Genomic DNA, 72,089 nt, shown 5'->3' with positions numbered 1-72,089 from the left:
TTGAATGGAATAAATGGAACGGAGTCAAACGTGGTTTCCATATGTTATTTTTTATTTTTATTTTATGTGTTTAATACCGTTCCAAAAATTCCATTCCAGCCATTACAATGAGCCTGTCCTCCTATAGCGCCTCCCACCAGCCTCCTCTGATTGACTCCATTCCAGCCATTACTATGAGCCGTCCTCCCCTCAGCAGCTTCCACTGGTTTCTACAGCCCCATCAAAACAGATACAATGACATGGCAGGGTCTGTTGTACTTTTATGTTGTATGTGTGTATTGGCATAATCTTTATTTATCCAGCAACTAATAATAACAAACTAACCATTTTCTCTCTGTGTCTGTCTCTCTCTCTCTCTCCAGGACCCCCACCTCCCTACACCTATGACTATGAGATGTACCCTTCGGCCGTGCGCCCCCCTCCCTACACCCCCACCCCACCCAGGACAGACAGCTACTCCCCTCCCCCTCCGTATCCGGGCTGCAATCGCAAATGACTTGCAGACAAAATGGAGAATCTTGACCAGGCTACTTGCCTTTTTGAAGGAGCACATCATGGATTATGCTTATGCAGTGTACTAGCAGGGAAATATGAGACTGTACGTATTGCCTTTTCGAACCTCTGGATCACTTAAAATGACTGCATGTGGACTGGACCACTTTGACCTTTTCTTATGGAAGTGATTGGGTCAATTCAACTGATTGGCGTTTCGGGGGGGTGAAAACCTCTGACTCACTTAAAATGACTGTGTGGACTGATCAACTTTTGACCATTTCATGTGGGGGTGTGGGTCAATCCAACTGATCAGCGTTTCGGGGGTGAAAACCACTTTAGTTGTATTTGACTCATATTTTATGGCAATGAATATGAGTGAGGGGACAAAGTACCTAACTTTATTTGAAGATGTGGATCTTTGTTGTACCATCTCTCTGGTAGAGATGCCTGTTAGCTGGCTTTCCTACAGGCTAGTGCTCTTCCCTACCTTATTTCTACAAGGCAAAGGAGGGAAAACTGTAGCTTAGTCCCAGATATGTTTGTGCTGTCTTGCCAATTCTTTCATGTGGCAATGACCTTAGGACATGGCGAGACGGCACAAACAAATCTGGGACCAGGCTAGGAAAACTTTGTAAAACTATGAGTTGTACCATAGGAAGAAAGAGGATGGTAAACATACAGGTCCGGGGTGACGTTTCCCCTAGGTACAGATCTAGTATCAGCTTCCCCTTCCCCAATCCTAACCTTAACTATTAGTGGAGCAAATGCAAAACTGACCCAAGATCAGTGTCATGGGGCAACTTCACCCTACTCTGAGCAAGTCTGCCTGTATGTGAACAGTGAAGACGGGTCTGGACCTGCTCTCGGAGGACTGGGGAATGATGAGTTAATGATGGAATGAATCCTATGATTTATAATGGTGATGTTTCGCAACAATCTTTCAATGTTGTTTATATGTCGTCGCTATGAACATGTGCAGGATGATAGTTCAATAAAAGTTTCCAAATCATATTGTCTACTTATTGCCTCAATAAATACCCAAGAAGAAGGCTAAATTCAGTACACCAGTCAATAAGGAAGTACAGCTTTTGCACAAGGTTACATGGCTGTGTGTGTGTGTGAATCAGTAAGCGTGTGAATCCAGCGAGTGTATACCAGAGAGGGTGTGAAAGGGAGACAGCACAACAACAAGTCCTGCTCAGACATCATTTGTGCTCCATATTCAAGTAAAAGTAAGCCTCTGCATTTGAGGTGGTCATTCTGCTCACAAAAGGAGGAAGACAGCCAGCACTTCACTGCAGTGAAATTGCTAGGCAAATCAACCATTTTATTCAATAAAGGGTCGTGCAAGGCAATTTTCCCACTGCTTCAAAACAGCTCATATTGAACTTTCATCCCCCAAAACATTCCAACACCCTGGATTTGCTAGCCAAGGGAAAAATGTTCTACCTCTGCCATATTATTCAGCTCCGGGGTGAAGTTTCCCCTAGGTACAGATCTAGGATCAGCTTCCCCTTTCCAAATCCTAACCTTAGCCATTAGTCGGGGGAAATAACTGATCCTAGATCAGTGTCTAGGCCAGTGTCTAGGCCACCATTGGTGGTTTTTGACATGTGTTTCACCAACAACATTGATTTGGTCTATTCCAGTGATTTGTAAATTCCCTTGGCTATGAAATTGAAAATAAGCTTTGTTTGAGCACATTTCAATACACTACAATACTAAATGACATTTTATCACATTAATCAATTGATAGTGACAGAATTAAATTACTTCCCGAGCAAAGTCAGCCTCTGAATGTCAAAGAAACGAAACAATGAAATCCCCATATGCATCGGAGTCTTTCCCGGGTATTTTACAGCTTGTTTGGAGGTAGGCTATTTAAAGAGTGCATTGTAGGTGGAGGAATTGACCGACAAATCTATAGCCTAATTTTGTCTGTCAAACAGGCAGGTCTACCTCTTATTTCGTAAATAGGAAGAAATACAAAGCCTTCTTGTTGTTAGTAAAGTCTAATTAAAATGATTGAAATGAATTATGCCTACTCGAATTTGCACCACAAGCTGTCCATTTCCGAATGATTGTGGTGGGTCTACTGCTTCAAGTTTCAGAACCACAATGTAAGAATCTGGCTTATTGTGGGGTCAATAACTGTAATAAATACATCATGGGCAAGAAACATATATTTTTTAATACATTCAATTATAGTAGTAGCAAGCTATCAAAGTTGACCTCCGGTCCTCCTTCTCATCTTCGCGCTCTCCTCAAACTGAACAGAACATAGGCTATAAGCTTTTTTGGACTAGGTCTAATCAAAAACTATTTTCGGAAGAAACCTTTTACTCTTTAACTGTGAAGCAGCACACAAACACTTTTTTGATCAGCAGGAGCAGAGCAGGCTGGGGTTTAGGATTAGAATATAAATTGCTGTCTGTAATGCAGCCTAGTTTTATTTACACCATGCCGGTAGCTATCTTAGAAATATAACTTTGCTCTGTGTTTCTCCAAGCGTGCACTTCGTAGCCTATAGCCAATGGGCTATGGATCATTTGATTGAGACCACACTGGAGATTCTGAGATGAGGCACACATCGATATACAGTGCATTCAGAAAGTATTCAAACCACTAAGTTACAGCCTTATTCTAAAAGGGATTTAATGCATTTTTTCCCTCATCAATCTACACACACTACACCATAAAGACAAAGCGAAAACAGGTTTTTAGACATTTTTGCACATTTATTAAAAATAAAAAACAGAAAAACCTTATTTACGTAAGTATTCAGACCCTTCACTATGAGACTCGAAATTGAGCCAGGTGCATCCTCTTTCCATTGATCATCCTTGAGATGTTTCTACAACTTCATTGTAGTCCACCTGTGGTAAATTCAATTGATTGGGCATGATATGGAAAGGCACACACCTGTCTATATAAGGTCCCACAGTTGACAGTGCATGTCAGAGCAAAAACCAAGCCATGAGGTCAAAGGAATTGTCCGTAGAGCTCCAAGACAGGATTGTGTCGAGGCAAAGATCTGGGGAAGGGTACCAAAACATTTCTGCAGCATTGAAGGTCCCCAAGAACACAGTGGCCTCCATCATACTTAAATGGAAGAAGTTTGGAACCAACAAGACTCTTCCTAGAGCTGGCCGCCCGGCCAAACTGAGCAATCGGGGGAGAAGGGCCTTGGTCAGGGAGGTGACCAAGAACCCGATGGTCACTCTGACAGAGCTCCAGTTCCACTATGGAGATGGGAGAACCTTCCAGAAGGACAACCATCTCTGCAGCACTCCACCAATCAGGCCTTTATGGTAGAGTGGCCAGACTGAAGCCACTCCTCAGTAAAAGGCACATGACAGCCCGCTTGGAGTTTGCCAAAAGGCACCTAAAGACTCTTAGACCATGAGAAACAACATTTTCTGGTCTGATGAAACCAAGATTGAACTCTTTGGCCTGAATGCCAAGTGTCACGTCTGGAGGAAACCTGGCACCCTCCCTATGGTGAAGCATGGTGGTGGCAGCAACATGCTGTGGGGATGTTTTTCAGCGGCAGGGACTGGGAGACTAGTCAGGCTTGAGGGAAAGATAAACAGAGCAAAGTACAGAGAGATCCTTGATGAAAATCTGCTCCAGAGCGCTCAGGACCTCAGACTGGGGCGAAGGTTCATCTTCCAACAAGACAACAACCTTAAGAAAGCACAGCCAAGACAACGCAGGAATGGCTTTAGGACAAGTCTCTGAATGTCCTTGAGTGGCCCAGCCAGAGCCCGGACTTGAACCCGATCTAATATCTCTGGAAAGACTTGAAAATAGCTGTGCAGCAAAACTCCCCATCCAACCTGACAGAGCTTGAGAGGATCTGTAGAGAAGAATGGGAGAAATTCCCAGAATACAGGTGTGCCAAGCTTGTAGCCAAGGCAAAAATGTACTACCTCTGCCATATTATTCAGCTCCGGGGTAAAGTCTTCATACCCATGAAGACTCGAGGCTGAATCGCTGCCAAAGGTGATTCAACAAAGTCCTGAGTAAAGGGTCTGAATACTTATGTAAATGTGATATTTCCATATTATTATTTATTTACATTTGCAAAAATGTCTAAAAACCTTGTTTTGCTTGTCATGTTGTGTGTAGATTGATGACATTTTTATACACAGTGGGGAGAACAAGTATTTGATACACTGTCGATTTTGCAGGTTTTCCTACTTACAAAGCATGTAGAGGTCTGTAATTTTTATCATAGGTACACTTCAACTGTGGTCCTCTGTAGCTCAGCTGGTAGAGCACGGCGCTTGTAACGCCAAGGTAGTGGGTTCAATCCCAGGGACCACCCATACACAAAAATGTATGCATGCATGACTGTAAGTCGCTTTGGATAAAAGCGTCTGCTAAATGGCATATTATTATTAAAACAAAAATCCAGAAAATCACATTGTATGATTTTTAAGTAATTAATTTGCATTTTATTGCATGACATAAGTATTTGATACATCAGAAAAGCAGAACTTAACATTTGGTACAGAAACCTTTGTTTGCAATTACAGAGGTCATACGTTTCCTGTAGGTCTTGACCAGGTTTGCACACACTGCAGCAGGGATTTTGGCCCCCTCCTCCATACAGACCTTCTCCAGATCCTTCAGGTTTCGGGGCTGTCGCTGGGCAATACCGACTTTCAGCTCCCTCCAAATATTTTCTATTGGGTTCAGGTCTGGAGACTGGCTAGGCCACTCCAGGACCTTGAGATGCTTCTTACGGAGCCACTCCTTAGTTGCCCTGGCTGTGTTTTTCAGGTCGTTGTCATGCTGGAAGACCCAGCCACGACCCATCTTCAATGCTCTTACTGAGGGAAGGAGGTTGTTGGCCAAGATCTCGCGATACATGGCCCCATCCATCCTCCCCTCAATATGATGCAGTCATCCTGTCCCCTTTGCAGAAAAGCATCTCCAAAGAATGATGTTTCCACCTCCATGCTTCACGGTTGGGATGGTGTTCTTGGGGTTGTACTCATCCTTCTTCCTCCAAACACGGCGAAGGAGTTTAGACCAAAAAGCTATATTTTTGTCTCATCAGACCACATGACCTTCTCCCATTCCTCCTCTGGATCCTCCAGATGGTCATTGGCAAACTTCAGACGGGCCTGGACATGCGCTGGCTTGAGCAGGGGGACCTTGCGTGCACTGCAGGATTTTAATCCATGGCGGCGTAGTGTGTTACTAATGGTTTTCTTTGAGACTGTGGTCCCAGCTCTCTTCACGTCATTGACCAGGACCTGCCGTGTAGTTCTGGGCTGATCCCTCACCTTCCTCATGATCATTGATGCCCCACGAGGTGAGATCTTGCATGGAGCCCCAGACCAAGGGTGATTGACCGTCATCTTGAGCTTCTTCAATTTTCTAATAATTGCGCCAACAGTTGTTGCCTTCTCACCAAGCTGCTTGCCTATTGTCCTGTAGCCCATCCCAGCCTTTTGCAGGTCTACAATTTTATCCCTGATGTCCTTACACAGCTCTCTGGTCTTGGCCATTGCGGAGAGGTTGGAGTCTGTTTGATTGAGTGTGTGGACAGGTGTCTTTTATACAGGTAACGAGTTCAAACAGGTGCAGGTAATACAGGTAATGAGTGGAGAACAGGAGGGCTTCTTAAAGAAAAACTAACAGGTCTGTGAGAGCCGGAATTCTTACTGGTTGGTAGGTGATCAAATACTTATGTCATGCAATAAAATGCAAATTAATTACTTAAAAATCATACAATGTGATTTTCTGGATTTCTGTTTTAGATTCCGTCTCTCACAGTTGAAGTGTACCTATGATAAAAATTACAGACCTCTACATGCTTTGTAAGTAGGAAAACCTGCAAAATCGGCAGTGTATCAAATACTTGTTCTCCCCACTATATATATACAATGGGGGGGGAAAAGTATTTAGTCAGCCACCAGTTGTGCAAGTTCTCCCACTTAAAAAGATGAGAGAGGCCTGTAATTTTCATCATAGGTACACGTCAACTATAACAGACAAAATGAGATTTTCTTTCTCCAGAAAATCACATTGTAGGATTTTTTATGAATTTATTTGCAAATTATGGTGGAAAATAAGTATTTGGTCAATAACAAAAGTTTCTCAATACTTTGTTATATACCCTTTGTTGGCAATGACACAGGTCAAACGTTTTCTGTAAGTCTTCACAAGGTTTTCAAACACTGTTGCTGGTATTTTGGCCCATTCCTCCATGCAGATCTCCTCTAGAGCAGTGATGTTTTGGGGCTGTCGCTGGGCAACACGTACTTTCAACTCCCTCCAAAGTTTTTCTATGGGGTTGGGATCTGGAGACTGGCTAGGCCACTCCAGGACCTTGAAATGCTTCTTACGAAGCCACTCCTTCGTTGCCCGGGCGGTGTGTTTGGGATCATTGTCATGCTGAAAGACCCAGCCACGTTTCATCTTCAATGCCCTTGCTGATGGAAGGAGGTTTTCACTCAAAATCTCACGATAACATGTCCCAATTCATTCTTTCCTTTACACGCATCAGTCATCCTGGTCCCTTTGCAGAAAAACAGCCCCAAAGCATGATGTTTCCACCCCCATGCTTCACAGTAGGTATGGTGTTCTTTGGATGCAACTCAGCATTCTTTGTCCTCCAAACACGATGAGTTGAGTTTTTACCAAAAAGTTATATTTTGGTTTCATCTGACCATATGACATTCTCCCAATCCTCTTCTGGATCATCCAAATGCACTCTAGCAAACTTCAGACGGGCCTGGACATGTACTGGCTTAAGCAGGGTGACACATCTGGCACTGCAGGATTTGAGTCCCTGGCGGCGTAGTGTGTTACTGATAGTAGGCTTTGTTACTTTGGTCCCAGCTCTCTGCAGGTCATTCACTAGGTCCCCCCGTGTGGTTCTGGGATTTTTGCTCACCGTTCTTGTGATCATTTTGACCCCACGGGGTGAGATCTTGCGTGGAGCCCCAGATCGAGGGAGATTATCAGTGGTCTTGCATGTCTTCCATTTCCTAATAATTGCTCCCATAGTTGATTTATTCTAACCAAGCTGCTTACCTATTGCAGATTCAGTCTTCCCAGCCTGGTGCAGGTCTACAATTTTGTTTCTGGTGTCCTTTGACAGCTCTTTGGTCTTGGCCATAGTGGAGTTTGGAGTGTGACTGTTTGAGGTTGTGGACAGGTGTCTTTTATACTGATAACAAGTTCAAACAGGTGCCATTAATACAGGTAACGAGTGGAGGACAGAGGAGCCTCTTAAAGAAGAAGTTACAGGTCTGTGAGAGCCAGAAATCTTGCTTGTTTGTAGGTGACCAAATACTTATTTTCCACCATAATTTGCAAATAAATTCATTAAAAATCCTACAATGTGATTTTCTGGATTTTTTTTCCTCAATTTGTCTGTCATAGTTGACGTGTACCTATGATGAAAATTACAGGCCACTCTCATCTTTTTAAGTGGGAGAACTTGCACAATTGGTGGCTGACTAAATACTTTTTTCCGTCACTGTATATATATATATATATATATATATATATATATATATATATATATATATATATATATATATATATATTTACATTGTAGAATAAGGCTGTAACGTAACAAAATTTGGAAAAAGTCAAGGGGACTGAATACTAGATTCTACAGTACCAGTCAAAAGTTTGGACACTACTCATTCAAGGGGTTTTCTTTATTTTTACTATTTTCGACATTGTAGAAAAATAGAGAAGACATCAAAACTATGAAATAACACATATGGAATCATGTAGTAAACAAAAAAGTGTTAAACAAATCAAAATATATTTTATATTTGAGATTCTTCAAATAGCCACCCTTTGCCTTGATGATAGCTTTGCACACTCTTGGCATTCTCTCAACCAGATTCACCTGGAATGGTTTTCCAACATTCTTGAAGTAGTTCCCACATATGCTGAGCACTTGTTGCCTGCTTTCCCTTCACTCTGCCGTCCGACTCATCCCAAACCATCTCAATTGGCTTGAGGTCGGGGGATTGTGGAAGCCAGGTCATCTGATGCAGCACTCCATCACTCTCCTTCTTGGAAAAATAGCCCTTACACAGACTGGAGGTGTGTTGGGTCATTGTCCTGTTGAAAAACAAATGATAGTCCCACTAAGCCCAAACCAGATTTGGATGGCATATCGATGTAGAATGCTGTGGTAGGCATGCTGGTTAAGTGTGCCTTGAATTCTAAATAAATCACAGACAGTGTCACCAGCAAAGCACCCCCACACCATAACACCTCCTCCTCCATGCTTTACAGTGGGAAATACACATGCGGCGATCATCCGTTCACCCACACCGCGTCTCACAAAGACACAGCGGTTGGAACCAAAAATCTCAAATTTGGACTCCAGACCAAAGGACAAATTTCCACCGGTCTAATGTCCGTTGCTCGTGTTTCTTGGCCCAAGCAGGTCTCTCCTTCTTAGTGGTGTCCTTTAGTAGTGGTTTCTTTGCAGCAATTTGACCATGAATGCCTGATTCACACAGTCCCCTCTGAACAGTTGATGTTGAGATTTGTCTGTTACTTGAACTCTGTGAAGCATTTATTTGGGCCGCAATTTCTGAGGCTGGTAACTCTAATGAACTTATCCTCTGCAGCAGAGGTAGCTCTGGGTCTTTTATTCCTGTCGCGGTCCTCATGAGAGCCAGTTTCATCATAGCGTTTGATGGTTTTTGCGACTGCACTTGAAGAAACTTTAAAAGTTCTTGAAATGTTCCGTGTTGACTGACCTTCATGTCTTAAAGTAATGATGGACTGTAATTTCTCTTTGCTTATTTGAGCTGTTCTTGCCATAATATGGTATTTTACCAAATAGGGCTATCTTCTGTATACCCCCCCTACCTTGTCAAAACACAACTGATTGGCTCAAATGCATTAACAAATTAACTTTTAAGAAGGCACACCTATTAATTGAAATGCATTCCAGGTGACTACCTCATGAAGCTGGTTGAGAGAATGCCAAGAGTGTGCAAAGCTGTCATCAAGGCAAAGGGTGGCTATTTGAAGAATCTCAAATTTAAACTATATTTTGATTTGTTTAACACTTTATTGGTTACTACCTTATTCCATATGTGTTATTTCGTAGTTTTGATGTGTTCACTATTATTCTACAATGTAGAAAATAGTCAAAATCAAGAAAAACCCTGGAATGAGTAGGTGTGTCCAAACTTTTGACTGGTACTGTATATTGAATTCTGCTTATATCACGCTATACCACAATAAACATAAAGTTAAAATGCCAAGACTCTGAGACCATTGAGTGCTTTTGAAGTGACAGGTTGGGGCGAAATCTGTGACCCATCTCTGCTGCCCTGTATCAGCACAATGGACAGCGCCCTACACAGTAAAGCAAGGCCTATTTGGCAATGAATATAGGCTACAAGATAGATAGCCGAATACAACCAGTTTTTCTTTCCACAGTGCAGTGCATTTCAAATGCTCCTTGCTTGATGCGTGTCTAGCGAATCCTTTGGTTCCATCAATAGCATGCTTTCAGTAGAATGCTTGCCTTAGCATTGGACTAAATACAGAACTTTCGACATTGGAGCCAAAATGCCGCATCTGCAGTAACAGAGTATTCCAGCCACTCTCCTCCTATGAACCAGTTGCTATTAAATTAACGTTTTTGGACAGAAAACCTGCGGTTAGGGTAGGATTCTAGGCTAACCTGGGCTGGCTACTCTCTTCCAAGATTATCAGGAACAGTCAGGGGTGGAGGGGGCTGTGGCGCCTTTATCCTTCACGGGGAGCTACAGTTGAAGTCGGAACTTTACATACACCTTAGCCAAATACATTTAAACTCAGTTTTTCACAATTCCTGACATTTCATCCTAAAAATTTAATAGTAAAAATTCCCTGTCTTAGGCCAGTTAGGATCACCACATTATTTTAAGATTGTGAAATGTCAGAATAATAGTAGAGAGAATGACTTATTTCAGCTTTTACTTCTTTCATCACATTCCCAGTGGGTCAGTAGCATTGCCTTTAAATTGTTTAACTGAATTGTGGCCCATTCCTCCTGACAGAGCTGGTGTAACTGAGTCAGGTTTGTAGGCTCCTTGCTCGCACACGCTTTTTCAGTTCTGCCCACACATTTTCTATAGGATTGAAGTCAGGGCTTTGTGATGGCCACTCCAATACCTTGACTTTGTTGTCCTTACAACCATTTCATCTCCCAAGGATGAACCAGACTTGTGGAGGTCTACAATGATTTTTTCTTAGGTCTTGGCTGATTTCTTTTGATTTTCCCATGATGTCAAGCAAAGAGGCACTGAGTTTGAAGGTTGGCCTTGAAATACATCCACAGGTACACCTCCAATTGACTCAAATGATGTCAATTAGCCTATCAGAAGCTTCTAAAGCCATGACATCATTTTCTGGAATTTTCCAAGTTGTTTAAAGGCACACTCAACTTAGTGTATATAAACTTCTGACCCACTGGAATTGTGATACAATGAATTATAAGTGAAATAATCTGTCTGTAAACAATTGTTGGAAAAATTACTTGTGTCATGCACAAAGTAGATGTCCTAACGGACTTGATAAAACTATAGTTTGTTAACAAGAAGTTTGTGGAGTGGTTGAAAAACGAGTTTTAATGATTCCAACATAAGTGTATGTAAACTTCCGACTTCAACTGTACATGGAGCTCAGCACCATCATTGCTGCTGGGCTTGGCGGCATCCTCGGTGGTTTGATTTCTGATATCCATCGTGGCAGTGGCAGATTAGCAGGTTAGTGCTAAATAGGCTAATAAAACTAACACCTTTTACAGCTAACTAAGATGCTAACTAAACTCTGTAGTGGTGGGGCGTGAGGCAGAGTTGAGTGAAGCTGCTTCAACTCTAAACTTGACCCCGTCCTTATAAATAAAAATCTAATATTACAGGCGGAGGCTTATCTCATTATTCACTAAGCCTACCACAGATGTTTTTATGGAAACCCAAAGAGTCATACCTAACCGCCCAGTGTCTTTCCATAGCCCCCCTACACACAAACACTCCGCGGCACGATCTGTCCATGGTGCTGATACAGTGCAGCGGGGATACAGATTTCGCGCCAACCTGTCACTCAATCATTTGAACTTTTCTGCTATTTTTATATAGGGATATAAAACTAAAACAACTGAGGGGGCTAAGCCCCCTTTGCCCCCTAGTGGAGCCGGGCCCGATACAGCACAAAGTCCATTTGCCATGTGCTCTCATCAAACATTTCAGCCTTAAACTTTTGGTATTTGGTATTTTATTAGGATCCCATTACCTGTTGCGAAAGCAGCAGCTACTCTTCATGGGGTCCACACAAAACATGACATAATACAGAACATTAATAGACAAAAACAGCTCAAGGACAGAACTATATGCATTTAAAAATGGCACACATAGCCTACATATCAATACATACACACAATATCTAGGTCAAATAGGGGAGGGGAGTTGCTTTATCTGTTTTTTTTAAACCAGGTTTGCTGTTCATTTGAGCAATATGAGATGGACGGGAGTTCCATGCATTAATGGCTTTATATAATACTGTATGCTTTCTTGAATTTGTTCTGGATTTGGGGACTGTGAAAAGACCCCTGGTGGCATGTCTGGTGGGGTAAATGTGTGTGTCAGAGCTGTGTGTAAGTTGACTATGCAAACAATTTGGAATTTTCAACACATTAATGTTTCTTATAAAAATAAGAAGTGACACAGTCAGTCTCTCCTCGACTCTTAGCCAATAGAGACGGGTATGCATAGTATTAATAGTAGCCCTCTGATTACAATGAAGAGCAAGACCTGGACAGACCTCTCCCCGTCTTTACAACCATTTAATCTATATGTTTTGACCATGACAGTTTACAATCTAAGGTAACACCAAGTAATTTAGTCTCCTCAACTTGTTCAACAGCCACACCATTCATTGCCAGATTCAATTAAGGTCTAGAGCTTAGGTAATGATTTGTACCAAATACAATGCTCTTAGTTTTAGAGATGCTCAGGGCCAATTTATTATTCGCCACCCTTTCCAAAACTGACTGCAACTCCATGTTAAAGAGTTTCAGTGACTTCATTAGCTGTGCTTGCTGACACGTATATAGTTGAATCATCAGCATGCATCTGCACACAGGCTTTGTTTAATGCCAGTGGCAGGTTATAAGCTCTGTTGCAACAAGGATCCACCATGCCTCTGGACTACACCTCTTCCTGTGGGCAGCTGCCTGGAACACAAAAACAGGGGGATTTAAATACACAACTCAAAATCACATTATACGTTAATCATCCAAAAGGAATGCTTGATTGTTACACATGTAAAGTAGTGACTCCTGTGACATTCTCACCCACTTTAAAATGAGTGTGTCTTCGCACTAGTGAGTGAAAACACTGCAAAATGACACACATGAAATATTATGTTTCACACACTGGTTAGCAAAAGCAAATATTTCACAATAAAATAAACCCCCCATATTTACTCAAAACCAACAACAAAGTTCCCTTGAACATAAAGCTCACCAATACCTTTTAGCTAGAAGCTCTCCCACATGATGACCTGGGGCAGCCAGGGCCATTCTTGTAGTCGTCTCCATCCACTGATTCCTCTCTCCTGGTCGACCTGGGGCATCAGGTGGCCCCATCCTGGTCGCTCACCCACTTTGAGTGGACCATTCCATCCGGCTCTCTGCGGGCCCCCATGGCAGTGTTGTACTGTCCTCTTAGTTGGCACTTCCCCCTCAGCTCACCAGGCCACACACCTCCTTCAGCCATGTCCACAGAGCTACTCAGTCTTCACTCATAGGGCACCTTAACACGCCAGGCCAGTTAGGTTGCACAAAGTGTCATAGACCAGCAGGGGGTGGCTTAATCTTCTGCCCCAGCTGCGCCCAGACCACCCACGGGAGAGACTGTAGAACCTGGGAGGACACAGAAACACAAGACAGTAAAAGCAAAACAAAACTGGCCCCTGCTCCACAACTGCCCACTCAATGGCCCAGACCCTGCAGATGCTACGCCAAGTGTCACAAGGTAGAAAAGTGACAGGTTTTATATTGACTGGGTTGAGCAGGCAGAGTGAAGCAGAGGCAGACAACAAACAGGACAGTTTTCAACATTTATTTTCATAAGGCATGGTTTTCAATAGTCACCGTTTCAGTAATCATGTTAACATTCTAAATTCATTTTCACAATTCAGTTAGAATGCTTAATTTCTGTATACCATTTTCTCTTTACTTTTAACTTAAAAACTATGCTACTTAAAATCATTAGACAAACATACAAACTAAACCAAAGAAACAAAGGGGCACAGGAAGCGAAGTCATAGTCATAAAGCACAAAGTCCATTTGCCATGTGCTCTCAAACATTTCAGCCTTAAAGGGGAACTGCACCTGCTGATTTGGCCTCTTTTTAAGGCTTGCTGCTCAAGAAATACTGGCGGCCATGACAGAAACCAAACTTGAGTTGACTTGGGGGTGTGGTTTGATGTGAGTGTTTCTTGGGTGTGTCCTTGCCACACCTTGCCGTTTCCCTTGTTTGTTAAAATAAATAAATAAATAATGTACTACAGGCAGATGTATGGTGAGATTCCGGAGGAAGCTTTTGGGCTTTATTAAATCCACATTCCAGAAGTTCAGCTAAGCGTGATTGAAATTTAAAGGCAATGTTCCCGCTTTAGCGGCGACTGCATTTATGATAAACGCTGCATATGTTGGCTCAATCGGAAATTACCTTTACATTTCTATCACAGAATCTGTAACGCTTCAGCCCTTTATTTATTCTTTATTTATTCAGGGAAAGCCCAACGAGACCAGGGTCACAATATGAAACAAAACAGCAATCAAATGACAGCAAATTACCTTTGAATAGGTCAGTAGCCTACAGAGTAATATGAGAAGAATGCAATTGCTGAATTTATGTAGATATTCTAAACTACCGGTAAGTTTTGATAACTTTCAAATGTAGTAACAGGTCCATGTAGAATAAACAACCCTTTACATAATACCATAGATGCAGTGTTTTGCTAATATAACAACGTGCATTTCATTGTCATTCCCAGCCGATACAGATACTGTGCCTACCGGCATTTTGTCTGGTGGTAATGGAGCTAACTTGGCAAACATGTCAGTGGTCATACCTTCCTGTGTGGTGTCCTGTACACAACAGGAGTTCCCTGATCCTGTTGCAGAATACACAGGGTTTCTCCCTCCCATACCATTCAACTGAATAATAAAAAAAGACAATACAAGTAAAGGTTGTGTCTAGTAAAAATGTTATGCCGAGTGCCAGGTCTCCAGAGACATCAGTATCAAGCCTGTCCGTCAATCTGGACTTCATCACATCATCTTGTAAGTCTCCATACATGTTTCTGTGAACACATACACACATAGTCACTGTTCTGCTACCAATGGCAGTTTGGATAGGTAATATCTGACACACAAACAGGGACTATGTTGAAGATTGAACAGGTCAGATAAAACATACCCAATTATTTTACATTTTTAGTCATTTCGCAGATGCTCTTATCCAGAGCGACTTACAGTTAGTGAGTGCATACATTATTTTTTATACTGCCCCCCCGTGGGAATCGAACCCACAACCCTGGTGTTGCAAACGCCATGCTCTACCAACTGAGCTACATTCCTGCCGGCCATTCCCTCCCCTACCCTGGACAAATTGTGCGCCGCCCCACGGGTCTCCCGGCTGCGGCCGGCTACAACAGAGCCTGGATTCGAACCAGGATCTCTAGTGGCACAGCTAGCACTGCGATGCAGTGCCTTAGACCACTGCGCCAGTCGGGAGGACATTATGGTCTCCCCATCAAACGACTGAGGCTGCCGTCTGGCAAAAGCATCTCCAGTCCATCTGTAGAAATAGTCAGAGTTGAGGCAGAGTTCATCAGCGACACATGGAATGAAAAGGGTGTTGCTATTACTGGACATATGTGATGTACTGTATTATAAGTAATCACCTGATTGTGGATGTGTTGAGTGCCAGGACTCTCTGCATCTCACGCATCTTTATACACATACACACACAGTCACTGTTCTATTACCAATGGCAGTTATGGATAGGTGATATCTGACACACAAACATATAATATGTTGAAGTTTGAACAAGTCAGACGAAACCTACCTAATTCTGTTCTCCCTATCAACAACCATTGGTGAGCATGCAGGAGGTGAGGCTGGAGGTGAGGTCTTTGCCAGAGCCCCATTGATGGGCATAGCAGCATAGATCAGCTCCTGGGCCCTCATCAAAGATAATGGTCAGTCACACACACACACAAACACACACACACAGAGCACGGATTACATTATCAATGTTGGTTATGATTAGCCTGGTGGAACCAACCTGATCACTGTGTTCACCTTTCTATTTCACTTCAGATATCATCAAATGTTAAGTGAAACAGAATGGTGAATGGCTGGTTCCACCAGGCTAGGTTATGTCCCGGAAATTATATGCACTGAAGAAGTAGAGAATAAGCAACAAATAATGTCAGTTTACATAAATTATTTTTCACAATTGTGTTATCAAATGTATCAAAGTAATGAAGTGGATTACCGTCTGTGGTTGTTCAATTGATGACCTGTGAAAGCTGTTGCCGCTGACAGGTGAAGGTTGCTGGCCAGATACTTGCCAGATACTTGTGGCTGACTGTTCCATTCATAGGAATGCTCACAGCGAGGGCATGTCTACATGATGCTGATGAGGGCCCCCTTGCTGGTCTTCTCTATGCTGAATGTTTGGCTGCATGTCTCAAAGAACTGCATCAGTCAATCTTATGAGGTGGTGTTGACTGGGTGGGCCTGTGACAGGGTGATATAATAGACAGCCAAATTTTGAATTGCATTTTGTTCTAAAGAAAAGGGCAAAGCTTTTTGCTAATGCACTTCACAACCAAAACTACACTACAGTAGTTATATATGCTTGGCTGGGGAATTAGCCTACTAGTTTATCAAGCCAGGTATTTTTAATACAACTTTTCACAATTCACATGACACACATTAACTGTCGTTGTTGATGAAGTCGTCAACGTACAGCTGCAAGTCTCTTGGGGTATATCTCTATAAGCTTGGCACATCTAGCCACTGAGATTTTTGCCCATTCTTCAAGGCAAAACTGCTCCAGCTCCTTCAAGTTGGATGGGTTCCGCTGGTGTACAGCAAAATTTAAGTCATACCACAGATTCACAATTGGATTGAGGTCTGGGATTTGACTAGGCCATTCCAAGACATATAAATGTTTCCCCTTAAACCACTCAAGTGTTGATTTAGCAGTATGCTTAGGGTCATTGCCCTGCTGGAAGGTGAACCTCCGTCCCAGTCTCAAATCTCTGGAAGACTGAAACAGATTTCCCTCAAGGATTTCCCTGACCAGTTTCCAAGTCCCTGCCGAATAAAAATATCCCCACAGCATGATGCTGCCACCACCATGCTTCACTGTGGGGATGGTGTTCTCGGGGTGATGAGAGGTGTTGGGTTTGCGCCAGACATAGCGTTTTCCTTGATGGCCAAAAAGCTCAATTTTATTCTCATCTGACCAGTGTACTTATTCCATATGTTTGGAGAGTCTCCCACATGGCTTTTGGTGAACACCAAATGTATTTGCTTATTTTCTTCTTTAAGCAATGGCTTTTTTCTGGCCACTATTCCGTAAAGCCCAGCTCTGTGGAGTGTACGGCTTAAAGTGGAGTTTTAGTGGGCGGCCCTCTCTTGGCAGGTTTGTTGTGGTGCCATATTCTTTCCATTTTTTAATAATGGATTTAATGGTGCTCCGTGGGATGTTCAAAGTTTTGGATATTCTTTTATAACCCAACCCTGATCTGAACTTCTCCACAACTTTGTCCCTGACCTGTTTGGAGAGTTCCTTGGTCTTCATGGTGCCGCTTGCTTGGTTGTGCCCCTTGCTTAGTGGTGTTGCAGACTCTGGGGCCTTTCAGAATAGGTGTATATATACTGAGATCATGTGACAGATCATGTGACACTTAGATTGCACACAGATGGACTTTATTTAACTAATTATGTGACTTCTGAAGGTAATTGGTTGCACCAGATCTTATTTAGGGGCTTCATAGCAAAGGGGGTGAATACATATGCACGCACCACTTTTCTGTTATTTATTTTTTAGATTTGTTTGAAACAAGTGATTTTTTTCATTTCACTTCACCAATTTGGACTATTTTGTGTATGTCCATTACATGAAATCCAAATAAAAATAAATTTAAATTACAGGTTGTAATGCAACAAAATAGGAAAAACGCCAAGGGGGATGAATACCTTTGCAAGGCACTGTATGTCATCAGGGCAAGTCACTCAGGTCACTATCAGAGGCCTCATGATGGTGTGTCCTTTTCATAGGAGTCGAGGGAGACTGGCAACAATGGAGGAGATGTAACATGGGTATTTATGTCGCATGACACACTTTTATTCTGAGGTCTTGCCTGACAAGCTGTGAAAATAGCAAGTTAACAGTGAATGAAATTATTTTTTGAGGTCGCTAAACCATTGCAATCACATGCTGGACATGTTATGATACCCACCTTTGCTCCTTCTGTCCAGCACCCAACTATGCACTTTGTCTAACAGAAAAACAGGGTCAACGATTGTCATCATCCCTCAATTATAAATATAGCTCGAGAAATAACGTAATCTCATTTGGAAGCTAATTCTTTGCTTTACAGATGTATACTGACTGGCTCTAGATTGGATTAGATTTAGGCCGGTGACACCGTTACACTATTCAACCAACTGTGACATGTTTTGCTATGGCCCTGGGTTGGTTTCAGTTTGTTGCTCCCAGTTAGTACACTGTTGTAGTCAGACATGAGTTTGCTATTACCACTATAGCTGCATCCAACATTTATTTGTGCCCTAGTAGGCTGGACAATAGATCGAGTCAAAATTCACCCAAGGCTGAAAACCGGACAAAGAAATGATTTGAAACGAACCATCGCAGAGCCTCTTCTGACTGGAGTGATCCTTAGAATTCAATTTTCCATAAATGGCACCAAAAAATTTCTACCTTTTATTTTACCACTACAATCTGTTCTTAGGATGAAACGGAAAAATAACAACTTGTGTAGAAAGTAAACATCTGCACCTCGATGGTGCCATGTGTGCTTACAGTGCATACGGAAAGTATTCAGACCCCTTGACATTTTCCACATTTTGTTACGTTACAGCCTTATTCTCAAATGGATTAAATCGTTTTTCCCCCTCATAAGTCTACACACAATACACCATGATGACAAAGAAAAAACAGGTTTTTAGAAAACTTTGCAAAATTACAGCGATTACAGCCTCGAGTCTTCTTGGGTATAACGCTACAAGCTTGGCACACCTGTATTTAGGGAGTTTCTCCCATTCTTCTCTGCAGATCCTCTCAAGCACTGTCAGGTTGGATGGGGAGCGTCACTGCACAGCTATTTTCAGGTCTCTCCAGAGAAGTTTGATCGGGTTCAAGTCCGGGTATTGTGTGTAGACTGATGAGGGAAAAAATATATTCAATCCATTTCAGAATAAGGCTGTAACGTAACAAAATGTGGATAAAGTCAAGGGGTCTGAATACTTTCCTAATGGGGTCTGACGAGGAAGTAGAGAAAGTAGAAGAAGAAAAAAGGCAACTTCTGACTATTTCTGGTCTACCAATCGATGACAGCAGAGTACGCTGCCCAACCTTATGTCATTAGAAAGAGGAGATTTTCCTGATTAAAATGGTGTCTGACTTGAAAAAATCAAAAATATACACATTGTGAGATATTTGGCGAAATAGACCAGCATGCCTCTCGATAGGAAAACAATGGGAGGAGCTCAGAGTTCCAAGGGCTAGCGTTTGATGACAACGGAGTACACTGCCCAGCCTTACATAATTACAAAGAGGAAACTTTCATTATTAAAATGGTGTCCGACTTCAGAAAATCGAAATATACGTACATATTGTGAGATATTTGGCAAAATAGACAGACATGTCCGTGTAGAATGTTCCCATGGGGAAACATTGGGGCAGCCTCAGAATTCCAACAGTAATGTGTAATTTTTGACATTTTGAATGCTTGCTTTTGATGACAACTGAGTATGCTGCCCAGCCTTACATCATTACAAAGAGGAGAATATCCTGTTTAAAATGGTGTAGAACTTCAAACCATCAAAAGACATTCATTTTGAGATATTTGGCGAAATAGAGAGACATTTCCCCCAAAACAATGGCAATCTGAAAGTTCCAAGAGCAGTGTTTTATTTAACCAGCTTACCATTTATCTACTACCATTTGCCTTTTTTGCGTTTAACATTTTGTGGTTTGAACTACAGTAGGCCTCTATGTGAAAGCGTGGCAAGAACTTATGAACTTTTCATTATTCACAGATCTACTCCTCTGATGAGATGGCAGGAAGGCAGACAGGTAGAGTCCTCTGATTGCAGGGAGGCAGGCAGGGAGCACACTCCTGAAAACGAACTGCTCAGCAAAGCAAAGGCTCTTTTGAGAGCTACCAGATTAATATTTTAAAAATTCTCATTTTCAGTGTCTGTGTCCAGTGTCTGTGTTTATATGTTAAGGGGTGTTACTTTGGCAGATAATGTCACCCATCTAAATATATATAAAAATATATATAATTAACTAAATGTATTGTGTTTTTGGTTTATGTCAGTTTCATTGTTTAATGTTATGCTATAAATGGTTATTTTATGGTTGTAAGTGATAAAATGAACTAGAAAATGTTATATTTTGCAATTCTGAGTAATTACTACTTTAGTAAGGATATACACTTATTCCGTACTACTGCAATTGCTAAATAATTCCAATAGATGACAGCATAGAGACCACAAATGACATTTCAGAAGATTAGTTTTCTACTATTACTAAAATAGTTTCTAAAAGTGTCCCAGGCTACCCTACCCTAGAATTAGGGTTGTGGCTAGGGTTACTATTTGTTCAGGGATAGGATTAAGGCTAAAATAGGTTATACTATACAAAGGGCTAGGGTTATGGTTAAGGCTAAAAATCTAATCAAATATAATTTTTCACATGTGCCAAATACAACAGGTTTCACCTTACCATGAAATGCTTACTTACAAACCCTTAACCAACAATGCAGTTCAAGAAATAGAGTTCAGAAAATATTTACTAAATAAACTAAAGTAAAAAATAAAATAACAATAACGAGGCTATATAAAGGTGGTACCGGTACCAAGTCAATGTGCGGGGTACAGGTTAGTCAAGGTAATTTGTACATGTAGTGACTATGCATAGATAATAAACAGCGAGTAGCAGCAGTGTAAAAAAAAAGGCTGGGTGGGGGGGGTGTCAATGTAAATAGTCTGGGTGGCCATTTGATTAATTGTTCAGCAGTCTTATGGCTTGGGGGTAGAAGCTGTTAAGGAGCCTTTTGGACCTAGGTTTGGCGCTCCGATACCGTTTGTCATGCAGTAGCAGAGAGAACAGTCTATGACTTGGGTGACTGGAGTCTTTGACAATTTTTTGGGCCTTCCTCTGACACCGCCTAGTATACACAGCACCAGTCAAAAGTTTGGACACACCTACTCATTCAAGGGTTTTTCTTTATTTTGATTATTTTCTACATTATAGAATAATAGTGAAGACATCAAAACTATGAAATAACACATATGGAATCACGTAGTGTTAAACAAATCAAAATATATTTTATATTTGAGATTCTTCAAATAGCCACCCTTTGCCTTGATGACAGCTTTGCACACTCTTGGCATTCTCTCCACACTGATCTCGACAAACCATTTCTGTATGGACCTCGCTTTGTGCACGGCGGCTTTTTATGCTGAAACAGGAAATGACCTTCCCCATACTGTTGCCACAAAGTTGGAAGGACAGAATCGTCTGGAATGTCATTGTATGCTGTAGCGTTAAGATTTCCCTTCACTGGAACTATGGAGCCTGAACCCTGAACCCAGATTTGTCCGTGAAACTGCCAGGTGGTGAAGCGTGATTCATCACTCCAGAGAACACGTTTCCAATGCTCCAGAGTCCAATGGTGGCGAGCTTTACATCACTCCAGCTGACGCTTGGCATTGCACATGGTGATCTTAGGCTTGTGTGCGGCTGCTCGGTCATAGAAACCCATTTCATGAAGCTCCCGACTAACAGTTATTGTGCTGACGTTGCTTCCAGAGCAGTTTGGAACTCGGTAGTGAGTGTTGTAACTGATGACAGACGATTTTTACTCGCTATGTGCTTCAGCACTCTGCGGTCCCGTTCGGTGAGCTTGTGTGGCCTACCACTTCGTGGCTGAGCCGTTGTTGCTCCTAGATATTTCCACTTCACAATAACAGCACTTACAGTTGACCGGGGCAGCTCTAGCAGGGCAGAAATTTGACAAACTGATTTGTTGGAAAGGTGGCATCCTATGACGGTGCCACGTTGAAAGTCACTGAGCTCTTCAGTGAGGCCATTTTACTGCCAATGTTTGTCTATGGACATTGCATGGCTATGTGCTCGATTTGATACACCTGTCAGCAATGGGTGTGGCTGAAATAGTCGAATCCACTAATTTGAAGGCGTGTCCACATACTTTTGTATATATAGTGTATATATATAAAATATATATTTAAAAAACTATTTAAAAAAAAACAAAAAAACAAAAAAAATATATATATATATATATATTTTTTTGGAATAGTTTTTTTTCTCTGTAATACTACTAGCCACTTAACAATTTTATGAAGTTGGTTTTAGCTAGCCCAGATAGGTTCCCAATCTCCCAACTTCATAACTAGCTACCAAGAAGCCATTTCAGGCTATCAATTAAGTTAGAGTAGCTAGCTTGTCTAACTATTTTAGCTGCCATGCCTGCTGGCAAGGTTGGTAAACTTGAGAAAAGCAAACCTTCAGAAAGTATTCACACCCCTTGACTTTTTCCACATTTTAATGTACTGCAGTGGGCTAAATCAGTGTTGCACAGAGTGACTTTTGGTATTCTTAAACAAATCTACTTTGAAACAAAAGTATACACCTCACACACATGGTTATGGGCTTAAAAAAAGAAGACACCTGTACAATGTCAGATATAGAGTTGAAATATATTCAATTTTGAGTTTGCATCCCAATATTACACTTTATATACATCACAGAAGCAGTGGCGGCTCCTGAAAAAATTCTCAGGAGGGGCAATTTTTCTGATGATTTAGGTGACCTACACACATTTTAAAAAAGATATGTCCAGCAACAACATGAAGACAGGGGCAGCATATAAGTCAATACCAGAAGCATTTATTGACTGATCTCAAAAGTGTTGGCTTACCAGGGTTGGTGGAGCCCTCAGTTTCATCTTTGCCTCGCAAAGCTAACTCAAACACTCCGCAAAACTTCACACACTGGATTAGCCGGCTGAGGATGTGGCGGTTCTTGCTAATGTCGTAGTAAATATATTTGTTATAGTGAATATGGAATATGATATGTTGAGTAAAATGTTGTGCTAAGATCTATTTAGGTCAGGAGCTGGTTATAAGTTATGTTCCTATCCAATAACAATGGACAAAAGGGTCCTATCTTGTCAGCCTTGTCAGCAGGTGGCCAAGGACAACACCCACGCCATAGGCCTCTCAGTTCTTCCAACTCACGAGTTCTTGCTCTGAGGACACACACACACACAAACACACACACACACACATCATCACTGTTAAACACACACACACACACACACACACAAAAATCCCCTCTCTTAGGCTGAACATTTGAAGACAGAGAACCCGACTCAGAGCCAATGCAACAGTGACAGTAGCCTGGAGGGGACCTCGCCCAACTCATCAGGACCAATCAGAAGATCAGAACTACTAGATTGAACCTACTTCATTTATTGCATAAAATGTCTGCACACAATGTTTCGGGGCTCTCTTCAGATAATAATAATAATAATAATAATAATATGCCATTTAGCAGACGCTTTTATCCAAAGCGACTTACAGTCATGCGTGCATACATTTTTGTGTATGGGTGGTCCCGGGGATCGAACCCACTACCTTGGCGTTACAAGCACCATGCTCTACCAGCTGAGCTACAGAAAGTGGATACTCATGGATGCGCATTGCAATTGTAAAATGTCAACACAATTGGAGACACCACGTCATTTTTGGAGACATGTTATTGACAGTAAACTATTGTAGATGCGACTGCTAACTAAATAAAACATTTTAGCTGGCTAGCTAATCATCTTAGCTAAATGTGGGGCAAACAATTCAGTTATTTACCGTTAATTTGAGGGATTGGGGTGAAAGAAATCGAGTTACATAGTGATACTTTACGATATACTGTATTGACAATATCGCAATATTTTAGCGCTAGTTGGCTGTACCTGCACCAAAACACCATTATTGTTCCTTCATAGCTTGTTCTCAATCTTTTCACATTGGGAGCCAATTTGTTTTCAGCACTTTTATTTCCATGACTGATCAAAACTCGTTCTCATGGCTTTCTGATCCCTCTGCAACAGACATATGGTGCGCAATAAAATCACAGTATCGAATCGCAATACGTATAGAATCATGAGACTCGCAATGCTGATGCATATATCTTATCGTGAGGTTCCTGGCAATTCCCAGCCCAAGTTCATTTGCCACAACAAATCTCTTCGCTAGCAAACGCAATGTGTCTCCAGCAATGTTTACTTTTTTGACGTTCTATGGCATCTCCACTTTCCAAGCATATATGACCACATGTAATATTTTGGTAAGTGATGCAAATAGTGAACTATGTAGGGCCAGGATGTAAAATATATGTAGCTGCAGCAATTTCTCTTATCTGATATGGTAAGTAATGGGGCTTGATTTATAGCTCCCTAAGAGTTTGACGAACGGGTCCGTGAACGCGATTGCAGATATCTTTACCTCTGAATAAACTGCCTTATATTATACAATTATCCACCTTGTCCAAAAGTCTCTACTTTTTCTCCGTTCTCCAGCAGGGACGGCTTGTTCAATAGGGCGATATGGGCGACGCACTGCCAAACGGGAAAAGGAAGGGATTTTTTTTCTAATCAATTATAAAAAATAAATAAAAAAAATTATAATTTTTTTTTATAAATTTATAAAAAATTATATCACGGCAACAGCAGTTATCAGTGTTCACGTCTGATCTGCCAGCCACTAAATGTCAAATCAGGCTAAAGTCGTGCTTCAAATGGCCCCGCCCGTTTTTTGGGCGATTTCAGTCAGGTTGAAAATCGCCCAGAAGTCTCTCATAGCCTGTCATGTAAAATCTATTTTTTTCACATTTCAAAGCTTTCAATACATTCTCTATGGGTGTCTGTGGGCTTGCACTTACGCGCTTTCGTCATACGTGACGTAACGTTGAACGTAACTAAGACAATGGCGGCTACCAGCGTCTATGTTGCGACCTGCAGTGTGGCGTTATTTTATGTTTTTAATTTGTAGACTTAGTTTACAAACATTCTGCAAACATTCTGCTTTGGACTGATCTTCGGTTTTGGACTGATCTTGTTGATCGTGTACATACCCGCTACGAACGGACTAAATAATGAAAACGCTGCTGGCAGAGAGGTGGAGCCGGCCACCTTCACCCTGGTCAGAGCGGACCGCGATCCTGGTAAGAGAGCGACTCTGTATCCCGACATTGAACTGCTTTCTGTGTCATTGAACCTTACTATTGTTGATAAAACAAGTTTACTGGAGAACAGTGGCGGCTCCTGAAAAAATTCTCAGGAGGGGCAATTTTTCTGATGATTTAGGTGACCTACACACATTTTAAAAAAGATATGTCCAGCAACAACATGAAGACAGGGGCAGCATATAAGTCAATACCAGAAGCATTTATTGACTGATCTGGGGAGATGGATTCCAGTTTCTGTGACAGATTATAAATAATCTCTGATGCCTTTGTTATATTAGCTTTTGGTTGAATGTACTGTCGTAGTAAATATATAATGTTATAGCTTGGTCTGACTAAAATCTTGTGCATGACCCATTTTGTGTTGGGCCTTTGTATTCAATACAATGAACAAGAGTCCTATCTTGTCAGCCTTGTCAGCAGGTGGCTAAGGATAACACCCACGCCATAGGTCTCTCAGTTCTTCCAACTCACGAGTTCTTGCCCTGAGGACACACACACACACACACCCACACACACACACACACACACACACACACACACACATCATCACTGATAAACACACACACACACACACACACATCATCACTGATAACAAACACACACACACACACACACACACACACACACACACACACACACACACACACACTGATAACAAACACACACACACTTCTCTTAGGCTGAACATCTGAAGACAGAGAACCCGACTCAGAGCCAATGCAACAGTGACACTAGCCTGGAGGTGACCTCGCCCAACTCATCAGGACCAATCAGAAGATCAGAACTACTAGATTCAACCTACTTCATTTTATTGTATAAAATGTCAGCACACAATGTTTAGGGGCTCTTCTGATAAACTCCCTATGAGTTTGACGAACGGGTCCGTGCACGCGATTCCAGATATCTTTACCTCTGAATAAACTGCCTTATATTATACAATTATCCACCTTGTCCAAAAGTCTCTACTTGGTCTCCGTTCTCCAGTAAACTTGTTTTATCAACAATAGTAAGGTTCAATGACACAGAAAGCAGTTCAATGTCGGGGTACAGAGTCGCTCTCTTACCAGGATCGCGGTCCGCTCTGACCAGGGTGAAGCCGGCCGGCTCCACCTCTCTGTCCGGGACTCTGTCATCCAGCCAAGTCTCCCAGCTGTATTGGGATTCCGCTGCCAGCAGCGTTTTCATTATTTAGTCCGTTCGTAGCGGGTATGTACACGATCAACAAGATCAGTCCAAAACCGAAGATCAGTCCAAAGCAGAATGTTTGCAGAATGTTTGTAAACTAAGTCTACAAATTAAAAACATAAAATAACGCCACACTGCAGGTCGCAACATAGACGCTGGTAGCCGCCATTGTCTTAGTTACGTTCAACGTTACGTCACGTATGACGAAAGCGCGTAAGTGCATGCCCACAGACACCCATAGAGAATGTATTGAAAGCTTTGAAATGTGAAAAAAATAGATTTTACATGACAGGCTATGAGAGACTTCTGGGCGATTTTCAACCTGACTGAAATCGCCCAAAAAACGGGCGGGGCCATTTGAAGCACGACTTTAGCCTGATTTGACATTTAGTGGCTGGCAGATCAGACGTGAACACTGATAACTGCTGTTGCCGTGATATAATTGATTAGAAAAAAAATCCCTTCCTTTTCCCGTTTGGCAGTGCGTCGCCCATATCGCCCTATTGAACAAGCCGTCCCTGCCCAGGGGTGTGAATACTTATGTAAATTCGATATTTCTTTATTTAATTTTCAATACATTTGCAAACATGTTTTTACTTTGTCATTGTATGTAGATGGGTGAGAAAGAAAAAATACATTTAATCCATTTTTATTTCAGGCTGTAACACAACAAAATGTGGAATTATTCAAGGGGTATGAATGCTTTCTGAAGGCACTGTAAATGTACGGAATATGACTCACATTCCTTTCAATCTTTTACCCAGCTTTTTGCAGCGATACAGATAGCATATTTTGTTTCTTTAAAAAAAGAAACAATAGTCAGGAGGATACAGACAGCTCAAGAAGTATGCTTTGATATGCAGAAAAAAAATAGAATACAATTAAGCATAATTATTATGGCTCTAATAATAATAATAATTATTATCTCCCGAGTGGCACAGTGGTCTAAGGCACTGCATTGCAGTGCTAGCTGTGCCACTAGAGATCCTGGTTTGAATCCAGGCTCTGTTGTAGCCGGCCGTGACCGGGAGACCCATGTGGCGGCGCACAAGTCGTCCAGGGTAGGGGAGGGAATGGCCGGCAGGGATGTAGCTCAGTTGGTAGAGCATGGCGTTTGCAACGCCAGGGTTGTGGGTTCGTTTCCCACAGGGGGCCAGTATGAAAAAAATATATAATGTATGCACTCATGTCTGCTAAATGACTAAAAATGTAAATGTATATTGCTGGAAAAAGCTGTTTCAGGTGTTTGAAAAAGCTAAATTCTCCAATTTATGGACAGGGCCTAGCCCCCCTCCGGACCACCCCCCAGCCATTCTCACTTACTTTGTGCCCCCTCAGATTTCTGGGGTGCATGATGCCCCTGCACACACACACACACCCCTAGAATTCCGTCCTCTCGTTGTCCGGTCAGGTGACCTGGCGCTCGAGCAGCTGTGCAGCCTCGGTATCATTCTCCATTAAACAACCACAGTCAGCGGCACAGCCACGGAGACAAGCTCTGAATACATACCGACGGAAAACAGAATAAACCATACATAGGACGCGTTGTGACAATAATACGGCATGGGGGACCATTTGGCTTTGTTGCTGTTGGTTGTTGCGACCGTGGCGCTAGCAGTTGAGGTAAGAAACCGGGGAAAGAAAGACGGGAGTCGGGAAAAGACTGAGCTCCATGCCTATTCTTCTTCTCTTCCGCTGCTATTGCGGGAGGGAGCAGTCGGGTGATTCCAAACCATGGGGGCTAATTACGCATGAATAGAACAAAATGAAACCAGACAGTCAGCAAGGCTGTGAACATATTCCACGTCTGAATACATGTTGGACAGCTTTTATCGAATTTAGTCGGACTCGAAATTATAAAGTAGAATAGCCAGTGTTTAGATCCCTTGTTCTTTTTGCTCAGTGCTGTTATAAACTACTCTATTTATGTCATTGCTTGAATTTAAATCTAGTCTTAGCCTATACGTTTTATTTTTCATAATTCAAGATGAGAAATCATTACATTTATTGTGCACAGAAAGGAAGACATGATGAAGCGTTCCAATCTATAGGCTACGGCTGAAATTCCGGTGTAGCCTATGTAAACGAGCGTGATTTGTTTCTGTGCGTAATTGCACTTCAACACAGCCTAGTCTAAACAGGTTTCTGTAGTGGCAATATTGATTGTTGTATCCGGAGATTATTGGTAATATGATCACCATTTTGTAGCCACTTGTGTATTATTTTCTTTCATGGCTCGATGGTATATTTGAGGTGGTGGGCGTGTTCGGAAAATAAACATCTATAGTGGGTTATTATTTCCCTTAGATTGAGCTTTCTGTAGCCTAAAGACAGGCTACTCCCTAAAAAACGAGTAGACCTATGACCATTAATTCTTCACATTGCTTCCTTGGATAAGGGTAAAATCGCGTATGTTTTCCCTCCGTCAACTTGTTTCACGTAAGCTAGAGAATAAAGATAATGTAGTGAGACAGAAGTAAGATGGCGGCGGTGCACTGCAGCATTCCATGAACACAGAGGCTCGGAACGCAGGGAAACTGTTCTTGCGCGAACCATTAGGTTAACATTTCAACCGATAGGCTGTCTACCTGTCCCCCCCCCCCCCCCCCCCCCCCCCTTATCACAACGTATGTAACCGTTTCAAGAAAATACCCTTCTAAAATGTCTGTTTTAATCCATGAGAGTTGTCTGGAATTGGCCCTGGTGTGGGGATGTTGCACATAATCACTGATCATCCATCTCTCAGGCGCTATGCCATGTCGGTGTGAATGTGGCCTTGTAAAGAGAGCGACAACAATTGTTCTCTTACCACGTTCTTAGTATTACAGTGTAACACAAACGTTACACTGCAATTGCGGCTCAGTTGCTACATTTGGTATGCCTGTGTGTGGGAATTTTAAGACATTATTCCAGGCAGTAGCGGATACATTTGATATGGGTGAGACTTGTAACAGCTCGATGCGGGTCTGTGGGCTAGCTAGCTAGCTAGGCTACCGACACAATATACATTACTCTTCACACACCGCTGTTACATTGTCGGCCTCAAGTTCAAGATTTGAATGTCACTCAGGTTTTACTATGCCTTTTCACCGCCAGACACCTTACATAGCTAGTTGTAATATGTATTACCCCTAATGTTTCTGACTAAATATATCAATTGTTCTTAATCTTAGTTCAATATAGCCAAAGGGTGTTGGTAATATTTCAACACAGATTACGAATATTTCAATCAATTAAATGCCAAATAGGGTATGAAGTTGATGTTCAAACATCCCAATACAGAAGTTCATAGTTAGTTGGTATTTCCTATATTGTGGGTTGTCGATAATTGACAATTAATGTCTTAATTTTTTTTGGGGGGGGAAGAAAGCTGACATGTAGGTTATAATGCTTTATTACTTGGTATATACATGTATAAGCCACAAATGTAACAGTCTAAGGATATAGAGGGCAGGGCTCTCTTGTTGATCCGGCCTCTATACAGACTGGAGTGTACGGGCGTGGGAGCTGAATTCCAGCCTTTGTGTGTTTCCCATCCTTGAAAAATTGGTCGAAGAGCAACCCAGGCAGTCTGTCTATGCACTGCAGTCATTCAAGCCCAAGGCAACACAGCCTCACCACATTAGCGTACATTATGCCCATTGTCCCCCTTTGGCATCCACTGCTCATGTTGCAGCTTCGTCCAACCATCCATTTAAAACGCCAGTTTCCAAAAGCACTTTAAAGGGACAATTAGCTCTATGTTACAGTCTCTACAATCCCTACCCTTGTAATGGTTTGTTGTTGTGTGCCAATCATTCTCTCTGTTTTGGGATGTTTCTCATGCCATGCCAACCATCCTCCATTTTAAGCTCCTTTTTCTGCCTGCCAGACAGAAATTCCTGTCCCTTTATGGCATTGTCATGTTACGTTTGTCATGTTGTCATGGGGCTGTTGTGTTCTCCCCACGTTGGGATGTTCCTCCCCTTTCAGGATTTGTTGTCTTTTGGACCCCCTTTCTCTCCCATGTAGCCACACTGGACATCCTCACCTTTAAGTAATGTGTTTGTCTGAAAAGATAATGTCGCCTATCCCTTTAATGGCATGGCAGGCTTTCAAGGGAGCTCATCTCAGTGAAAACACGCAGTCATGGTGGTGTAAGGCGGCTTTGTGCGCTGTAACCTGGCCTTTCAGATAGCATCCATGGCTGGTTATCGCTGTTTTGCTAGCCCTGGGCCGTGTTCAGTTGGCATGAAATGGAGTGAAACAGGGAGTGACTACCTGAACTTATCCAATAAGAGACAGTTTTTTTTTTTCTGTTGCAAAACATTTTGCGATGGTGTGCCCTAATGAACACGACCCCAGAGAGCTTCACAGAGCAAATATATCATGATATCATGGTATCATCTGATATGAAATGTGCAGCAGCGTCTGGTACAGACCACATTCAGAGGCTCTCACAACATCAGGATGGGCTCCATTGAGAAGCGATTCAAGCCCCACTCCTCACAATCCCCTCATCTACACAGATCAGTGGTTCTGTGCAGGTGCTGCTCCATTGTAATGCTCCCCAATGAAACCTGGATGAGCGTTAACAGGGACCCCACCTCCAACCAGGAGAGAATGGATGTGTTCCAGGTCGTCTTTTTGCAGTCACGCTGCACATCTCAAAAGACTACTCTATCATACTAAAGTATTTTCTGAATCGTTAAACACTAATCCAGGCGTTGTGAGTTCTGATCATCTGCGATAATGATGACCTGGAATGCGCCCTATAGCCCTGCTGCTATGGCAACCCCACCGCTGCCCTGTACAGGCCAGTGCATCATGTCTTAATTGTCAGTGTCATTGCCGCGGCGTGACTGAAGTGGCCCGGGGCGAGTCATGTGTGACCTATACGTCCCCACACACAAACCTGGAAAGTGATAATCCGACTGAGCGTCCAAGCGCAGTCAAAGAGCCTGATGGAAACTAATCAAGCTGTGATGGTCGTTCATGATGATTTCAGGTTATAGGGGGTTGACTCACTGTGGCTTATAGTTTTATAGAATTAATCCCAAATGGCAACCTATTCCTTATGTCACCTTTCCAATAGTGCTCTGGTCAAAAGTAGCGCGCTACATAGGGAGTACAGTGCCATTTGGGACGCAGACATAGTCCACCGTTAACATACAGCTGCAGAAAGTAAGAGCAAGATGGAGAGAGAAAAGAGGGAGGGCAGTAAGGTCAATGTGATGTACATCGACGTATGGGACAGTGATCGGTGTGACCCGTTGATTGAGCGCACGTGGATATATTAATTAATAGTAAAGTCTGATGGCAACGTGCTCCTGACACACACTCAGACAGTTACACACGCATGCTCGCTCGCTCGACACCAACGCCAATACACAAACACAGCAGCATGTGTCTTAGGAATTATGCTACACCCTAGTCCCTCTGACTACAAAATGGCCACTCCTCCTTCAGTCAGCCTCCTTTATTCTTGATTGACTTGTCCTACTTGACCAAATGTCTCCCAAAGCAATCAAATAAATAGTCTAAAACATGTATTTTCAGGCTACACACCTAGACACTCCTGTAGATCTGATTATTTCTGAAAGAATTTGGTAGGTATTGGTAATAGCTTACTTTTACCTTCATTTTGCTATGGTGTAAATATTGGCATATTAATTCCACCGATCTAACCATCCAATCCTCTCAGATCGACAGGAGTGGATAGGGAGTAGGGGGCTAGGGGTTGATTTGGAATTGAGCAATTATTCCTCCCCTCATCAATTATCCCTCCTTCTCCCATGTTGTTGGGTCTCTTCGAAATGATTGAGCTACGCTCCCTGCCCACCTCCTCTCCTCCCTCCTTATCCCCCTCTTCCCTCCTTCTCCTGTGTTTTGGTGGCGGAGGTGCCCTCCCCCGTCTCCTAGCACCCACGCTATAATTAGAGCGCCGCCTCCCAGAGATATTCCTGTCTCTGCTCTCTCATGCTTTCTTCCTTTCATTCCTCCCTTCTTTAAAAAAAACAAATTCACTGACTTTTTCTTCAGAAGCAACAGGCCTAAGTCCCTCGTTCAATATCCGCTCTTGCTCCCATTCCTCCCTTTCATTCCCTCCTTATTTCTCTTCTTTCTTTTTACTGCCTTTTTCTCTAAGACAGGCAAACGCTTCCCTCACTCAAACCTTGACAGTGTCCCTCTGTATATTGGCCTTATGTATATTTATTGCTACATGTACTGTTAAGGGAGTTATTATGTGTATCGCTTTACAATGGTTTCAATCAACTATGACCTGACATTTGCAGAATCGAATCAGTGCTGGTCTAAGTGTTGATTTGGGCTTCGATTTAATCCGGTTGCTCAAAATTGCGTTGTTGATTATAGTCTGCTGTTGTTTTGAAATAAATATCTCTAAAAGGTCCTCTTTGTTTCTTGGCTGTGCCCTGCTATTCCCAGTTCCTGTTTCCTTGTCCCCACCATTACCTTGGGTGGGTTTCCTGTATTTGTGTGACGCAGGAGGACGTATAGTCCACTGTGTGTGTGTGTGTACGTGTGTGTGACAGTATACAGTAATGGAACATACAGTGGCTTGCAAAAGTATTCACCCCCTTGGCATTTTGCCTATTTTGTTGCCTTACAACCTGGAATAAAAATTTATTTTTTTGGAGGGTTTGTATAATTTAATTTACACAACATGCCTACCACTTTGAAGATGCAAAATATTTTTTTGTGTGAAACAAACAAGAAATGAGACCAAAAAACTGAACTTGAGCGTGCAAAACTATTCACCCCCCCCCAAAGTCAAGACTTTGTAGAGTCACCTTTTGCAGCAATTACAGCTGCAAGTCTCTTGGGGTATGTCTCTATAAGCTTGGCACATCTAGCACTGGGATTTTTGCCCATTCTTCAAGGCAAAACTGCTCCAGCTCCTTCAAGTTGGGTGGGTTCCGCTGGTGTAGAGCAATATTTAAGTCATACCACAGATTCTCAATTCGATTGAGGTCTGGGCTTTGACTAGGCCATTCCAAGACATTTAAATGTTTCCCCTTAAACCACTCAAGTGTTGCTTTAGCAGTATGCTTAGGGTCATTGTCCTGCTGGAAGGTGAACCTCCGTCCCAGTCTCAAATCTCTGGAAGACTGAAACAGGTTTTCCTCAAGAATTTCCCTGTATTTAGCGCCATTCATCATTCCTTCAATTCTGACCAGTTTCCCAGTCCCCGCCGATGGAAAAACATCCCCACAGCATGATGCTGCCACCACCATACTTCACTGTGGGGATGCTGTTCTCGGGGTGATGAGAGGTGTTGGGTTTGCGCCAGACATAGCGTTTTCCTTGATGGCCAAAAAGCTCAATTTTAGTCTCATCTGACCAGAGTACCTTCTTCCATATGTTTGGGGAGTCCCCACATGACTTTTGGCAAACACCAAACATGTTTGCTTATTTTTTTCTTTAAGCAATGGCTTTTTTCTGGTCACTCTTCCGTAAAGCCCAGCTCTGTGGAGTGTACGGCTTAAAGTGGTCCTATGGACAGATACTCCAATGTCCGCTGTGGAGCTATGCAGCTCCTTTAGGTTTATCTTTGGTCTCTTTGTTGCCTCTCTGATTAATGCCCTCCTTGCCTGGTCCGTGAGTTTTGGTGGGCGGCCCTCTCTTGGCAGGTTTGTTGTGGTGCCATATTCTTTCCATTTTATAATAATGGATTTAATGGTGCTCCGTGGGATATTCTAAGTTTCAGATATTATTTTATAACCCAACCCTGATCTGAACTTCTCCACAACTTTGTCCCTGACCTGTTTGGAGAGCTCCTTCGTCTTCATGGTGCCAGTTGCTTGGTGGTGCCCCTTGCTTAGTGGTGTTGCAGACTCTGGGACCTTTCAGAACAGGTGTGTGTGTGTATGTATGTATATATATATATATATATATATATATATATATATATATATATATATATATATATATATATATATATATATATATATATATATATATACTGAGATCATGTGACAGATCATGTGACACTTAGATTGAACACAGGTGAACTTTATTTAACTAATTATCTGACTTCTGAAGGTAATTGGTTGCACCAGATCTTATTTAGGGGCTTCATAGCAAAAGGTGTAAATACATATGCATGCACCACTTTTCCGTTATTTATTGTATATATATTCTTTGAAACAAGTAATTTTTTTCATTCCACTTAACCAATTTGGACTATTTTGTGTATGTCCATTACATGAAATCCAAATAAAAATCCATTTAAAATACAGGTTGAAATGCAACAAAATAGGAAAAACGCCAAGGGGGATGAATAAGGCACTGTACGTACATACAGTGGGGAAAAAAAGTATTTAGTCAGCCACCAATTGTGCAAGTTCTCCCACTTAAAAATATGAGAGAGGCCTGTAATTTTCATCATAGGTACACGTCAACTATGACAGACAAAATGAGGGAAAAAAATCCAGAAAATCACATTGTAGGATTTTTAATGAATTTATTTACAAATTATGGTGGAAAATAAGTATTTGGTCAATAACAAAAGTTTCTCAATACTTTGTTATATACCCTTTGTTGGCAATGACAGGTCAAACGTTTTCTGTAAATCTTCACAAGGTTTTCACACACTGTTGCTGGTATTTTGGCCCATTCCTCCATGCAGATCTCCTCTAGAGCAGTGATGTTTTGGGGCTGTCGCTGGTCAACACAGACTTTCAACTCCCTCCAAAGATTTTCTATGGGGTTGAGATCTGGAGACTGGCTAGGCCACTCCAGGACCTTGAAATGCTTCTTACGAAGCCACTCCTTCGTTGCCCGGGCGGTGTGTTTGGGATCATTGTCATGCTGAAAGACCCAGCCACGTTTCATCTTCAATGCCCTTGCTGATGGAAGAAGGTTTTCACTCAAAATCTCACGATACATGGCCCCATTCATTCTTTCCTTTACACGGATCAGTCGTCCTGGTCCCTTTGCAGAAAAACAGCCCCAAAGCATGATGTTTCCACCCCCATGCTTCACAGTAGGTATGGTGTTCTTTGGATGCAACTCAGTATTCTTTGTCCTCCAAACACGACGAGTTGAGTTTTTACCAAAAAGTTCTATTTTGGTTTCATCTGACATTCTCCCAATCCTTTTCTGGATCATCCAAATGCACTCTAGCAAACTTCAGACGGGCCTGGACATGTACTGGCTTAAGCAGGGGGACACGTCTGGCACTGCAGGATTTGAGTCCCTGGCGGCGTAGTGTGTTACTGATGGTAGGCTTTGTTACTTTGGTCCCAGCTCTCTGCAGGTCATTCACTAGGTCCCCCTGTGTGGTTCTGGGATTTTTGCTCACCGTTCTTGTGATCATTTTGACCCCACGGGGTGAGATCTTGCGTGGAGCCCCAGATCGAGGGAGATTATCAGTGGTCTTGTATGTCTTCCATTTCCTAATAATTGCTCCCACAGTTGATTTCTTCAAACCAAGCTGCTTACCTATTGCAGATTCAGTCTTCCCAGCCTGGTGCAGGTCTACAATTTTGTTTCTGGTGTCCTTTGACAGCTCTTTGGTCTTGGCCATAGTGGAGTTTGGAGTGTGACTGTTTGAGGTTGTGGACAGGTGTCTTTTATACTGATAACAAGTTCAAACAGGTGCCATTAATACAGGTAACGAGTGGAGGACAGAGGAGCCTCTTAAAGAAGAAGTTACAGGTCTGTGAGTGCCAGAAATCTTGCTTGTTTGTAGGTGACCAAATACTTATTTTCCACCATAATTTGCAAATAAATTCATTAAAAATCCTACAATGTGATTTCTGGATTTTTTTTTCTCAATTTGTCTGTCATAGTTGACGTGTACCTATGATGAAAATTACAGGCCTCTCTCATCTTTTTAAGTGGGAGAACTTGCACAATTGGTGGCTGACTAAATACTTTTTTTCCCCACTGTACATACAGTGTGGGAAAAAAGTATTTGATCCCCTGCTGATTTTGTACGTTTGCCCACTGACAAAGAAATGATCAGTCTATAATTTTAATGGTAGGTTTATTTGAACAGTGAGAGACAGAATAACAACAAAATAATCCAGAAAAACGCATGTCAAAAATGTTATCAATTGATTTGCATTTTAATGAGGGAAATAAGTATTTGACCCCCTCTCAATCAGAAAGATTTCTGGCTCCCAGGTGTCTTTTATACAGGTAACGAGCTGAGATTAGGAGCACACTCTTAAAGGGAGTGCTCCTAATCTCAGTTTGTTACCTGTATAAAATACACCTGTCCACAGAAGCAATCAATCAATCAGATTCCAAACTCTCCACCATGGCCAAGACCAAAGAGCTCTCCAAGGATGTTAGGGACAAGATTGTAGACCTACACAAGGCTGGAATGGGCTACAAGACCATCGCCACGCAGCTTGGTGAGAAGGTGACAACAGTTGGTGCGATTATTCGCAATTGGAAGAAACACAAAATAACTGCCAAATGTCCCTCGGCCTGGGGCTCCATGCAAGATCTCACCTCGTGGAGTTGCAATGATCATGAGAACGGTGAGGAATCAGCCCAGAACTACATGGGAGGATCTTGTCAATGATCTCAAGGCAGCTGGGACCATAGTCACCAAGAAAACAATTGGTAACACACTACGCCGCGAAGGACTGAAATCCTGCAGCGCCCGCAAGGTCCCCCTGCTCAAGAAAGCACATATACAGGCCTGTCTGAAGTTTGCCAATGAACATCTGAATGATTCAGAGGAGAACTGGGTGAAAGTGTTGTGGTCAGATGATATCAAAATCGAGCTCTTTGGCATCAACTCAACTCGCCGTGTTTGGAGGAGGTGGAATGCTGCCTATGACCCCAAGAACACCATCCCCACCGTCAAACATGGAGGTGGAAACATTATGCTTTGGGGGTGTTTTCTGCTAAGGGGATAGGACAACTTCACCGCATCAAAGGTACGATGGACGGGGCCATGTACTGTCAAATCTTGGGTGAGAACCTCCTTCCCTCAGCCAGGGCATTGAAAATGGGTCATGGATGGGTATTCCAGCATGACAATGACCAAAAACACACGGCCAAGGCAACAAAATAGTGGCTCAAGAAGAAGCACATTAAGGTCCTGGAGTGGCCTAGCCAGTCTCCAGACCTTAATCCCATAGAAAATCTGTGGAGGGAGCTGAAGGTTCGAGTTGCCAAACGTCAGCCTCGAAACCTTAATGACTTGGAGAAGATCTGCAAAGAGTAGTGGGACAAAGTCCCTCCTGAGATGTGTGCAAACCTGGTGGCCAACTACAAGAAACGTCTGACCTCTGTGATTGCCAACAATGGTTTTGCCACCAAGTACTAAGTCATGTTTTGCAGAGGGGTCAAATACTTATTTCCCTCATTAAAATGCAAATCAATTGATAACATTTTTGACATGCGTGTTTCTGGATTATTTTGTTGTTATTCTGTCTCTCACTGTTCAAATAAACCTACCATTAAAATTATAGACTGATCATGTCTTTGTCAGTGGCAAACGTACAAAATCAGCAGGGGATCAAATACTTAATTCCCTCACTGTATGTTGTGAAATTGTTAGACAGTACTTGTTAGATATTACTGCACTGTCGGAGCTAGAAGCACAAGCATTTCGCTACTCCCGCTATAACATCTGCTAATCACGTGTATGCGACAAATACAATTTGATTTGACATACATTCGGAAAGTATTCATACCCCTTGACTTTTTCAAAATTTTGTCACGTTACAGCCAGTCGTATTGCTTGCCGATGAGGTTGTCAAGTGTCGTCATAGGGACACAGTAGCATATCTCGACCAGATGGGAATAGACGTCATCGTCATGGCGATGGCCACGACAACCAGTCTTCCGTTCCTGCTGCAGGGTGTAATTGGAATGTTGGCAGGCAGGATGTGATGAGAAACGAGGGCTGACTGCCCTCTAATCACTGTAACACACTCCCACACCCAACCCACCCGAGGATCCGGTCCCAGAGACTAGCACAGATCGCATTACACACACACTCATAAACACGCAAGCATATGTACACACACACAAACACACACTCTCACTCACTCACTCCAAAGACCAGGCACATGTACCATTACACACTCTCATGCATGGACACTCTCTCACACACACACACACACTGATAGGGTTCAAAGATGAGCTCAGGGTTTAAGTCACAGCAGGCCCTGCTTTGCTAATTATTAGTGAATGTATGTGTACGTGTGCTTGCCTGTTCACGTCTCTCTGTATCATTCTGCCGGTCTTATCTCCAGTCTTATCTAATTCAGTCATCACTGATATCCTTCCGAACTAGTTTCCCATAGTGTCCAACCGGTATTCCAAACAGAATAAGGTTCTATGTCCTCCAGGGCAGTGGTGGAAAAAGTACTAAATTGTCATACTTGAGTAAAAGTAAAGATACCTTACTCCAACACTCAGAGATCATTCACAAACACAATATTTGTGGTTAGTTAGTCCACCAGATCAGAGGCAGTAGGGATGATGGGTGCGTGAATTGGACAATATTGCTGTCCTGCCTGATCATTCGAAATGTAACGAGTTCTTTTGGGTGTCAGGGAAAATGTATGGGAGTAAAAAGTACATATTTTCTGTAGGAATGTAGTGGAATATAAGTAAAAGTAGTCCAAAATATACTCTACTGTTCAAAAGTTTTGGGTCACTTAGAAATGTCCTTGTTTTTTTGTCCATTAAAATAACATCAAATTAATCAGAAATACAGTGTAGACATTGTTAATGTTGTAAATGGCTATTGTAGCTGGAAACGGCTGATTTTTTATGGAATATCTACATAGGCGTACAGAGGCCCATTATCAGCAACCATCAGTCCTGTGTTCCAATGGCACGCTGTGTTTGCTAATCCAAGTTTATCATTTTAAAAGGCTAATTGATCATTAGAAAACCCTTTTGCAATTATGTTAGCACAGCTGAAAACTGTTGTGCTGATTAAAGAAGCGATAAAACTGGCCTTCTTGAGACTAGTTGAATATCTGGAGCATCAGCAATTGTGGGTTTGATTACAGAATCAAAATAGCCAGAAACAAATAACTTTCTTCTGAAACTCGTCAGTCTATTCTTGTTCTGAGAAATGAAGGCTATTCCATGCGAGAAATTGCCAAGAAACTGAAGATCACGTACAACGCTGTGTACTACTCCCTTCACAGAACAGCACAAACTGGCTTTAACCAGAATAGAAAGAGGAATGGGAGGCCCCGGTGCACAACTGAGCAAGAGGACAAATACATGAATGTCTAGTTTGAGAAACAGACACCTCACAGGTCCTCAACTGGCAGCTTCATTAAATAGTACCCGCAAAAAACCAGTCTCGACGTCAACAGTGAAAAGGCGACTCCGGGATGCTGACCTTCTAGTCAGAGTTGCAAAGAAAAAGCCATATCTCAGACTGGCCAATAAAAAGAAAAGATTAAGATGGGCAAAAGAACACAGACACTGGACAGAGGAAGATTGGAAAAAAGTGTTATGGACAGACAAATCGAAGTTTGAGGTGTTCGGCTCACAAAGAAGAACATTTGTGTGACACAGACCAAATGAAAAGATGCTGGAGGAGTGCTTGATGCCATCTTTCAAGCATGGTGGAGGCAATGTGATGGTCTGGGGGTGCTTTGGTGGTGGTAAAGTGGGAGATTTGTACAGGGTAAAGGGGATCTTGAAGAAGGAAGGCTATCACTCCATTTTGCAACGCCATGCCATACCCTGTGGACGGCACTTGATTGGAGCCAATTTCCTCCTACAACAGGACAATGACCAAAGCACATCTCCAAACTATGCAATAACTATTTACGGAAGAAGCAGTCAGCTGGTATTTTGTCTATGATGGAGTGGCCAGCACAGTCACCGGATCTCAACACTATTGAGCTCTTGTGGGAGCGGCTTGAAGTGCCCATCAAGCCAATCCAACTTGTGGGAGGTGCTTCAGGAAGCATGGGGTGAAATATCTTCAGATTACCTCAACAAATTGACAACTAGAATGCCATAGGTCTGCAAGGCTGTAATTGCTGCAAATGGAGGATTCTTTGACGAAAGCAAAGTTTGGACACAATTATTATTTCAATTAAAAATCATTATTTCTAACCTTGTCAATGACTACATTTCCTATTCATTTTGCTATATTTCCTATTCATATTCAAACTAATTTAATGTATGTTTTCATGGACAACAAGGACATTTCTAAGTGACCCCAAACTTTTGAACGGTAGTGTAAATAGTAAAGTAAAGATGCCCAAGAAAATGACTTAAGTAGTATTCAAATCATTTTTACTTATTTACTTTAAACCACTGCTCCATTGGTGTAAAACATAGCAAAATGTTTTTGGAACTGAAAGCAAAATAAGCATTTCTTATTGGACAAGTTTAGGTCCTTCCTTTTTCTGTCTGTTTTCTCCCATTTTGGTATTTAATGAATATGACCCAGCACCTAGAATAAGTCAGTCTGTCAATGTTTTTATACAAGGCCTCTGGCTATTTCTCTTTCCTCCCCAGTCATTGTTGATGTGTCTTCTCTTTCTCTATACGGCCTGGCTGCATCTAAAATGGCGTCCTATTCCCTTTAAAGTGCACAGCTTTTGACCAGAGCCCATTTCAAACACAGCCAGGGAGCTAAACAGACCATAGAGTGGTACACTAGTAGTGCGCTACATAGGGAATATGGTGCCATTTCGGATGCACTCTGTGTCTCTGGTGGGTAGAGACAGGCAGAGGACACTCTCCAGACTCTCCTGTGTCCGTACACTCTCCAGACATAATTGCTGATCTCAGGCGACACTTGCGCCGCCAGGGGGTCTCCCTAGGTCTGAAATCTGATCTCAGATCCCAGTGGCAGGCCTGGGACACTCTGATAACACCTCACCGCAACAGCCACAATTAATGTTGCCCGGGACTGTTGGACTGGTTCACAGAACAGGGCCCAGGAGGATTAAATCGAAGTGTGTGTGTGTGCATGCGTGCAAGTGTGTAATGATATTATACACTTGGTCTTCGGTGTGTGTGTGTGTATGCGTGTATGTACAACACTGCACGTGCATGCACATTATGCATATGAGTGCATGTGTGTTTTCATGCTAATGTGAATAGAATGACAAAGCAGAGGGTGGACCCAGCCAGAAGAAGAATTAACCCCCGGTCAAAACCCTCGAGATCCCCTTGCAAACCAATGGGAAGCACCCTATACCCATTGGTAGAGCTAGTGGAACAGTCAGTGACCCACCAATAATAGCATAGCGACGGAGATACACACATAGAGACACATTCTCACTGGACAATAGGTACCAGGCATGTTTTCTGTTTAACCAAACGAGTCAATACTGAGACAATGTCTATGTGGCTCTCAGATACAATACGGAGCAAAGATCATATGTGCTTAAACATGTGTGATAGAGACCTGGTATGTTTGTCTGGTTTCAATATAGGTCACTGAACGAGGTCACCCGACTGAAATGCGTCCATGATCCAATTCAATCAAAATAACTTTATTTATCCTGTGTAGGGCTGACCCCATTTAGTCGACTGGAGGATTGTTTGGTTGACAGGCTGTTGGTCGGCCGAGAATTGTTTTTGTTGAGCAGTTGCAAAAAAACAAAAAAAAACATTTTTATGGCACGGATATATTGACACACGTCTCAGTGGACTAATCAATTGCGGAGGCCGCAGGGATGGCACACCAGTATCACCAGTAGTACATTTACCATTCATTTCCATAATTTCTAATCCACAATGTTTGTTTGGTTACGGTAATTTCTGTTAATGCAATATACCCAGGTCTGCTTCCTTTACACACTATCATAGAAAAACTATCAACGTGGCATCTTCTCTCTGTGTTATGGTGGATTTGTAAGCATGTCGACAGTACGTTCCTACTAGCACCAGCCACTAGCTGGCTAGGCGCAGTCCAAAGATTATACGTGGGTATAGGATTGACTGGCTTTATTTTCAGAAACGGACACTGTCTGTTTCATGGCTCACTTTTTAGGAAGTAGCACACAGAGGCAAATCTTCCCTGTGTTTTCAGGCGGTGGCCGCCTCTATTGTAATGATGTGTGTTCTAGTTTCCATGGCATCAACATTTTGCTGGTTGAGCTGTGTGCAACTGGGATCATTAACCAATGCAGTGCACCAGGGCCAAAAGCATGATTGATGACGGCAGTCTCCACCAGTGCTGTGCTAGTAAGGCTAGCACCAGTAGTACCAAGCTTTGGATTAAGGTAGATTTACATTGGGGAGTACTGCCACTTATATGTGAATTAGACTTCGGAGCAGTCTGGCCGCATGTCGAATGCCTTTCTACCCGATTCTAACAGAGATTTGCCCGATGTGCTATCACTTTACATTTGGTGTGCCGCAGTTGACCATTGCACAGGTATAAATTGTTTGTTGGCCGTGTGGGGGAAAACTCTTGATGTTGCGAGCCGGGACTGTTATTCCCGCATTTCCCTCATTTTAAATTAAGCTTAAGTCTACTGTATTAGCCTTTTACGGTGTGCTTACGACAACAGTACATAGGTCTATGTTACCTCCATTATGATCCTATATGGGGTACTTTACATGCAATATCTAGTTCGATGGTGCAGTAGTTGGAGAAGAGTATCTTGTTGTGACAGCAGCAGGAGGGTACTGTGGGTAGTATCAGTGTGGATTGGGCCCACTGTGGGATATCTCGGCCAGGCAGCTCAGCGTAATCCCCAGCCCAGATTACTGCCGGCAGGCTGGCCAGCCGATAGATGAGATTGCAATTCTGGCGAGGCGATGGATGAGAGTGGGCAGAGGCAAGTGAGGGAGCAGGCGGCTCAGGGAATGCCCTGTCTCCTCTCATAATGTACACTACTCCTCTGTTCTATTTTTCTCTTTCGCTTTCTCTCTCTCTCCCTCCTTTCTTTTCTCTCTCATGTTTTGAACCCTGCACCTAGGAAAACCATTAGATGTGTGTACACTATTTCCCCTCAACCATTACTGTTCTACCTCTCCCGACTGGTTTGTGCTCCAGGTTGAAGTTTTCCCTAGGTACATATCTAGGATCTGCTTTCCCTCCCCCAATCCTAACATTTTTACATTTACATTTTAGTCATTTAGCAGACGCTCTTATCCAGAGCGACTTACAGTTAGTGAGTGCATACATTATTTTTTATTTTTTTCATACTGGCCCCCCGTGTATGCTCTACCAACTGAGCTACATCCCTGCCGGCCATTCCCTCCTCTACCCTGGACGACGCTGGGCCAATTGTGCGCCGCCCCATGGGTCTCCCGGTCGCGGCCGGCTACGACAGAGCCTGGATTCGAACCAGGATCTCTAGTGGCACAGCTAGCACTGCGATGCAGTGCCTTAGACCACTGCGCCACTCGGGAGATAACCTTAACCAGGAAATACAAAGCTGACCCAAGATCAGGGTCTAGGGGCAACTTCACCCTACTCCACTGGGGCTCATAGTTTATACACCTTACGTACATCACCTTACTTGAACCTCATACGCACAAAGCCTCATTGTCCATTTGTATCCCGCCCTCTTTCGTCTCTCGCTTTGTTGCTTTCTCTCTTTCTTCACCTTTCCATTCTAAACTGCTAAATGACTCAAATGTAAATGTAAACAGTCTGATTTATAAGACTGCAGTGGGATTTGGCTTCTCCCCAGGCCTGCCCCCAACTGTTTGCAGAGGGAATAGAGAAAGGACATGATTTACAAGGCAAAAACAGATGAGGTGATTTTGAATACTGGAAGTGGTTGAGAGAGAGTGCGAGGGAGAGAGAGCAATATCCCTTTAGTGTTCACATATCAGAGCAGCGGGTAGGTCTAAAAGCAATATTGGGGATTGCTCCACCTAGGCCTCTGTTCCAATTTCTTCACATTTAAGACACTTAACATCTAAGTGATAAGTGGGGGGTGGGGGGGGGGGGGGGGGGGGGGACATGGAACTGGGTCAAATTTCAATCACATTATATTCTAAAGTCCTTTTTACATCAGCAGTTGCCACAAAGTGGAACTGGGTCATCGTAGTCTTTCTATAACAATAACCTTTTTCACACTATTGTGTCAACCTGAACTGTGCTCTTTTGGCTCGCTTTCCAGTGAGTACTGATTGGGACGATGGCCAGCCTGCTTTTGTTACTAACTGCTTTTTTCCAGCATGATTTGAGGGGGGCATGGCAAGCGAACTATGCCTCTATTCACTTTGGGCTGGAAACAGATATGTTATGGGGCCAGCTCAGCTCGCTTTTAGCGACTGGAACTAGCCATGTGAAAATACAATATCCAAGCAATATGGTTTGGGTTGGGACGATAATGTGGGTATAGGAGCGTCGTGTCAAATCTGACCCTATCTACTCCAGGGTTCTCCAACTCCAATCATGGGTGTGCAGACTTTCGATCCAGCCCTGCAGTAATGCACATTATTCAAATATTAAACCAAAAAAGGTTGTCTCTCTGGACCGGAATTAGCTGAATCAGGTTTGTTAGTTACTGCAGGGCTGTATCAAAAGCTGAAGTTGGAGAACCCTGTTCTACACCATTGATTTCTTATAGAGCAGAACTAAGATTCTCATCTTGCACACACATTTACATTTTAGTCATTTAGCAGACGCTCTTATCCAGAGCGACTTACAGGAGCAATTAGGGTTAAGTGCCTTGCTCAAGGGCACATCGACAGATATTTCACCTAGTCAGCTCGGGGATTAAAACCAGCGACCTTTCGGTTACTGGCACAACGCTCTTAACCACTAAGCTACCTGCTGCCCCACATCACAAGGGAGGCGTACCTTTCCACTACTGTAAATATACAGAAAAAAATGACATGACTGACAAGCAGATGTTTCAGCTAACTGCAGACCTACCCACTGGGCAAAGACGTCATTTCAACGCCTAGTTTTGATTTACAATTGATTGAGTTGTCAACTAACATGAATTCAATGTGAAATCAACAGAAATGTTATAGGTTTAAAGTTGAGTGAAAACACACAACAATTTCCGAAAAACCTTTTACGTTGATGACTTAATGCAAATCCAATCAGTTTTCCACGTTAATTCAAAGTCATCAAATTTTCTTGTTGAAATGACATGGAAACAACGTTGATTAAACCAGTTTGTGCCCAGTGGGTAGGGTCAGTTTCCCTTTCCTCAAACCTTACTAGATCAAATTTTATTGGTTGCGTACACTGTTTGATGAAATAAGACACAAATGACACAAGAGGGAGCCAGAGATCAAGATAACCAGAATAAAAAAACCTGACCCGACCATCCTCCTGCTGGCTTTCGCAGATTCTGACGTTACTCTCCTAAAGTTGCCGGTAATAGGCTACACAAGGAGTCTGCAACCTTTTGCATGTGGAATGCTAATTTATCTGACCATTTCTACTGATCTGTGTGCCAGTTATGATTTTCATATGCACATTTTTGTGGAACTGTTTCATTTCATTTATAATAACGTCTTCGTATCTCAAAACTATGTCATGTGGTTAGTCAAATTCTATTCAAATCTAAATTAAAGTTATACAAACCTAAAAAGTAACTTCTATTGCCATTTACAAATACATAAAGCCAACAAATAAAAACATTGCAGCCTGGAGGTAAAAAATATCATGATTTAAAAAATATATATATATCCTATAAATCACGCATGGCCTATCTGCAACAACCTTGAAACATTGTATCAACTATTAACTTGGGTCCGGCCCGAAGCTCACAGCATTGTATAAAATATTTTGAGCCCTCAGTTTCCCGCGCCAGTGAGCTTGGGACAGACACAGCTGGAGGCTGTTTGTACAAGGGATAAGAGGTCATCAATTAGGCCTATTTTATGATGTTTCCACTGGATCAGAGAATGACATTTTTCCTTTTCACACTGAGTGGTTATCAAAAGGGAGAGCGCTAGAAAGATTTTTCAAGTACATTGAACTATTGTCATTCTCAATGGATGTAAAAACAGACTTCATTTGCTTGCTGTTTGAGGTGAAGAAAACATTACTTTGAGAAGCTCCACAGCTCATTAGTGGTGTTGAGTTAAGACAATCAGAAATATTATCAGATCCCTAATTGAGCACATTTAAATGCCTACATTTGCGTGCAGGCCAGGTAGCCTATAGGCCTAATTCTACGTGTAATCAGGTGCGTGTCCTTACTTAACATTGACAGGAGTGCTCCAAACAAAAGACAATGACTAAATTGACAACTCGTAAATGGAATGAAATAAACCTAAACTTGTTTCTCACAAGCATAAGTTGTGCACTCCTAACAATGAGAACGGTAAAAGACTGGAATAATAAAATATTGAATGCATTAACAGAAATTACAGACAAACATAGTAGATAAGGAATGAAGGGTATATGTACTACTGGTGATATACACTACCAGACCAAAGTTTGGACACACCTACTCATTCAAGGGTTTTTCTTTAGCCCTATTTGGTAAAAGACCAAGTCCTATTATGGCAAGAACAGCCCAAATAAGCAAAGAGAAATGACAGTCCATCATTACTTTAAGACATGAAGGTCAGTCAATATGGAACATTTCAAGAACTTTGAAAGTTTCTTCAAGTGCAGTCGCAAAAACCATCAAGCGCTGTGATAAAACTGGCTCTCATGAGGACCGCTGGATGGAAGACCCAGAGTTACCTCTGCTGCAGAGGATCAGTTCATTAGAGTTACCAGCCTCAGAAATTGCAGCCCAAATAAATGCTTCACAGAGTTCAAGTCACAGACACATCTCAACATCAACTGTTCAGAGGGGACTGTGCGAGTCAGGCCTTCATGGTCAAATTGCTGCAAAGAAACCACTACTAAAGGACACCAATAAGAAGAAGAGACCTGCTTGGGCCAAGAAACACGAGCAATGGACATTAGACTGGTGGAAATTTGTCCTTTGGTCTGGAGTCCAAATTGGAGAATGTTTGGTTCCAACCACTTTGTCTTTTGTGAGACGCGGTGTGGGTGAACGGATTATCTCCACATGTGTATTTCCCACCGTAAAGCATGGAGGAGGAGGTGTTATGATGTGGGGGTGCATAGCTGGTGACACTGTCTGGAATTTATTTAGAATTCAAGTCCCACTTAACCAGCAATGCTACCACAGCATTCTGCAGCGATACGCCATCCCATCTGGTTTGGGCTTAGTGGGACTATCATTTGTTTTTCAACAGGACAATGACCCAACACACCTCCAGGCTGTGTAAGGGCTATTTTACCAAGGAGGAGAGTGATGGAGTGCTGCATCAGATGACCTGGCCTCCACAATCCCCCGACCTCAACCGAATTGAGATGGTTTGGGATGAGTCAGACGGCAGAGTGAAGGAAAAGCAGCCAACAAGTGCTCAGCATACTGTTGAAGTCGGAAGTTTACATACACCTTAGCCAAATACATTTAAACTCAGTTTTTCACAATTCCTGACATTTAATCCTAGTAAAAATTCCCTGTCTTAGGTCAGTTAGGATCACCACTTTATTTTAAGAATGTGAAATGTCAGAATAATAGTATAGAGAATGATTTATTTATTTCATCACATTCCCAGTGGGTCAGAAGTTTACATACACTCAATTAGTATTTGGTAGCATTGCCTTTAAATTGTTTAACTTGCGTCAAACGTTTCGGGTAGCCTTCCACAAGCTTCCCACAATAAGTTGGGTGAATTTTGGCCCATTCCTCCTGACAGAGCTGGTGTAACTGAGTCAGGTTTGTAGGCCTCCTTGCTCGCACATGCCTTTTCAGTTCTGCCCACAAATTGTCTATAGGATTAAGGTCAGGGCTTTGTGATGGCCACTCCAATACCTTGACTTTGTTGTCCTTAAGCCATTTTGCCACAACTTTGGAAGTATGTTTGGGGTCATTGTCCCAGATACTTTTGTATCTGTTTCCTCCAGCATCTTCACAAGGTCCTTTGCTGTTGTTCTGGGATTTATTCACACTTTTCGCACCAAAGTACGTTCATCTCTAGGAGACAGAACACGTCTCCTTCCTGAGCGGTATGACAGCTGCGTGGTCCCATGGTGTTTATACTTGCGTACTATTGTTTGTACAGATGAACGTGGTACCTTCAGGCATTTGGAAATTGCTCCCAAAGATGAACCAGACTTGTGGAGGTCTACAATTCTTTTTCTGAGGTCTTTGCTGATTTCTTTTGATTTTCCCCTGATGTCAAGCAAAGAGGCACTGAGTTTGAAGGTAGGCCTTTAATGTCAATTAGCCTATCAGAAGCTTCTAAAGCCATGACATCATTTTCTGGAATTTTCCGAGCTGTTTAAAGGCACAGTCAACTTAGTGTATGTAAACTTCTGACCCACTGGAATTGTGATACAGTGAATTATAAGTGAAATAATCTGTCTGTAAATAATTGTTGGAAACATGACTTGTGTCATGCACAAAGTAGATGTCCTAACCGACTTGCCAAAACTATAGTTTGTTAACAAGAAATTTGTGGAGTGGTTGAAAAACAAGTTTTAATGACTCCAACCTAAGTGTATGTAAACTTCCGACTTCTATTGTAGAAGCTGTTTTTCAGTCTCTCAGTCCCAGCTTTGATGCACCTGTACTGTCTCCACCTTCTAGATGGTAGCGGGGTGAATAGGCCATGGCTCCGGTGGCTAAGGTCCTGACTCCTTGCTGATCTTATTGGCCTTCCTGTGACACCTGGTGCTGTAGATGTCTTGGAGGGCAGGCAGTGTGGCCCAAGTGATGTGTTGGGCTGACCGCACCACCCTCTGGAGAGCCCTGTGGTTGTGGACAGTGCAATTGCCATACCAGGTGGTGATACAGCCTGACTGGATGCTCTCAATGGTGCATCTGTAGAAGTTTTTGAGGGTCTTAGGTGCCAAGCCGAATTTCTTCAGCCTCCTGAGGTTGAAGAGGCACTGTTGCGCCTATTTCACCACACTGTCTGTGTGGATGGACCATTTCAGGTTGTCAGTGATGTGTACGCCGAGGAACTTGAAGCTTTTCACCTTCTGTACTGCAGACCCGTGGTTGTGGATGGGGGCGTGCTGTCCACAATCAGCTCCTTCATTTAGTTGACATTGAGGGAGAGGGTATTTTCCTGGCACCACTCCGCCAGGGCCCTCTCCTCCCTGTAGGCTATTTTGTCATTGTTGGTAATCAGGCCTGCCACTGTTGTCTGCAAACTTCCTTTACCACCTGGGGTCGGCCCATCAGGAAGTCCAGCACCCAGTTGCACAGTGTCCTGGACCTTAACCATTCAGCACAAAACTGCCCTCAGGGTCATGATCATTTTGCACCAAATCGAAAAACTGACTGAAACGCGGAATGACTTCCCGAAGTTGTCCAATAAGAAACACTCATTGTCGTTTTCCGTTGCAAAAAGTTTTTCTACGGTGTGCCTTAATGAATACGACTCTGGTCTGTGCTTACTGCTTATCAACGGGCAACCAGTCTATGAGTTGGAAATGGAATTTCGACCCGGTTCCTGAGTGCATCCCAATAATATATCCTTCCTCCTGAAGCATTGGATTGGTATAGACATGGGCTAGAGGGTGTTTCTATATACCAATAATTTCGTTTCAAATCTATGAAGGGAGGTGCACAATTTGGGAGGATGGAGAGATTATTGGGACTCACCCCCCAAAGTCAGACAAACTCATGGATACCAGTTTTATGTCTCTGCCAGCAACGTTCTATCTATCGCATTATGGCGTCTGCGAATGCACGGGCCGCTCCATTGAGACATATTACAACACTGCAATCTCTATACGACAATGGGACAAAGAATGAGGAAGTGGATTATGATTATCTCGTTTATGATTATCAGTCAAATTTATGAATTTATAAAATATTGATTACTATGTATAGCTTTGAAAGACTGTATATGACCAACCACCCAGCTTTGGAGTAGTTGGAAGGTCTATTTCCCTGCTTTTGAGAGGCGCTGGCTATTGTACCGGGAGACTTCTAGCAATTGCCCTAAGCTAGCGATATGCTAACTTCAATAATTTCCAAACTGCACGCAGAGACATAAAAATGGTATCCATGAGTTCGTCGAAGTAAGTAGAAAAACGACCTAAATCTTGGAATCTTACAGAATCCCTTTAACCCTGCACTTTGAGAGTTGTGTGGGGATTTGATCCTCCACCCCTAAGCATCCCCTCTCCGGCTCCCAGATGGCAGTGTAGGAATTGGGTCCCGGTCCCTATGTCACCTCCCTCACACCCTCTGCGGGGTCTGTATACAACTGGATGTATCCGGTTTTCAGGGGAAATGGAAAGAGAGCCTTTGACGCGACTTCCGCTTTTGGACATTAACAGGGCGACACTCCTTCTTAACTCCTCCACATTTACTGTGTTGGTTGAACAGAACCTCTCCCAACAGTAGATTGTTTCTCGTCAGGACCAAAAAGAAAGAAACACCGCTCAGGCATTTATGTTACGCCTGCTACGTTAGGTTACTTCCCTCATTACAGATGGCAGGGTGTTAGCTTTGCTGGCCTCGTGCTAACAGACCGAGGAGAGGATTTCACAACCTGTATGTTTGTGAGGGATTTGCATGGCGCTAGGGCATGTGGCCTAGCAGGTTGGCGTTAAGGACATGAATTTCTTTAGGCGACACATCCATCCCTCATAGAACTACACTGCAATCTGATCTGTCCGAGTGTGTGTTTGTGTGAGTTTGTTTTTGTGTGTGTAGACGTGCATGCCAGAATGTGGGCATGCACAGTGCACTGAGTGTGCGTGCATATGAATGGGCGTGTGCGTGTGTCTGTGTGAATGTGTGTGTGTATGTGGATAAGGATTACATTGTGCATTAGCTCAGAAGAGAATCAAGTCCATTCACAGTATGTCATCCTCGACTTCACAAACATTTGTTTTACTGCCAAACCACTAACAAGATTATAGAAAAACACAATGCAAACAGTCTCTCTTTCTCTCCTCTCTCTCTCTCGTTCCCTAGTACAATGCTGTCTTTCAGTCTTTCGTTTGTCCCCACCTCCCTTCTTACAGGATTCTCATTATAAAACCTCCTTATGGACACACATATGCACAAACACACACTCACATACTCGCAGAGATACATGTACACACATCGATACAGTTACATAATATCATTAGTACCTGTGAATAGGCATTGGATGGACAACAAAGGCACACACACACGTGAGCCAAGCCAAGCATGCATACCCTTTGGCAGGCTGGCATACTACAGTACATGTTCTTTCTCAGTGCTGCCACCTGTGGGATATCGAGGATACGTGCATGTGTGTTTGTGTCTATGTGTGTGCTGTGCGTGCATGCAGTCCAATGTGCCTGCGTGCGTGTGTAAAAGCTTGATAGGTTTGGGGACGTTTCGTAAGAGACTGCAGTGGTGCTATGGGTTTGTCAATCACAATTCAGTAGGGAAGTCTACAGTAGATAAATCCTTTCTCTCACCATCAAAGCTCCTCAAAGAAAGCCTCTCCTTTTACCATTGGGTGTAATGTGAATTTGCCCCTAGGACGCTGATCTTGGGTCAGTTTTGCATTTCCCCCACAAATCGTTACGGTTAGGATTGGGGGAGGGGAAGCTGATCCTAGATCTGTACTGAGGGGAAACCTCACACCGGAGCCTCATTGATGTAACAAGTCAATGCCTGAAATGGCACCCAAACTCTAATCTGTGCCTGCATCACAAAGGGCACTCTATTGGGCCGTGTTCAAAAGTAGTGCACTAATAAAGGGCCTATATCTCCTCCCTCAACCCTTTGTCTTTTCCCCGCTAACACCTCAAGTCATCTTCCCCCTATTTTCCCATCTTTGTTCTCCTCTTATTCCTTCCTCTCCCACTTTTCTTCTTTAATCATTACCCCATTCCCTCCCTTTCTTACACATTTTCAGTTTTTCTCCAATCTTCCATTCCTCTATTCCTTCTGTCCATCCCATCTCTACATCATTATTACGTTTTTTATGAAAATGTATTTTTAAACCTTCTTTGTATTATATTGTTCTGTGTCATGATTTGCCAATTATTTGTGGAGCTTATGTTAGAAACTGCTGCCATCTTGAATAAGGCTCCCTGGCAAACAACAATGACAGTAACCTGTATAAATACAAGTTAAATGAAAATAACCTATTTAGTAAAATGTTGTATCAAGTATTTTTTGCTGACCATTTGGGTTTCTCACTTCTTCTCGCACATGCCTACCTGTATAGCTGCCATTGGCAAATTGTAATACTACAGAACGAGAGTAAATGAACAATTCTCTTTTTGTCTCTCCTCCCTCCACCTCCCCTCCCCTCCCTCCTCTCAAGGTGCCGACGGACGGTGGGATGGGCCTGCTGGCGGAGCCCCAGGTGGCCATGTTCTGTGGGAAGCTCAACATGCACGTGGATGTCCAGAGCGGCAAGTGGGAGTCGGACCCCTCCGGCACCAAGAGCTGTATCGGCACCAAGGAGGGCATCCTGCAGTACTGTCAGGAGGTATGGAGATTGGGGTTGGATACGATATGATACGATACAATACCTTAATATATAATAATATAATGTATGCCATTTAGCAGTAGCTTTTATCCAAAGGCGACTTACAGTCATGCGTCTAAACATTTTAGCAGATACCCATAGACTTCCAGTCATTGCGCTACACGCTAGTCAGCATTGGCTTGCGAAACTACCTCTAACTTCCTTCATACTGGACGCAGAGACATTAAAATGGTATCCACGAGTTAATCTGACTCTGGAGAAGTAGATAAAGTGCCTCATTGCCAAAATCCCGAAGTATCCCTTTAAGAGTGTTGGGCCAGTAACCAAAAGGTCGCTGGTTCGAATCCCTGAGCCGACTAGGTGAAAAATCTGTTGACGTGCCCTTGAGCAAAGCACTTAACCCTAATTGCTCCAGGGTCGCCATCAATAATGGCACTCTCCGAGAAATTCCAACATGCGTATAATACACACATGTACATGTATGAAATAGGACAAATGTAAGCACCCACCTTATTATTAGTAGTAGTAGTAGTATTCTGGCGTTGCAAGCGCCATGCTCTACCAACTAAGCTACAGAGGAAGCTACTTTAATGTCCATTTTATTTTGTTAGGTCACCATACTAAATACACATTTACGTCATTTAGCAGACCCTCTGATCCAGAGCGACTTACAGTAGTGAGTGCATACATTTTCATATTTGTTCGTACTGTTTCCCCGTGGGATTCGAACCCACAACCCTGGTGTTGCAAGTGCCATGTTCTACCAACTGAGCCACACGGGACCTATACACTGTCAATACACTATAATACAAAATGCAATGCAAAAATACTGGAATGTGAGAACACACATGGGGGAGAAGGGACAAGGAGGGGAATGAGAGAGGGATGTATCGGCATCCTGCAGTACTCGTAGGAGGAGAGGGAGGAGAGAAGAGAAGGAGGGAGTAGAAAGGGTGGCTTTGGCATCAACCAGGACTGCCCGGAGGTAGGAGGAGAAGGGGGGGATAGAGGCATGTATCAAGAGCTACGTATTGCCAGGAGCTAGGGGGGAGGGAAGGTGGTAGCGTTAGGGGGAGGGAGGAGCTAAAGGAGAAGGATCAAGAGCCAAATCGGCACCCTGCAATATTGCCGGGGGGGGGGAGCGAGAGAGAGAGGACATGGGGGAAGAGAGAGGGAGTAGGGAAGAAGAGACATGTATTGCCAGGTGGTAGGGTTAGGGAGAAGGGGGAGAGGGAGGGTTCAAGCTCAAGTAAATGTAATTAATTTACATGGCACAATACAGTTGAACTCTGAATTGTTTGATGAATAAATAAAAAAAACTAAAGGGAGGGAGGGAGAGAAAGAGACATCAGAAAGGAATGTGCATAGAGAGGAGTTGGAGAGTAGTGCTGTTGTTAAAATGGAGATTGAGAAGAATTGGGTCAGGGAAACGGTGGATAAATGATAAACCAATTTAAAGGCAGGAAAGGAGGGGTGGAGTGAGTTAGTGAAGTAATTGGATGAGAGGAGCGAAACAGAGAAGTAATACTTGGAGAGGTGGATTAGAGAAGAACCGAGAACAATGAACAGAGGGGGAGGGGGATATAGAGAGAGGGGGAGAGAGTAAGAAAGAGAGAGGGCTGTGACCGGATGGTAGGGACAGATGGGAGGATGTGGATGAACAGTGATTGGGAGAGAGCGAAAGAGAGAGTGCTCACCACCCTGTGAACGGATGGTGGGACAGATGGGTGATGATGTGGAAGAGAGGGAGAGATCAATCATAGATAGAAAATGGGATGGGGGGGTGAAAGGAGATGATGATGATGATGATGATAGACAGACACCGTCTTTCTTCTCTCCCAGGTGTACCCTGAGCTGCAGATCACCAACGTGGTGGAGGCCAACCAGCCAGTCAGCATCCAGAACTGGTGCAAGAAGGGCCGCAAGCAGTGCCGCAGTCACCTGCACATCGTGGTGCCCTACCGATGCCTAGGTACAAATGCACTGTGTATGTGTGTGGGGGGGTGGGGGGAGGCCTGTGTGCATAGGGGGTGTGTGGGTGGGGTCGACGGTTCACACGTGTGTGTGTGTGTGTGTATGGAGATGAAATGTATGTGTGCTTTTGTCCTATTTGAATTAGTAAAAAGTGGTTATTTTGTTGTTGGCTGTTGTTTTTTATTTGTTCTTATGTCTGTGTATTAATTGGCTCTGTCTGTGTATGTTGCAGTGGGGGAGTTTGTCAGTGATGCCCTGCTGGTTCCTGATAAGTGCAAGTTCCTGCACCAGGAGCGCATGGACATGTGTGAGAGCCACCTGCACTGGCACACCGTGGCCAAAGAGGTGAGACCACGCACACACACATACATGCTACATATTTTACAGAATGCCACTCCATCCGCAGTAGGGGCAGGGGCGCACCCAAAAGTGTTGACCCTCTGTGTATGTCTGTTTTTATTATTTTACCCTGTAAGACAAACTTTATCTATCTTAGTTGGATACATCTTGAGTACTTACTAGTTCATGTAGGCCATATACTATCCACCATATACACCCACCCTAAAGTGCATAAAACAACAAATCTATGAAATGATTGTATAGTAATACACTATATATACAAAAGTATGTGGAAACCCCATTAAATTAGTGGATTCGGCTAGTTCAGCCACAGTCGTTGCTGACAGGTGTATAAAATCGAGCATACAGGCATGCAATCTCCATAGACAAACATTGGCCTTAGAATGGCCTTAATGAAGAGCTCAGTGACTTTCAACGTGGCACCGTCATAAGATGCCACCTTTGCAACAAATCAGTTTGTCAAATTTCTGCCCTGCTAGAGCTGCCCCGGTCAACTATAAGTGCTGTTATTGTGAAGTGGAAACGTCTAGGAGCAACAATGGCTCAGCCGCAAAGTTGTAGGCCACACAAGCTCACAGAACAGGACCGCCGAGTGCTGAAGCGCATAGCGCGTAAAAATCATCTGTCCTTGGTTGCAACACTCACTACCGAGTTCCAAACTGCCTTTGGAAGCAATGTCAGCACAACAACTGTTCGTCAGGAGCTTCATGAAATGGGTTTCCATGGCCAAGCAGCCGCACATAAGCCTAAGATCACCATGCGCAATGCCAAGCGTTGGCTGGAGTGGTGTAAAGCTCGCCGCCATTGGACTCTGGAGCAGTGGAAACACGTTCTCTTGAGTAATGAATCAAGCTTCACCATCTGGCAGCCCAACGGACGAATCTGGGTTTGGCGGATGCCAGGAGAACGCTACCTGCCCCAATACATAGTACCAACTGTAAAGTTTGGTGGAGGAGGAATAATGGTCTGTGGCTGTTTTTCATGGTTCGGGCTAGGCCCCTTAGTTCTAGACGATTCTGTGCTTCCAACTTTGTGGCAACAGTTTGGGGAAGGCCCTTTCCTGTTTCAGCATGACAATGCCCCCGTGCACAAAGCGAGGTCCATACAGAAATGGTTTGTCGAGATAGGCGTGGAAGAACTTGACTTGCCTGCATAGAGCCCTGACCTCAACCCCATCGAACACCTTTGGGATGAATTGGAACGTTGACTGTGAGCCCGACCTCACTAATGCTGTTGTGGCTGAATGGAAGCAAGTCCCCGCAGCAATGTTCCAACATCTAGTGGAAAGCCTTCCCAGAAGAGTGGATGCTGTTAAAGCAGCAAAGGGGGGACCAACTCCATATTAAAACCCATGATTTTGGAATGAGATTTTCGACGAGCAGGTGTCCACTTACTTTTGGTCATGTAGTGTATAATAAACAAAACCTGGATCAATTATGTCAGAGTAGGAGTGCTGATTTAGGATCAGTTTAGCCTTTTAGATCACCATGAATAGAATGACATGGACAGGGGGGAACTGATCCTAGATCAGCACTCCTACTCTTGATACATGCAGCCCTTGATTTAACTGCCCCATCCCTCTCTCACCCAGTCCTGCGGAGACCGCACCTTGAATCTCCACGACTACGGGATGCTGTTGCCGTGCGGCATCGACCGTTTCCGGGGGGTGGAGTTTGTGTGCTGTCCGTCAGACAGGGAGACCGACAGCACTGAGCAGGACGAGGATGACTCAGACGTGTGGTGGGGAGGAGCCGAGACTGACTACACTGACAACAGGTACACACCCACACACAGGAGCTCATACAGTACTCACTTAGATTCATACTTATACTAACCTCGTCCTCAGGCTATTGTGCACAGTGCATATCAGCCTGGGATATCAATGATTCAAAGTTGGCCTTAGTGGGAGAGACCATAGAATTCTATGGGAGTGAGTAAAGTATTTATCATTTTAAAAAAATCGAATCACACGACTGCGAGGCGGAACGTAAACTGAGGTGCGCCAAGACACATACGGGGAGGGCTAGGGGGAAGGTCTTTCCGGTCTTTCTGTATTGGCTAACGACGGCCATGTTTGACGCGCTGGTCCACCAGACTCTTTGCCCATTTGGGCGGAAGTGTCTGGGAACAAGATTATACTTATACTAGCACTCACACACATACAGTACACACACTCATAACAACATTACTCACACACATCCTCACTATCCCTCACTCCCTCCCTCCCTCCCTCCCTCCCTCTCTCTCTCTCTCTCTCAGTATGGCCAGGGGGGCTGTAGAGCTAGCTGGATCCGCGCCCCAGCAGCAACAACAGGAGGAAGAGGAGGAGGAGACAGAGGAGACAGCCCCTGCCTTGGTAGAGGAAGATGATGAGGATGTGGAAGAGGAAGAGGAGGAGGAGCAGGAGGTGGTGGATAATGACCAGGATGGAGACGGGGACGAGGACGAGGAGGATGATGACGTCATTGACGAGCGCGACGATAGCGAACCCACCACCAACATCGCCATGACTACCACCACCACTACTACTACCACCGAGTCTGTGGAGGAAGTGGTCAGAGGTGAGAGGGACTGGGAGGACCAGGGGCCGTGTGTGTACATGTGGGTGTGTGTGTACATCATTTACTGTGCATTTACTCTGCTTGTCTATTTAAAGGTTGAGTGAGTGTATGCAGGGGTGGAATTGGGGGGGGGGGGGGGAAGCCAATCTAGAAACTCACCACTGTAAATCAGTAGGAATTCAGCTAAATCTCCATCCCCACCATTCATTTACAGTGAAATGCTTACTTACAAGCCCTTAACCAACAATGCAGTTTTAATAAAACAATGCAAATAGTCCGGGTAGCCATGATTAGCTGTTCAGGAGTCTTATGGCTTGGGGGTAGAAGCTGTTAAGAAGCCTTTTGGACCTAGACTTGGCACTCCGGTACTGCTTGCCGTGCGGTAGCAGAGAGAACAGTCTATGACTAGGGTGGCTGGAGTCTTTGCCCCCCATATTTCACCCGAGTGTATGACATTACAGTAGTGTGTGTGTGTAAGTTCACACACCATTGGAATGCTCACGCCTGTACGATTATAAGTATGTGTTCCAAATGGCACCCTATTCCCTATATAGTCCACTACTTTTTGACCAGGGCCCATCGTGCACTACTTTTGACCAGATCCCTATGTAGGGAATAGGCCGGGTGCCATTTGGGACTCACCCTATGTGTGTGTGTGTGTGCTGACGGCTCATCGTCCCCCCCCCACCAGAGGTGTGTTGGGCGAATGCGGAGACGGGCCCATGCCGTGCCATGCTTGCACGCTGGTACTTTGTCCGCGAGGAGGGCCGCTGTGCCCAGTTCATCTATGGCGGCTGCGGGGGCAACCGCAATAACTTTGAGTCGGAGGAGTACTGCCTGTCTGTCTGCAGCACCGTCAGTAAGTCAGTCACACAGACAGCGTCCTGTCTACCTGTCTGTCTGCGTGTCCACGTCTGAAAGCTAGCCTCTGTCGTTAGCCCTCTGGCTAGCTAGATGCTAACCACGCTAATACTACTTCACGCTACATGCTAACCTCTGGTCTCACTAACCACCACTTGTACTGCCTGTCTGTCTGCTGCACTGTTAGTAAGTCAGTCACACAGACTACCTGTCTGTCTGCGTGTAGTGTCCATGCCGGCTAGTTACCGTTTGGCTAACCGTCTGACTAGCTAGCTCTTTACCACGCTAGTTCGCGCTAACCTGTGGTCTCACTTAACTACCCCTTGTTGTACTGCCTGTCTGTCTGCAGCATATTCAGTAAGTCAGTCACACGGACAGCATAGCATCCTGCCTAACTGTCTGTCTGCGTGTAGCACTGTTAAGTGTCCACGTCTGCTAGCTAGTGTCTGGTTAACCGTCTGGCTAGCATATGGCCCTAGCCGTCTTGCTACCTTGGTGCTAACTACACTAACCATGTCCGCTAGCCGTTAACCATGCTTGCTAACCACTCTGGTCTCACTAACCACCACTCGTTGTGTGTTTACTGTAGGCTTGGGCGATATACCGTATACCGGGGTATTTCGAAATACAGACGGTATGATTTTCAATACCGTTAAAAATAATACATGTATATACTTTTCTTTGGTGGGGGGGGGCACTGCTTAAGTTAAGTGTAAATATAACAAATCTAAGATGTGTCAAATGTTATCCGGTTTGCTAACTTGCTGGATAAGGGGCTAGATGTCAAGATCAAGCTTCTTGGTTACAGCAGAGACATTCAATCCCCTCCTGGATAAAGACCCCTGTTACCTAAATTGTTTTGTGTGTTGCTTTTTTAAATTTTTAAATAGCGCCCCTTGTGTGCATATTCGGTAATACCATATACCCCGGTATGGTACAGAAACGGTATGACTATGAAAATCTAGATACCGCCCACCCCTAGTTTACTGTAAACATGGACGAATACATTCACACACACACTTATCCTTTAACCTGTTTGTGGGTTTTAGAAGACACTAAAACGAGTGATTTCACCTGTTTTTCCACTGATTCCGTATGAGCGAACACCTGTGTGTGTGTGTGTGCGCGTGCCATATAGGGAAGGCAAATGTTTCTCTCTCACACTGATTTGAGTGTTGTGTGAGGCAGTGAACTGACAGTCGTGTGTGTGTGAACGAGAGCATATGATCCAACCAGAGATGGTTCACTCTCGCTCCCTCCCTCCCTCCCCCTACTTTCTTTCTGTATACAGTGTCTTCTCTCTCACACTCCCTCTTTCTCTCACTAATCCTGTCTTTCACTCCATCTCACCTCCTCTGTAGCAGCCTCTGAAATTCTGTGTGTGTGTGTGCGAGCGTGTGTGAGATTTCTACTTGGTTGAGCAGAGCTGTGAAAGACAGTTCTGTAGTATGGGAACGAGACTACAGCTTGTGTTTACACCAACTAGCAACCCTCTGTGTCCAATGCGCCTCGCACCCTCACCTTTCACACGGTCATTTAGCGGTTACTGCATGATCAACAAGCGGTCACAGTGGGGTCAAAGCCAAGGGGTCACACTGCGGTCAGAACTAAAGATAGGACTCCCTTGTTTAGGCTTAGCTTGTTTGACCGTATCAATTAATTACATCATGACCACATAGACCGGACCCAGAGCAGAGTCCAAGTTAGAATTGTATTAATGGTTCTGCTTTGTTCGGATCACAAAATGCTCTTGGTTGTTTTGGGACTATTGAGTGTCTGTGAAATTAAGTCGTGCTAATCTCTGAGACAAACTATAACAAAAAACAAGCTTCACATGACACACACACAGGTTCCAAAGTATCACAGCAACGCTTCCTTATTCATTTATGTATTCATGTAAGAAATAATAAATGTATGCAGTTCAGTGTTTAATCATGTTTAATCAAGGACTCTGATGATGATAAATACAGTATGTCACATAATGTGATATACATAACATACACACACACACACACACACACTTTAGCCGGAGGATATTTTACAACCTCATTACGCTCAGAATATTACATAAATGAAAGCGATTTACTTTTTAATGTCAAACCGATAGATACAGGTCATGCAAGGTATCCCAGCCTTAAGGCATAACAGCTTTTTAGTAGGTTCTTCTGTAGTAGAATAAATGGGGGAATTGATAAAGTAACTCCATTCTAGAGAGGATTCTAATCAAACATCTAAATGACTTGGAGTGTCTATGGCAGTCACATTAATGGAAGAGACTATGTTAAAAGAATTCTGGTAACTTTCCCAAAATACCAAGGTTTTGCAGAATTCACAGTTGGAAGATTCCTGGAATCAGGAGGGAATAAGCAGGAAATCTGGATTCCTCCAACCAGGACACACGCACACAGAGACACCAGCCACCCTTCAAACGCACACTTCTCTGCTTTTTCACTCTGTCTGTATTGTTTACTCTCGTTCACTCACTCGATGAATCACTAACCAACCTGTTGTTACTAACACTAATGTTATTAATCATCTTGCTTTAGTGTCTGCTGTTATGGACCTGCTACATGGTGTTGGTAGTTTGGATCTTCTGTCTTTTTACTTTGTTTATTGGTGTTATATTACTGCCTCCGGATCCTTATTTCAATCAAATCAAATAATCTGAAAGCACTTATCGTAAGTCACTCTGGATAAAATGGTCTGGATTTTGAGGAGGAAAGCAATGTAAGAAGAAACATAGAAAAAGGGATGCGGGGGAGGTGAAGGAAAGATGGGGTTATCTGAAGACCAGATTGTAAGAGTAATTTTCTCAATTTCTCTCCATCTCATCCCCATCTCTCCCCCCTCCACCACCCAGTGCCCACCGCCACCCCCAGCCCTCCCGATGCCGTGGACCGTTACCTGGAGACGCCCGGGGATGACAACGAACACGCCCACTTTGCCAAGGCCAAGGAGAGTCTGGAGGCCAAACACCGTGAGAGGATGTCCCAGGTAGGAGAGAGGAAGAGAGAAGGGCAGAGAAGGGAGGGGCAAAGGGGGACGGAGGGGGTGAAGAGGGGGGGAGAGAGGAAGAGAGGGGTTGAGAGAGGAAGGGGGAGGGATGGGTGAAGAAGGGGGAGGGAGGGGTGAAGAAGAGGGAAGGGGGAGGGATGGGTGAAGAAGGGGGAGGGAGGGGTGAAGAAGAGGGAGGGGGGAGGGAAGGAGAGATAAAGAGAGGTGTTGAGAGTGGAAGGCGGGAGGGAGGATGGAGAAGGGGTGAGGTTGGGGAGGGTGGAGAGAGAAGGAAGCAAAGACACTGTTGAGGTGAAAATACCATGTATGAACGTAGCCACAGGGAAGGAAGGGTAGGGAGGGGAAGGGGTTGGATACAGCAGTAACCTGTCTTTCTTCTTGTAGGTGATGAGGGAGTGGGAGGAGGCAGAGAGGGAGGCCAAGAGTCTACCTCGTGCTGATAAGAAGGCTGTCATCCAGGTCAGACACAAAGGATACTCAAACATATTAATAAATGCTAAATCAGCGACTGTCAATGTCATAGGTGTGTGTCTTGAGTGTAGGAGCTGAATATTTGAAAATAGCGTGGTGGTGGTAGGGACTCTGTCTATAATTTAATTTGTGTGTGTATCATATACTGTATATAAGTGTGTCTTATCATGAATGTATCATGTGTATTACATTTGTGTGTCATGTTGCATAGTATAATAATGTGTGTGTGTGTATCACACAGCGTTTCCAGGAGAAGGTTGAGGCCCTGGAGCAGGAGGCAGCCAGTGAGAGGCAGCAGCTGGTTGAGACCCACATGGCCCGGGTCGAGGCCCTGCTCAATGACCGCCGCCGCCTGGCCCTGGAGAGCTACCTGACCTCCCTGCAGGCCGAACCACCCAGGGTAGATAGAGAGTACATAGTAACAGAGTATACACACAGGTAGAGAGTACACACACACACACACACACAGGTAGAGAGTACAGACATACACACATTGTTGCCTGGCCCTGTAGAGCCACCTAACTGCCCTGCAGGCCCAGCCACCCAGGGTAGGGACACATACACACTATGCAGACATATACAGACACATACAGTACATATGGATCATCCTACCATAGTCCTACTCCTCCCACACACAGACCGACTTTCTGACGCTCTCTCCCTTTTTTCCCTTTCTTCTTCTCTCTCTCCCTCTACCCCCCCCTCTTTCTCTCTAGCCTCGTCATGTGTTCAGCCTATTGAAGAAGTATGTCCGTGCAGAACAGAAGGACAGACAGCACACCCTTAAACACTTTGAGCACGTCCGCATGGTCGACCCCAAGAAGGCCGCACAGATCCGACCCCAGGTAATAAGCCCACTAAGCCCACATTTTAATGTGTTTTACGTGGTGACAGTGATTTTGTTGTCATTCTCATGAAGGCCATAGAAGGCCGAAACAATTTGATTTGAACGAATTAGATAAATAATGATATTTATTGATGCTCTTATTACTTTTTGTATGCACCTCGTCTCACGTTGGTTGAGTGCCTTCTACTCCTCTCCAGTGCAGAAACAACACAATATTTGCCATTTGTACCAAATAAAATAATAAACCTAGAAGCAACATTTCTCATCCACCACCAAGCCCAAACATGCTCACACGCACAAACACCAATACACCTCTGAAGGGTATTTTGGTAACCTCCTGACATGTACAGTGTATGGCTCACAGAAGATAGCTTGTATTAAATAGCATTAAAATGTACTTGTAGGTACTGACCCACCTGCGTGTGATTGAGGAGAGGATGAACCAGTCCCTGGGTCTGCTCTACAAGGTGCCGGGAGTGGCCGACGACATCCAGGACCAAGTTGGTGAGTGTTATTTTCAGTCTCATCTCTCCTTTAATTAACCAGGTAAAGGTTGACCAGGTCTGTGTGCAAGCATTAACTGATATGAACCAGTAACCTTCCCTCATCCACACTGTCACCAAGCAAGTAAGTAGGAAAACCTGCAAAATCGGCAGTGTATCAAATACTTGTTCTCCCCACTGTAACATCATGACATTCCTCAATTCTCTCCTCCATCAAATCAATAACTATAACCTCTCCCTCCCTTCTCCTTCCCACTCCCTCCCTCACTCTGTCTGTGTTTGTCTGGGTCTTGAGTTGTGTGCGTCACCGAGCCATCTGTGTCTGAGTCAATCTCAGACTCTGTCTAGTTTCCCCTCCTCTCAGGCTGCTCCCCTGCCCTCTGTGCACACACACACACCGCCTCCCAGCAACACAGACATTGGTTTGCTTTTCTCCTGTATTTAAAACAAATGAGAACAGAGAGCGACCTTGTGTTTCAAAGTGAAGTGCATGCTATGGGCCCTAGTCAAAAGCAGTGCACTATATAGGGAATAGGGTGACATTTGGGACGCACACTTTAAGTCAATACGCGTTACACACTCCTTTGGAATGTAATGGCATTGCCCATATTACCTTTTTGGCCTCTCACACATAGTGTGCGTCCCAAATGGCACCATTTTCCCTTTATAGCGTACTACTTTGGACCAGGGCCTTGCAAACGTATTCATCCCCCTTGGCGTTGTTCCTATTTTGTTCCATTACAACCTGTAATTTAAATGGATTTTTATTTGGATTTCATGTAATGGACATACACAAAATAGTCCAAATTGGTGAAGTGGAATGAAAAAAAAAACTGGTTTCAAAAAATTCAAAAGAATTAATAACGGAAAAGTGGTGCGTGCATATGTATTCACCCCCTTTGCTATGAAGCCCCTAAATAAGATCTGGTGCAACCAATTACCTTCAGAAGTCACAGAATTAGTTAAATAAAGTCCACCTGTGTGCAATCTAAGTGTCACATGATCTGTCACATGATCTCAGTGTATATATACACCTGTTCTGAAAGGCCCCAGAGTCTGCAACACCACTAAGCAAGGGGCACCACCAAGCAAGCGGCACCATGAAGACCAAGGAGCTCTCCAAACAGGTCAGGGACAAAGTTGTGGAGAAGTACAGATCAGGGTTGGGTTATAAAGAAATATCTGAAACTTTGAACATCCCATGGAGCACCATTTAAATCCATTATAAAAAAATGGAAAGAATATGGCACCACAACAAACCTGCCAAGAGAGGGCCACCCACCAAAACTCACAGACCAGGCAAGGAGGGCATTAATCAGAGAGACAACAAAGAGACCAAAGATAACCCTGAAGGAGCTGCAAAGCTCTGTCCATAGGACCACTTTTAAGCTGTATACTCCACAGAGCTGGGCTTTACGGAAGAGTGGCCAGAAAAAAGCCATTGCTCAAATAAAAACATAAGCAAACACATTTGGTGTTCGCCAAAAGGCATGTGGGAGACTCCCCAAATATATGGAAGAAGGTACTCTGATCAGATGAGACTAAAATTGAGCTTTTTGGCCATCAAGGAAAACGCTATGTCTGGCGCAAACCCAACACCTCTCATCACCCCGAGAACACCATCCCCACAGTGAAGCATGGTGGTGGCAACATCATGCTGTGGGGATGTTTTTCCATCGGCAGGGACTGGGAAACTGGTCAGAACTGAAGGAATGATGGATGGCGCTAAATACAGGGAAATTCTTAGGGGAAACCTGTTTCAGTCTTCCAGAGATTTGAGACTGGGACGGAGGTTCACCTTCCAGCAGGACAATGACCCTAAGCATACTGCTAAAGCAACACTCGAGTGGTTTAAGGGGAAACATTTAAATGTCTTGGAATGGCCTAGTCAAAGCCCAGACCTCAATCCAATTGAGAATCTGTGGTATGACTTAAAGATTGCTGTACACCAGCGGAACCCATCCAACTTGAAGGAGCTGGAGCAGTTTTGCCTTGAAGAATGGGCAAAAATCCCAGTGGCTAGATGTGCCAAGCTTATAGAGACATACCCCAAGAGACTTGCAGCTGTAATTGCTGCAAAAGGTGTCTCTACAAAGTATTGACTTTGGGGGGGTGAATAGTTATGCATGCTCAAGTGTTCTGTTTTTTTGTCTTATTTCTTGTTTGTTTCAACAACAAAAAAATATGTTGTATCTTCAAAGTGGTAGGCATGTTTAAATCAAATGATACAAACCCCAAAAAAATCCATTTTAATTCCAGGTTGTAAGGCAACAAAATAGGAAAAATGCCAAGGGGTGTGAATACTTTCGCAAGCCACTGTATATAGGAAATAGGGTGCTATTTGGGACGCATCCATATTCTAGTGATCCTATTTTATTGTTGTCTTGTCTTTTTATGTACTAATAAATAATGGTAACGGTTCAGTTAGTCATTTCCCACTCCACTGCAACAGCGTTGACGTTTTCTCTCCTTTTCTCCCTCTCTACCCTTGTTTCTCCTTGTTTCTTACACCTTCCATCCTCCCCTTTCTATTCTTATCATCTCTCTCTCTGCTGCTGTCCTTCACCCTCTCCCCCCGTTTCTATTTCCTCTCCTTTCTCCCACCTTATTCTCTTCCTCCATCTTTTCCCCTCCCTCTCTCCCCACACCTTTTTCTTTATCTGTCATTCCCCCTCTTTCCCCACCTTTTTCTTCTCCATCTCCTCCTCCCCTCCTTCTCTCCTTCCCTCTCTCCAGAGTTGCTGCAGAAGGAGCAGGAAGAGATGGCCCAGCAGCTGTCCAACCTGCAGAGTGACGTGCGGGTGAGCTACGGCAACGACGCCCTGATGCCCGACAGTCTTCCAGACAGCACCAGGGCCACCCTGGACCTGCTGCCCCAGGAAGAGAGCCTGGACCTGGGCATGGGTCTGGACGGACTGGGCTTCATCCACCCCGAGAGCTTCAACCAGGTCAACACCGATAACCAGGGTAGGTGTGCCCTAAAGCTATGATCAATACACCCAGAATCAGGATAGGTATAGTACAGACTACCAGAGTATACACCCAGAATCAGGGTGAGAACAGACAGAACCAGGGTAGGTGTACTATACATACCACCATGTTATAAACATAACTACACATTAAATGTACCGAATCCATAACTGATTGTAGACAGCTGTCAGGGTCTTGAAAGGGATGACATCAAAGCGAAACTATGTTAAGAAGATACTCATCCTCCCTTTTCACTTTCTCTCTCCCTAGTCGAGCATGTGGATGCCCGCCCTATTCCTGATAGAGGTTTTCCAACACGACCAGTGTCTGGTCTGAAGCCAGAGGAGATCCCTGAGCTCAGGATGGAGGCAGAGGAGAGGCACAGCACCGGATTCGAAGTGCACCACCAGAAACTGGTATCTACACGCACACACATACACATACCACCAAAGCTGGTACACACACCACTCCATTTTGTACATTTGCACTCTTTTCATAAATGGCCACAGATACAAGCATCCTGGAGTTATCCCAGACATATCCATGACCGAATCCATACCCATATGGGTATATCCATATGTCTATCCATATGTATTGGCTGACCGTGTCCCTGTGGCCAACTTACTAATGCCATGGTAACCAAGGCCTGCCGAGACGACCAGGGTTGGTAACTGGCGTCTGATGCCAGGATGTTCGTTTCACACCAGCACTAATTTATAATTGTCCTCAGATGAACACTGTCTGGAATTGAAAACACAACACACACCACACACACAATAATTGGTGCCCAATTAAATCTCTTATATATTTAGTAATTTTCCTCATTAAATAAGGAAACTATTATTATGTAACATTAATCTTGTATAACATATCATAACATAGCTTTAAGCTTACCTCTAAAATCCCTCGATAATGTAACTCTGAACCTTAATCCCAAACCCCCTCAACTTTACCGCGGCCTCTTTAACACCTAAACAGTAGTCCTAACGTTAGATTACAAATCATGTCTTTTGTATTCAGCCCCATTCCTACTCCAACTTAATTTCACCTTAATGCCTTGTACTCCTGACCCCAGATCTGCCTCCTTAAATCCAGTCAGTGTTTGTGATTGGTTGTGCATTGTGATTTACAGTCCCTCTCTCTTTCCATCTCCCTCTGTCTCTCTCTCCTCTCTCTAGGTGTTCTTCGCCGAGGATGTCGGCTCTAACAAGGGCGCCATCATCGGGCTGATGGTGGGAGGCATCGTCATAGCGACCGTCATCGTCATCACCCTGGTGATGCTGAGGAAGAAGCAGTACACGTCCATCCACCACGGAGTCATCGAGGTGAGGGGTAGAGGAGATGTGTGTGTGGGCTTGTATTACTATGCTAGTGGGTACCGGAAATCCCCAAAACATCCCCACAAGGATAGTGAAACAAGGGAAATTCTCCTACGAGGACAAAGGCTATTTTAGGCTTAGGGGTTAGGTTTAGGGTTACAAAAGGGGTTAGAATTTAGGGTTAGGAGGTAGGGTTAGGTTTATGGTTAGGAAAATAGGATTTTGAATGGAAATCAATTTTAGGTCGCCACAAGGATAGTAAAATATATGCTATGTGTGTACTGTTATTGACTTTGGCTCAGTGTTTCCTTTGTCTCTATTTCTATTGTTTATGAGTTTGTTTAAGACTTCTATCTAAACAATGTACATGTACCGTGTCGGCATGGGTACGAATCCGTCCCACTGTCTATCAGTAAACATGTAAGGAGTGGGAACCGCCCCCACTCGTTCAACAAAAAAAAAGAACCAGAATAGTGTACGACACGTGTCAAACTCATTCCACTAAGGGACGAGTGTCTGTGGGTTTTCGCTTCCCCCTTGTTCTGGATTGATTAATTAAAGTAACTAATTATTAAGGAACTCCCCTCACCTGGTTGTCTAGGTCTTAATTGAAAGGAAAAAACAAAAACCTGCAGACACTCGGTCCTCCGTGGAATGACTTTGACACCCCGGTGTACGAGGACATACCTTATTTTTGTGTGTAACACATCTCTCTCTGTTCTCCAGGTGGATGCAGCAGTCACCCCTGAGGAGCGCCACCTGTCCAAGATGCAGCAGAACGGCTATGAGAACCCCACCTACAAGTTTTTCGAGCAGATGCAGAACTGAGGAATGACAAACCCCTCACCCTCTTGACCACTACCCAACCCCTCTAACCCTCCACACCCCCACGCCCTTAACCCTATCCCCACCCCAAACAAACCCTATCTTACCCTCAAGCAGTGCAGGTTGGAACCAGGCACCACTATCACTCCTGGTGTAGATGGAGACTGTCCCCTTCAACACTGGTCCAGAGTCAGTTTTTAGTTTTTGACTTGGAATGAGTTGAGGTATGGACTTGGGTAGGTAGATCTGACTCCAGACCAGTGTTATTTAAGGGGGCATTCTCTGGCTGTATTGCCAGCCACACTGTCCCCAACCCTACACTACTGCATTCTCTCTATACACTGGGGAATAGGTGAGGTCTATGGGTCAATGAAGCCTCCTCTCCTCCTCTCCATCTATCCTTCCTTCCTCCCTCTTTCCTTCTCTGTGCATTCTTATGACAGCTGTGCTGCGTTAGGTCACACAAGGCTAGAATGATGATAATGATGATGATGTACTCTGAATGAGCTCTTTATTTTAGTTATTCTATCGTTTCCGGTTTTGTTTTTCAAAAAATAAATTAAAAAATCAAATCAAAAAAATCATATGTAAAGAGAAAAAAACAAGTCCTTTTTTAAATTATGTGTAATGTAACAAAGTAGCTGTTCCTGTTTTAGTGCATGATGACAAAAATTACGACGGGGTTATTATTGAAAACAAAAAAGATCTTTGAGTCTCCAGAGAGATTCTCACGTAGAGACTATCATTCTAGCAGGATTATACATTTAGTATCTTTCTCGTGATCACGTGACTTAAATGACATTGGATAAAAAATATATATGAATCTCGGTGAATGGGCTCTCTGCTTGGATATCATGTTAAATACACTGTAAGAGAGATCTGTGCTTTTTGGATTTAAAAGTTTCTTCTTTTTTTATTTTAACCATGCTATGTTCCTAAAACTGCGGGGGGCTGGCTTGATCCGTATGTGTATATTATTATTATTATTATTATTATTATATAATTGTGATTATTATCTTTAGTTTATTGCGTTGGCATCCTATTGCGTTGGCATCCTATTGCGTTTGCAGACTTTAGGAATCAGTCCTATTTAATTGTTGATTTCTTTTTTTTGATTTCATGTTGTCGTGTGTTTTTTAAAGATAGGGGTATGTGGCGGGAAGGCCGGTTCCGGACGAGGGAGGGGGGTGGATGATTCTGTGTGTTCTCCAGTCTAGTTAGCGTTTTTGTTCCGGTTCTATGTTTCCGCAGAAATAAACAACGCTCTTCTCTGTACATTGTTTGTGATATATAAGAACAATCCAAGACCATTTTGGGCTTACTTACTCTTCCCAATCTGTTCCTTTCTTCCTTCGGCTCATCCTTCTCTCTTTCTCTCGCTGTTGAGACTAGAAACAGAACAGGATCAGTGCAGGGGGGTGTGCATGTGAAAGATGGAGAGAAGGAATGAGGAAGAGGTAGAGGGAATTACTAGCTGTTCCAGATGGATAGTCACAGGCAGTCAGTAAAATGAATTTACAACCCCCTCCTCCCCTCTTTCCCCTATTTCAGGCATGCTACTCACCTCTCTCAAGCACTTGTCTAGAGCCAGCCATACGACGACCTCTACCATGGCCTATAAAGCAAGTCATTGGATGGACTACAGTTTCAGTGAGGAGTAGTGCAAAATATAGGCCGGGCATAGGGTGCCATTTTGCGACACAGTACTAGAGGAGGTAAGGCAGTGTTTTGGTGGCGTGTAGAGCTGTGTGCATCACACACTGCTGCAGGTGAGTCAGTCCTTTGCTTGGGTTTTCAGAGGGTGCATTACCTCACTATAGCCAGAATAAGGCAGTATAGAGTTAGAGAGAGCAGGGTTTCTTTTTCTTTCTCTGTGGCTTTATTTCCACTGTGTGTAATTGTGCAAGCCATTTGCTTTGACTGGAAAAAACGCTTTCTACACTATTCCATAAATAAAGTTTTGAATGTACATACAGCTCTCACTGAGTCATGGCTATTTTCACTACTGTCAAAGCCCATTAGAATTGAGCTGTAATTAATATTGTAGTGACCGCAACACTGAGCGACCTTGTCAAGAGGTAAAGACCTCTTGGCGTAATGGTTAGCGTGTTGGCTTGACAATCGCAGGACCCAGGTTTGAGTCCTGGTCTGGGCTTCTCCCTGAATTTGCTCCATTGGTGTCAAAATTGGTCTCGCAAAGAGTTGTGTACACGTGAGGGACTTGATATAGAGAAGAGGTACATTTTTGCCACTTAAAAGGAACAGATGGCTTTATCACTGTGGTGGTACCCTAAAAGTGTATATTTTCTAAACGTACCGTTTTGTACCTGTGGACTTATATGGTACACTATTGGCTCTTTTTATATATTGCAAGGCACCCTATGTAACGCAAAGTAACATGATTACGGATAGTCCTGAATGAATCGTGAATAATGATGAGTGAGAAAGTTACAGATGCACAAATAATATACCCAGTGGCGAACAGTCATTGAGGCAGAGCCCCACCTGTTTAGCTAAAATAAAATAAATGTGTGGCCTGTTTTGCATGTTATTTTGGCATTAATACGTGTCACATATCAGTTTGCAAACAATGTAAAATATAAAATAATCATTGAGTTAATAAAGACGCATACAAACATGGTCTCCTTTTTGCTTTCTTGAGGAAGGCAGCTCCAAAATGCAGGTGTTTCAGCCTAGCTCAGTGCTTTCTGTGGTGGTGGGGCAGCCAGCTGAAAATACGGAGCGTAGGGGTTGGTAATGTTCTCTAGTTGCGCGGTGATTGGCTTAGTGTTCTGTCACTCATGGGGACACTACGTCACCGCAACATCTACAAGGAGAGCTCGAAAATTCAAGCCCCTTGGGTGCTGCCATAGATATACATTAGAATTGCCCATCCAAGAAGGCTCAAGGTCATTGGCCACAGATAAAATGACGTCAAATCACATATCTATCTATCTACCGTAGCTTTGATTGGACTGACCATGTCAACATCATACTTTCACAATCTTAGCTAGCAAGCAGTCATCATGAATCAAGTCGACAATCTACTGGCAAATCCTTTTCAATCCTTGTCATATGAAGAGAAATGATAGATAAAACGTATCGGTACTCATCGGCCATTGGACATAAATATTACACAACAAGTTGGAAATCGCAAATTCAACAATGAGCGGTTTTGAAGGAATCAGTGGCTAACTGCAAGCATTGCAAGACAATCACTAGCCTACTATTCAGTGGACTGGGTATGTGGTCCAAGTCTGGGTTTAAGGGTCTTTTTTCCAAGCTTAAAATGATAAACATTCACATGCAAGACCATGGGCCAGAAAAAGGTTGAATACATTGGCCATGCTGTCAATCCAGCATGACTTCTGCCCGTTCAAACAACTGGAAACTCGTAACTGGGAAATCTCAGACTTCAGTGAGTTCAAGACAACTGGGAACTCAAGTTGAGTCCAAAAATGTATTTTATGCTGCTGCATAAATTATGTAATATGCCAGGGAGATATGTATACTGTAGCTAATAAAGTAATACAAAGTGTATGTTGTGTAGTAAGCTGTTAGTAGCCCATGTGCCTCACCCTAATAATTTGGTCCCTTTCCCCCTCATAACTTAGCCTACTGTTCTGACTTGGTGGTGCACATGTAGCCTATAGCCTGTTTTAGAGAAATGTAATCATTTAATATTGTAAGAGCTTTCATTGTCTGCTTATATGCCCCCTTTATTTATCCTACAGTTCTGACTTGGTGTTCA

General features: G+C 43.5%; 2 protein-coding genes across 5 annotated transcripts in view; both read left to right on the top strand.

Moving 5' to 3' along the window:
- Nucleotides 1-1,503, top strand: part of LOC311112244 (cysteine and tyrosine-rich protein 1-like) — a 10,848-nt gene extending 9,345 nt beyond the window's left edge. The window contains exon 4 of the mRNA XM_084155290.1: nucleotides 363-1,503. Within this exon, the coding sequence (XP_084011416.1) occupies nucleotides 363-496 (134 nt within the window). The 3' untranslated portion in view covers nucleotides 497-1,503. The remainder of the gene's footprint in view (nucleotides 1-362) is intronic.
- Nucleotides 1,504-27,717: 26,214 nt separating this feature from the next.
- LOC311112524 (amyloid-beta A4 protein-like) lies at nucleotides 27,718-69,030 on the top strand. Of its 4 annotated transcripts, none has more exons than XM_084155656.1 (16): nucleotides 27,718-27,897; nucleotides 52,465-52,632; nucleotides 54,475-54,604; nucleotides 54,839-54,951; nucleotides 56,558-56,742; nucleotides 57,226-57,527; nucleotides 58,219-58,386; nucleotides 61,249-61,382; nucleotides 61,788-61,862; nucleotides 62,116-62,274; nucleotides 62,591-62,719; nucleotides 63,126-63,225; nucleotides 65,961-66,191; nucleotides 66,465-66,610; nucleotides 67,373-67,519; nucleotides 68,240-69,030. In XM_084155656.1, the coding sequence occupies exons 1-16, from the start codon at nucleotides 27,838-27,840 to the stop codon at nucleotides 68,339-68,341; spliced, it is 2,349 nt and encodes a 782-aa protein (XP_084011782.1). In that variant the 5' UTR covers nucleotides 27,718-27,837; the 3' UTR covers nucleotides 68,342-69,030. The 4 variants fall into 4 exon arrangements, with proteins under 4 accessions (XP_084011782.1, XP_084011783.1, XP_084011785.1 ...); XM_084155657.1 differs by having other exon boundaries at nucleotides 27,724-27,897; nucleotides 62,125-62,274; XM_084155659.1 differs by lacking the exon at nucleotides 58,219-58,386 and having other exon boundaries at nucleotides 27,727-27,897; nucleotides 62,125-62,274.
- Nucleotides 69,031-72,089: the final 3,059 nt, after the last annotated feature.

This window comes from Coregonus lavaretus (genome assembly GCF_964263955.1).
Source record: "Coregonus lavaretus genome assembly, chromosome: 38".
In the NCBI taxonomy this organism is placed as follows: domain Eukaryota; kingdom Metazoa; phylum Chordata; class Actinopteri; order Salmoniformes; family Salmonidae; genus Coregonus; species Coregonus lavaretus.
This window is presented reverse-complemented; position numbering and strand designations above follow the sequence as displayed.

What these genes read in the sequence shown, in the direction of transcription:
- LOC311112524 (XM_084155656.1), top strand. Translation starts at nt 27,838, where the DNA reads ATGGGGGACCATTTGGCTTTGTTGCTGTTGGTTGTTGCGACCGTGGCG. An exon ending in ACCGTGAGAGGATGTCCCAG is followed by an intron (nt 61,383 to 61,787) that starts GTAGGAGAGAGG and finishes TTCTTCTTGTAG; the next exon opens with GTGATGAGGGAGTGGGAGGA. An exon ending in CGACATCCAGGACCAAGTTG is followed by an intron (nt 63,226 to 65,960) that starts GTGAGTGTTATT and finishes CCCTCTCTCCAG; the next exon opens with AGTTGCTGCAGAAGGAGCAG.